This window comes from Musca vetustissima, unplaced genomic scaffold (genome assembly GCF_032173495.1).
Source record: "Musca vetustissima isolate MV318-11 ecotype Yass unplaced genomic scaffold, APGP_CSIRO_Mvet_v1 utg17520, whole genome shotgun sequence".
NCBI lineage: Eukaryota > Metazoa > Arthropoda > Insecta > Diptera > Muscidae > Musca > Musca vetustissima.
Window position 1 is genome coordinate 29,974 of NW_026873710.1, and position 72,089 is coordinate 102,062.

At 34.6% G+C, this 72,089-nt stretch overlaps 3 protein-coding genes across 3 annotated transcripts; 2 read left to right on the top strand and 1 right to left on the bottom strand.

The window, feature by feature from the left end:
- The first annotated feature begins 10,834 nt into the window (after positions 1–10,834).
- LOC133327576 (FERM, ARHGEF and pleckstrin domain-containing protein 2-like) lies at positions 10,835–15,808 on the top strand. The gene is made up of 6 exons (XM_061536094.1): positions 10,835–11,062; positions 11,134–11,605; positions 11,780–12,292; positions 12,381–12,491; positions 13,624–14,080; positions 15,736–15,808. The coding sequence occupies exons 1-6, from the start codon at positions 10,835–10,837 to the stop codon at positions 15,806–15,808; spliced, it is 1,854 nt and encodes a 617-aa protein (XP_061392078.1).
- Positions 15,809–22,138: 6,330 nt separating this feature from the next.
- LOC133327564 (ubiquitin-conjugating enzyme E2-17 kDa) lies at positions 22,139–37,013 on the bottom strand. Its single transcript, XM_061536084.1, has 3 exons — positions 36,947–37,013; positions 22,462–22,747; positions 22,139–22,390 (listed from the first exon to the last, which is right to left on the bottom strand). The coding sequence occupies exons 1-3, from the start codon at positions 36,988–36,990 to the stop codon at positions 22,265–22,267; spliced, it is 456 nt and encodes a 151-aa protein (XP_061392068.1). The 5' UTR covers positions 36,991–37,013; the 3' UTR covers positions 22,139–22,264.
- Positions 37,014–40,701: 3,688 nt separating this feature from the next.
- On the top strand, positions 40,702–42,491 carry LOC133327586 (uncharacterized). The gene is made up of 5 exons (XM_061536104.1): positions 40,702–40,828; positions 40,891–41,051; positions 42,107–42,206; positions 42,270–42,320; positions 42,397–42,491. Exons 1-5 carry the CDS (start codon positions 40,715–40,717, stop codon positions 42,478–42,480), a joined length of 510 nt encoding a protein of 169 aa, XP_061392088.1. The 5' UTR covers positions 40,702–40,714; the 3' UTR covers positions 42,481–42,491.
- Positions 42,492–72,089: the final 29,598 nt, after the last annotated feature.

The window sequence follows — 72,089 nt, forward strand, 5'->3', positions numbered from 1 at the left end:
GAAATTCACAATTTGGCAGGATAATCGATGTTGTGAGATGGAATCTGTAATTTCTATTATCTACTCTATCTACCATTTTTTGAACACATCCAATATTGAGACACTACTCTCAAAACCCCAATTGTTGGTGTTTATTTTTTCGATGTTAATTAGATGTGAATTTGAAACTCAAATTGTTTTTCAAAGTTTACAAACTACTTATATTAAATATAATGTTGTATTATGTCTCCAATTGACCAATTACGACCTAAGTTCATAAAATCAAAATTTAAGTTCCGAAATCAAAATAACTTTTTTTTTGTAATTATTAATTAATATAATATGAATTTAAATACGAACTATTTATAATCAAATCAATTAAATATTACACAGATGAATTAATATTTATTTAACATTTATAATCAAAATTATTCAAAAATCCTATAATCAAACTATGTATATTAATTTAGTATTACTATTTACTATTAATTTAATTTATTAGTAGTTTATTTTTTATTTTATGTGTAAAATTTGAATGTTTAGAAGTGAAAATGAAAGTGAAGAAGAGCAGAAAGAAAACAAAAAACGAAACTTGAAAACAAAACTTGCATTTAGATTTTAATTTTAACAAATTTACAAAAATCCAAAAACCAAGTCTTCTTTGTAGATTATTACATTTACAGAAAAAAAAACAAACAACTACAACAGAAAAAAAAAACAAGAACATGCTCTAAAAATGGTTTATGAGGGGAAGGGGTGATGGTAGATTTTCAAAAAATATTCACAAAAATTTCAGACTTTTCAAAACTAAGTTTAAGGCCTTATCGCTATAGGGAAAACTTATAGATGACCTGTTTATGATATCCAAAAAAAGTGTTCTGTAGAAGGATTTCAATTTAAATATTCATTTTCGAAGGCTATACATCTTCCATCTATGAACGCTTTAAGAATTTTTACTATAGAGAATTTTTTCAGCCATTGATATCTTTCAGAGGTATTCTATATAAAAATCATCAACGAACATATGTCTCCCTTTTATACCAGGCTCTAGGTTATCTATTTATAGGATACCATTGATCTTCTATGTAGGAAATACTTGGGCCTGCTATTAACCCGAGCTGTGCTAGCGTCACCATATGGTCACACACATAATATAATCAATAAATCATCTAGAATACCTGTACCGGAGCAGTGCTAGTGTGAGCATATAGTCACAGCCCAAAAATTGATCCTGTCGATTATCCTGATAAGAAAAAAGAATACAAACCAAATTCTGGAAATTATTTGAACCTACGGAAAAGTGTTTTGATCTCATTTCTGAGTGAGATTTAATACTCGTGTGTGCAAGTGTGGGTGATTGGGTGTCAGAGGAGGGCGATAGACGATAAGCATTGGCGTAGCCACTACGTGGAATATAGGCTATGTTTTGCATGGAACTTACACTGCTCGAACTTCGTTCATGGACCCGTGAACGTTGTGGATTAAAATCAAATTTACGACCACTACCACGTCGATTTGAAGTGCCATTAACGTTACGCTGACTGGCCGACGTAGGGCGGAGGCTTTGACGAATTATACTACGGCCAATCTAGAGATGCTGAAAGTTCCACAATTCAAAAAAAAAAAAAAAATTAAATAATTACAACACTATTCGGGTTAATTTAAATGACCATGATCATTTCTGAAAGCATGGCATTTTAGATGATCGATATATGAGATTTTCACAAGATATTCATATATAAAATCCATCTGGAAAGAAAATGTTTACATATAAAGTTACATGGAAGACTTTTTTGAAATCAATTTTTTCGGTCTTTTCTATATGGAAAATAATGTCCAGAAGGCCTTTACGATGATGAAGGACTTATATGAACGACCAGATATAATCTATTTATAGGATACATTGATATCCTATTTAGAAAATTCCGTTGGTTTCTTATTAATTGAAGACGACTAATCTTCAATACAATAGTCCGATTAATCTCTCCGATTAATGGAAGAACATTGCTATTCTATTTTATGGAAGATCATTGGTCTTCTCCTTATAGGTCATCATTAGTCTGCTACTTATAGATGATGATCTTTGGACTATTCTTTAGAGAAAACCACGATATTTATTTAAATTGGCCGTTGGCCCCTTATTTATATGGGATCATTGGTCTCCTATTTGTAAGACGATCGATCTTCAATATTCCAACTTACTATAATTTAATTTTTAGATTCTTAAGGGATAAAGAAAAAAACCTCTTCACAGAAATTTTCCACAATTGTTTGTCTTGACATAACCTAGCCCGATATGTTGGTACCGGGTAGGTCCAGCCTCATATGCAATATGGCTGTAAGTAGGCACTAGAGATCAGAGACAAAAGAAAGTTTTTTTCTTGTAAAAAAATTGTCATCGTTGATCCCCAAATACAAATTGATCTGCCACATTTTGAGTCCTTGTCTTTTTTTACCGGTAATTCGATTTTTTGATACGTAAAAAAGACCCTGAACATTAAAAAAATCCAAAAAATCCAAGCACCTGTGGGATTCCTGATTTTGTTTTCTCCTAAAACATCCACGCCGCTGTGGGTGTTTGATATTTTTTTTCTAAAAAAAAACGACGTCTCTGTGTTTGTTTGATTTTTTTCTTTAAAAAATCTACCCCTCTCTGTATGCTTCAATTTTTTCTAGCCTCTGTTGAATTTTTTCCTTCTTTTAAAAAATTCACGCCTCTGTGGAGGCTTGATTTTTTTCCTTCTTTTAAAAAATTCACGCCTCTGTGGAGGCTTGATTTTTTTCTTTTAAAAATCCACGCCTCTGTGGAGGCTTGATTTTTTTCTTTTAAAAATCCACGCCTCTGTGGAGGCTTGATTTTTTTCTTTTAAAAATCCACGCCTCTGTGGAGGCTTGATTTTTTTCTTTTAAAAATCCACGCCTCTGTGGAGGCTTGATTTTTTTCTTTTAAAAATCCACGCCTCTGTGGAGGCTTGATTTTTTTCTTTTAAAAATCCACGCCTCTGTGGAGGCTTGATTTTTTTCTTTTAAAAATCCACGCCTCTGTGGAGGCTTGATTTTTTTCTTTTAAAAATCCACGCCTCTGTGGAGGCTTGATTTTTTTCTTTTAAAAATCCACGCCTCTGTGGAGGCTTGATTTTTTTCTTTTGAAAATCCACGCCTCTGTGGAGGCTTGATTTTTTTCTTTTAAAAATCCACGCCTCTGTGGAGGCTTGATTTTTTTCTTTTAAAAATCCACGCCTCTGTGGAGGCTTGATTTTTTTCTTTTAAAAATCCACGCCTCTGTGGAGGCTTGATTTTTTTCTTTTAAAAATCCACGCCTCTGTGGAGGCTTGATTTTTTTTCTTTTAAAAATCTACGCCTCTGTGGAGGCTTGCATTTTTTCCTTCTTTTAAAAAATCCGCGCCTCTGTGGAGGCTTGCATTTTTTCCTTCTTTTAAAAAATCCGCGCCTCTGTGGAGGCTTGCATTTTTTCCTTCTTTTAAAAAATCCACGCCTCTGTGGAGGCTTGCATTTTTTCCTTCTTTTAAAAAATCCACGCCTCTGTGGATGCTTGCATTTTTTCCTTCTTTTAAAAATCCACGCCTCTTTGGAGATTTGAAAAATTCACTCCTCTGTGGAGGCTTGACAATTAGTTTTCTAAAAAACTCCATGCCGATGAAGAGGCCTTTTTCCCGAAAAATATTATTAAAACCAGTGAGCGGAGCAGTATAGTCGGACGGGGCCGACCAACTTCCACGAAAAACTAACTTTCTGTGGATCTATATTCTTGGGCAATATTTCGCGATATTTGAACCATCTGGACCAACTAGAGGCCGACAATTATTACTAATGTTCAGTACAGCCCTCCTAATTACTTGTCCAGATTCCCTTCCCAGTAACTCCCATATCTGAGTACATACGACCATATAATTGGTATCAATTTAAAGGTCAACCACTGCCCTTGGGTATACCAACAAATTTTCGGGTCTATGTCCTTCACGGGTAAATCTATACGCTATAGAAAACAAATTTTGTAATTTTTCACACAAAAGTCAGGTTCCATTGGACCCGCTAAATATTGACCGATCTTTATCAAAACAGGCAGGCTTATTCTTTTGCCCGATCCTCTTCTCTATGTAAAAATTCGCGTTGTTTGGGCCATAATTGCGGCCTCTGGAGCGAACAGAAAAACCGATAAAAATTAAGTATTTGGTCCATTTCATCCCCTAGATATTAACCGCTCTTTACCAAAAACAATAGGGGTCTTCATTAGCCAGAACCCATCCTACATGCAAAATTTCGTGATGACTGGTCACCAACTGTGGCCTATATCGTGTTTACAAAATATAATGGACGGACTTTTTCACACAAAAGTCAGGGACCATTTGACCCGCTAAATATTGACCGATCCTTATCAAAACAGCATGCTTATTCTTTGACCCGATCCCCTTCTCTATGTAAAAATTCGCGATGTTTGGGTCATAATTGAGCGACCAGAAAAACCGATAAAAATTTAATATTTGGTCCATTTCATCGCCTAGATATTAACCACTCTTTACCAAAAACAATAGGGGTCTTCATTGGCCAGAACCAGAATCCTACATGCAAAATTTCGTGACGACTGGTCCACAACTGTGACCTGTATCGTGTTTACAAAATATAAAGGACGGACGGACGGACACACATGTCTTGATCGACTCAGCTAGTCGATATATGACGATGGGTCTAGGACCTTAAGAAAAATATTCTTTAACAAATCAACGTCTCCGTGTAGGTCTTTGGAAAATTATTCTTTAAAAGCCCACGCATTTGATGGCCCTTAAAAAATATATTTTTTAAACGCTGTGGACGACTTTGTAATGTTCAATGGATGTCCTCCGAAAACTGTTCTTAAAAAAATCCAAGCCTCTGTGTAGGTCTTCGAAAAATATTGTTAAAAAAATCCTCACCAACGTCTCCGGGTAGGTCTTTGGAAAATTATTCTTTAAAAGTCCACGCATGGCCCTTAAAAATATATTTTTTTAAACGCTGTGGACGACTTTTTATGTTCAATGGATGTCCTCCGAAAATTGTTCTTAAAAAATCCAAGCCTCTGTGTATGTCGTCGAAAAATATTCTCAAAAAATCCTTCAAAAAACTTCGATAAGATTTGGATTGGTCTACATAAAGAGACCTTCGAAAAATATTTTCAAAAAATCCAAATCTTGTCGAAGTTTTTTGAAAAAAAATCGTAATGTAGATTTTTTGAAAAATTTTGAAAATTCTTCCTAATAACCATTTCCCCTTTCTAAACCAAGCATGTGGGTAATATAATTAGTTAGGATTTAGTGCCAAATTTTAGATTATATACAAATCAAGAAATTATATATAAAAAAACAACAAAAATAATTAAACGAAAGAAAACAAAACGACAGAAAAGAGAAATTTAATTATAAATGTTACAAAAAATGAAACCGAAAACAAGTGGCAAATTAAAAAAAAAATTTATTAAAATAAAATAAAAAATATATAAAACAAAAAAAATTCTTATTATAAGAACTTGTACCTTTTTCCTGTTATAACTTAAAATGAAGAGGATGAAAGAATAAATAGAAAGCATTCAAAATGTTCAATATGTGTCAAATGATAAAAAAACAAAGGCCAAGATATTAAAAAAAAAATAAACCAATTTAAAAATATATTTAAAATTAAGTTAGTATTGGATAAAATATAAAAAATTATATATTTATTTAAAAAAGAAAAATAACAAAAAAAAACGAAATGCTTTTTATATTGGTTATTTACAAAAACCATTTATTTTTCTTAACTTGGCTTAAATGTTTTAAGAAGAAAAAAAATAGAACACATTTACAATGCAAAACCTATAAAAAACAATTCACGAACCTCTGAAATAATTTAATTTAAAATTTATATTGCAAATCAGTATTAATTAATTAGCAAAAGAATTAAGTGTCAATAATTTAATTTAAATTATATAAGAAAAAAAAAACAAAATCAAATTAATTAAATTTTTAAGTATTTATTAAGTAAAGCAAAAAAATAATTAAAAAAAATTAAAAAAAATTTAAAAAATATATATTTTCAAAATATTTTTTTTCCATGTAGAAAAACAAACAGAACATTCTTTTACAAATTTGATTGAAATTCTTTGTGACATTTTTTTTTAAACCACTTTTCCAATAACCACATCAATAATAACAGCAACAAGAAAAATATTAAAAAAAACTAAAACAAAACTGCAAACAAAACTGCAAACAATTCATATAAAAGAAATAAAACTAAACTAAAATTCTAAAAAAAAAAAAAAAAAAAACAACTAAAAATAAAAAAACGGACAACAGTTAAGAATGCAAGTGAAACTAGTACAGAAACCAACAACAAAAACAATTTAATCAAATCCCCCAAAACCAAACAAACCGAAAACGTTTATTAATCTACAAACTGAAAAATGGAAAAATAAAACACAGAGAAAAAAGAAGAAGAAGAAAATAAATAAAAATTAATCATTAATGAAAAAAAATGTTTTGTCGTTTTTCGATATTAAATACTTATGAAATTTAATCATCTCATCATAAAGGTTGTAGCCTATGCCGATGATGTAGTCTTGCTGGTTGGGGGTAAGTTTATAACAACAATATCAGACATCCTGGAGGGTGCCCTTTCAACTCTGTCAAATTGGGCTTGCACCAAAGGTCTTGGTGTAAACCCCACTAAAACCGAACTGGTGATCTTCACTAGGAAACACAAATTTCCTAGTTTCCGCTTGCCATCACTTGGTGGAGTGACTTTAAGTGGAGTGACCCGGCATTATACACTGCTTGTATACGAGGATTGTCTTACCCATACTTACTTATGGTTGTCTTGTCTGGTGGCAGGGGGTGAACAACAAGAAGCTGCTGACAAAACTGAACTTAGTACAACTATCGGCTTCAATTCTGATCACCGGAGCATTAAGAAGCACACCACAGGCAGCCTTGAATGCAATCTTGAATCTCCAACCATTGGATATTCTGATCAAATTCCAGGCGGCCAGGTGTGCCCTGAGACGCCGGGAAACAGATCCCTTGAAATCGCTGAACTATCGTCATGCCAGCATCCTAAACATAACGCCAGGTTATGACCTTTTTAGGGGAGATAGTCATATCAGTGATTATATCCCCCCCCATAGGGACTTTAATGACATCAAAGTTGAATTCCCTATTAGGGAATCCTGGACTAGTGGCTCCCTGTCAATCTTCACAGACGGGTCCAAGATGGAGGAAGGCACTGGTGCAGGCGCCTACTGTAGGGAATTAGGTATACAGAACTCATATAAACTCAACAATGACTGTAGCGTTTTTCAAGCAGAGATTCTCGCAATCACGAAAGCGGCCGAGATAGTAAAAACACTTAATGCCGACATTGTTGGGACCGGTGACTATTTATGTAGATAGTCAGGCGGCCCTGAAAGCGGTGAAGGCGCATACTATAAACTCGAAAGCAGTTCATGATTGTAAGACCGCTCTGAATGATATACGACAAATAGTTGGACTATGCTGGGTTCCAGGACATAACGATATTGAAGGGAATGAGATAGCCGAAGAGCTTGCTCGAGGGGGGTCACAGTCGTCCAGTCTTATGATTGAGAGATCTGTGATACCTCCATCAGCTATTTCATTGGCAGAATCCGTGCGTTCCATTGCGAGGTGGTCGGTAACAGATGGTTAAGGGAACCTGCTTACAGAATCTCTAAATCTATCTGGCCAGAATTCTCTCGCAAAAGAACGTCTTCGCTGCTGGATCACAGCAAGAGGGAAATCAAAATCGTTGTGGGGATTATTATTTGTCACCGCAAAGTTAGATCTCTCACTTCTAAGTGGGACTCCAGTGAAGAGGATTACTGTCGTCTATGTGAGGACGAGGAAGAACTGGAAACAATTGAGCACATCCTCTGCAAATGTCCATCGCTGATTAGCAGAAGACATAAACAGTTTGGATATCATGAAATTGATAATCTAGTCTTCTTCTCTAAAATAGACCCTAACCAAATTCTAGACTTTGTAACCAAATTCTAGGCTTTGTCAACAACTTGACTTGGCTAAAATAATCTCTCTTCCGTCCTATTCTTCTCTCTACTCTTCCACAATCTTTTTTCTTTTCTTCATAGGTATACCTATACATAAAGGATGATCACAATGGACATAGTTTCCGAGTGGACGGTTGTTACAACAACCGTACATCCCCAACCTAACCTAACCTTTTCGATATTAAAGGTCTATAAAGGTATATCAGGAAGAGCTATAGATCCGGTCATGTGGACGAGCGTCTAGGTCTAGAGGAACTATGGAAGGTCTTCAAGGCAAAGAAAACCTTTAAGAATGTCTTCTAAGTATAGCGCTTCTTAAAGTATTCAACACTCAATAAAACACCACCTAGCAGGTGGTTTGGAAAAATATTCTTTAAAACCTCCGGAAAAGTATTCTGTAAAAAAAAGCACGATCCTTTCGTGTAATATTAGATCCAAGTTTCATGGAAAAAATCAACGCTCTTGGAGAGATTTAAAAAATATACTCAACCTTTAAAATATATATTTTTTTAAAAATCCACATCGTTGGCGTTCCTTATGAAATTATTCTTTAAAACATCCAAGCTCTGGTCAACCTAATTTTTTTAATCCATCCTTTGAGATCAATTAAAAAATCCTCACTCCTGTGGACCTTTGCAAAATCCACGCTCTGTTGGACCTTTACAAAAAGCCTCGTCCTTGACGGAAATTTATAAAAACAAATCTTTAAAAATATGCGCTCTTCGAGGACCTTTACATAATATTCTTTACAAGTCAAAGTCATGCCCATACTTAGTATTTTTTTAATAGTCTCTGCTGGTCCTTAGAAAAATATTATTTTTAACTCCATGCTTTTCGAATCCTTTCAAAAATATATTTTTTTAAAGTCTATACTTTACCACGATCCACGTCTCAGGCGGTCATTGGAAAAATGGTTTAGATAAAACTACGCTCTGGCAGAACTTCGAAAAAATATTCTTTAAAACCCTCACGTTCAATTCTTAAAAAAAAAATATTATTTGTAAAGAAAACCCGGATATTCAAAGGTTCAATTCTTTAAAAAAACCCGATCTGTCCATAGAAGACTTATTTGTAAAGATGACATCTAACGGATATTCAAAGGATTTTCTGAAAATAGCTTCCAGATAAGAAGAAGCTTCGAAGTGCTAAAAAGGCTTCTACATAAACAAAATTTCTTGAGAACTTCTACCTCCATAATTTTCCTATATCGTCTATTATTTATAAAAAAATCTCTGAGGGTACTTCTAAACGTAGAAGACAAATTCTTCTGTACATAGGATAACCTTTTTGCCTTTGTAGTGCCCATCACATACGCTCTCTTCCCATGGGGAACATCTCAAAGCCTCTTCCCACAGAAGCCCTGAAGTCGGACTTCTATTTTTTTAAATTGCAAGTCTCTGCCTTGAAGGAATTATATTTCCAGATGTCCTTATTTAGTTCTACTATCCTGGAACCTCTTAGATACCTATGTTCACAGAAGGCCTTTTTCGTGACCCAAGACCTTTCGCAGTTCTTCCAAAATCTTATGCAGATCTTCCATCAATAAAAGGTATATCAAAGATCATCCATATACCCAACGGAAATCAACATTGATGGAATGATGGTCAGATCTTCATATAGGTCTGATTACCTTACAAAAAAACGGCTGATTTTCATATAGAAGATCAACAGACCTTCATATAGGAGATCGACTGTTTTTTTTTTTTGTAAAAGATCGACATAACTTCTTATAGAGGATCGACTGATCTTCTTATAGAAGATCGGCTGATCTTCTTATAGAAAATATGTTGATATTCTCATAGACGATCGACTGATCTTCTTATAGAAGATCAACTGATCTTCTTATGGAAGATCGACTGATCATCTTATGGAAGATCGACTGATCTTCTTATGGAAGATCGACTGATTTTCTTATAGAAGACCAATGATCTTCTTATAGAAGATCGACTGATCTTCTTATAGAAGATCGACTGATCTTCTTATAGAAGATCGACTGATCTTCTTATAGAAGATCGACTGATCTTCTTATAGAAGATCGACTGATCTTCTTATAGAATATCGACTGATCTTCTTATAGAATATTGACTGATCTTCTTATAGAAGATCGACTGATCTTCTTATATAAGATATTCTAATCTTCCTATAGAAGATTGTCTGATCCTATTATAGAAGATCGAGTAATCTTCTTATGAAAGATCGACTGATATTCGAATATAAGATTCTCTGATCTTCTTGTAGAAGATCGTCTGATCTTCTTGTAGAAGATAGTCTGATCTTTTTATAGAACATCAACTGATCTTCTTATAGAAAATCGATTATCTTCGGGCAGAAGATCGACTGATTTTCTTTTATATAATCAACAGATCTTATAAAAAATCGATTGATCTCTTTATAGAAGATCGCCTCATTTTCTTATAGAATATTGTCTAGGCTTCTTATAGACGGTCGACTGATCTTCCTTTAAAAAAATCGATAAATCTTCTCATAGTCGATCATATTCTAAGATCGTCTGATCTTCTTATAAAAGATCGAGTGATCTTCTCATAGTCTATCATATTCTCTTCTTTTAAAAGATCGGTGAGACTCATTGTAGTGGATCAATGGGTATTCTTAAAATCATCTCACATAAAATGGATAAATCTTAGATTTTCAGCGGATCTTGTTATAAAAGACTTAGAATTTTTCTAAAAAAATATATGGAGTTTCTAATTTGTTGCTCCTAACCCAAAAACCTATTTTTATTCAATTTCTAATCGAAAATGCTCAATATTTTATTTTCCAGAAGTTTATCATGGCATCAATGGCAATATGTCATTGGATCGACGAGAGCATCCAACACTGGGTTCAGATAAATCCTCATCACTATCTCGGTCCGAAGCAGGAACCTATGATGTTATACAGGCGGAAATACAACATGCCAAGCGACATGAATTGGCAACGGGGCAGGCGGCCATAGTCAATACAAATGGAGCGGTGGGTGGTAGTACCAGTGGATCAATGAATACCGGTGATAGCGATGTAGAAGCTAAGAAGAGGGTAAGTCAAAATTGAGATTTAAAAAAAAAATAAAATATTTTATAAGAAATTTATTTTTTTTCTCCTTACAGAAATGGCCCACCGAAAAATCCTATTTCCTTGCCAAGGAATTGCTGATGAGTGAACGGACCTACAAAAAAGATTTGGAAATATTGAATACAAATTTCCGCAGAGAGCTATCCGAGGATGATGTAGAAAATCTACAGCCACTCTTTCAAATGTTGGAATCTATGGCTCAACATCATAATAACTTTTTGCGTGATCTGGAACATCGTTTGGTATTGTGGGAGGGTCGTGGCACTCACGACAGTCATCGTATTGGTGATGTTATGCTACGCAATATGGCTGTCCTGCCGATCTATGATGAATATGCTCAATCCCACGCTGAGATTTTACAGTGTCTCAACGATATGTATGAAACGGATAATCGCTTCCAGCAAATCTATAAAGAATTTGAACAGCAAAAGATCTGTTATCTGCCGATTGGGGAGCTGTTAATGAAGCCATTGCAGCGAATGTTGCACTATCAATTGATATTGGAAAGTGAGTAGCGATCGAATGAGGGGAGAGAGTGGAAGGGTCAAGATATAGATTTTTATATTTTAGAACGCCTAGTTACCGATAACGATGTCTAAAGTACCTAGGCTACCTGATCCATACCTCTCGCCTTTCACGTCCATAAAACCAAAATTCTAATTCTTTTTATCTCTTTTCCAGGACTTTGTGATTTCTATACCGAAGAACATCTGGACTCAACCGACTGTCAGGCTGTCTATCAGCTGTTATCCCGCACCACCAAACAGATACGCGATCTAATGCCCGAATCACTGAATTTCATACACCTGTGCGAGCTGCAACGTGACGTACAAGGCTTCGATAAATTAGTACAAAGTCAACGTCGCCTCATACGTCAAGGCTGTCTGCTGAAACACTCCCGCCGTGGTCTCCAACAACGAATGTTCTTCCTTTTCTCAGATATTCTCCTGTATGGTTGCAAATCACCCATTGACCAGTCATTCCGCATATTGGGTCATGTTCCGGTGCGATCTCTACTCACCGAAAATGGTGAACATAATTCTTTTTCAATCTTTGGTGGCCAGTGTGCCATCACGGTGAGTGCCTGTACGACGGCCGAGAAAACCCTATGGTTGGCGGAATTATCGAAAGCAGCAGCGGATATCAAAAATAAACCTCACACCCAATTGACTTTGACAAATTTGAAAAATTGCAGTGAGTATTTCGAAATTGTTTTCTTTAGGGTTGTCTGAAGTTATGATTTGTGTTTTTGTATTGCTTCTTCTTCTTTCTGGCTGCCAAGAAAAGGACAATGTAATGCCAAGTAAGAAATGCTTTGTAAATTACCTTACCTCCCTCTACATGAAATTGCAAGTGTTCCGTCAACGTTGCAATGCTCCGGCAAATGTTCAAGGTGGCTTGGAATTTTAGAATGCATTTATTGAGGATCAGTCATCTGTCATTTCGATCCGTGGACTATCAAAACCAAGTAGATTTTTTTCAAATATATTTTTTATAGTTCTGACGAAGGCATCGATTTTTAAAGGAAAAACAAAGGGGCGGATTTTTTTAAAATAGTTTTTACAGGAATATATTTTTTCAAGGCGTAGATTTTTTAAAAATATTTTTTGAGGGTTCATCCCAAGGCGTAGATTTTTTAAAAATATTTTTTGAGGGTTCATCCCAAGGCGTAGATTTTTTAAAAATATTTTTTGAGGGTTCATCCCAAGGCGTAGATTTTTTAAAAATATTTTTTGAGGGTTCATCCCAAGGCGTAGATTTTTTAAAAATATTTTTTGAGGGTTCATCCCAAGGCGTAGATTTTTTAAAAATATTTTTTGAGGGTTCATCCCAAGGCGTAGATTTTTTAAAAATATTTTTTGAGGGTTCATCCCAAGGCGTAGATTTTTTAAAAATATTTTTTGAGGGTTCATCCCAAGGCGTAGATTTTTTAAAAATATTTTTTGAGGGTTCATCCCAAGGCGTAGATTTTTTAAAAATATTTTTTGAGGGTTCATCCCAAGGCGTAGATTTTTTAAAAATATTTTTTGAGGGTTCATCCCAAGGCGTAGATTTTTTAAAAATATTTTTTGTGGGTTCATCCCAAGGCGTAGATTTTTTAAAAATATTTTTTGAGGGTTCATCCCAAGGCGTAGATTTTTTAAAGGTTCATCCCAAGGCGTAGATTTTTTAAAGGTTCATCCCAAGGCGTAGATTTTTTAAAGGTTCATCCCAAGGCGTAGATTTTTTAAAGGTTCATCCCAAGGCGTAGATTTTTTAAAGGTTCATCCCAAGGCGTAGATTTTTTAAAGATTCATCCCAAGGCATAGATTAAAAAAATGTTTTTTTTTTGGTTCGACATACTAACTTCTATATGAATTATCTATCGATTTTTTTATTTGGTCCGGTAGGGAAGGTGTGCAATTTTTCCTTTGGTCCTTGGTAGGATAACAAAAATACATATCTCGTCCATATGATTTTAAATAAATTTCCACCTATTTAATTATTGGTTTTTCTAATAATTCTTCATTTCTCTCTCCCTTTAGCCTCATCCGAAGAAGGTCTCGATCTGTTAGGTTTAACGAACGGCAATTCGACGCTGACCGCCCAACAACTACTGCAACAGCAACAACAGGCACAGCAGCAAAACAAAACACCACCATCAAGAAGCAATACGGCCACACACGTATGTTGGCATCGTGGCGCTACCGTCGGTTTGGGCGATCATCTCATCTCGGCCGAAAATCAACTTTCCGGTTATTTGTTGCGTAAATTTAAAAATTCCAGCGGTTGGCAAAAACTGTGGGTTGTCTTCACCTCATTCTGTTTGTATTTCTATAAGTCGTATCAAGATGAGGTGGCATTGGCCAGTTTGCCGCTATTGGGTTATACAGTCGGTCCACCGGGCGTTCAAGATGCTGTCCAAAAAGAATTCGTATTCAAGTTGTCATTTAAAAATCATGTGTATTTCTTTAGGGCCGAAAGTATACACACCTATAATAGGTAAGTAGGGAGGAGATTTTTTTAAAGGTCTAGATTTTTTAAATATTTTAAAAGCCTTTAACAAGGAGTAGATTTTTTAAAAATATTTTTTTTATTTAAGGCCTATAAGAAGGCGTAGATTTTTTAAAGGCCTATAAGAAGGCGTAGATTTTTTAAAGGCCTATAAGAAGGCGTAGATTTTTTAAAGGCCTATAAGAAGGCGTAGATTTTTTAATGGCCTATAAGAAGGCGTAGATTTTTTAAAGGCCTATAAGAAGGCGTAGATTTTTTAAAGGCCTATAAGAAGGCGTAGATTTTTTAAAGGCCTATAAGAAGGCGAAGATTTTTTAAAGGCCTATAAGAAGGCGTAGATTTTTTAAAGGCCTATAAGAAGGCGTAGATTTTTTAAAGGCCTATAAGAAGGCGTAGATTTTTTAAAGGCCTATAAGAAGGCGTAGATTTTTTAAAGGCCTATAAGAAGGCGTAGATTTTTTAATGGCCTATAAGAAGGCGTAGATTTTTTAAAGGCCTATAAGAAGGCGTAGATTTTTAAAGGCCTATAAGAAGGCGTAGATTTTTTAAAGGCCTATAAGAAGGCGTAGATTTTTTAAAGGCCTATAAGAAGGCGTAGATTTTTTAAAGGCCTATATGAAGCCGTAGATTTTTTAAAGGCCTATAAGAAGGCGTAGATTTTTTAAAGGCCTATAAGAAGGCGTAGATTTTTTAAAGGCCTATAAGAAGGCGTAGATTTTTTAAAGGCCTATAAGAAGGCGTAGATTTTTTAAAGGCCTATAAGAAGGCGTAGATTTTTTAAAGGCCTATAAGAAGGCGTAGATTTTTTAAAGGCCTATAAGAAGGCGTAGATTTTTTAAAGGCCTATAAGAAGGCGTAGATTTTTTAAAGGCCTATAAGAAGGCGTAGATTTTTTAAAGGCCTATAAGAAGGCGTAGATTTTTTAAAGGCCTATAAGAAGGCGTAGATTTTTTAAAGGCCTATAAGAAGGCGTAGATTTTTTAAAGGCCTATAAGAAGGCGTAGATTTTTTAAAGGCCTATAAGAAGGCGTAGATTTTTTAAAGGCCTATAAGAAGGCGTAGATTTTTTAAAGGCCTATAAGAAGGCGTAGATTTTTTAAAGGCCTATAAGAATAATATTTTTTAAAACCTCAGCCAAAGGCGTAGATTTTTTAAAAAATTTTTTAAAGCCTCAGCCAAAGGCGTAGATTTTTTAAAAATATTTTTTAAAGCCTCAGCCAAAGGCGTAGATTTTTTAAAAATATTTTTTAAAGCCTCAGCCAAAGGCGTAGATTTTTTAAAAATATTTTTTAAAGCCTCAGCCAAAGGCGTAGATTTTTTAAAAATATTTTTTAAAACCTCAGCCAAAGGCGTCGATTTTTTAAAAATATTTTTTAAAGCTCAGCCAAAGGCGTAGATTTTTTAAAAATATTTTTTAAAACCTCAGCCAAAGGCGTAGATTTTTTAAAAATATTTTCGAAGTCTTAACAAAAGGGCAAGATTTTTTTAAAAATATTTTTGAAGTCTTGACCAAAGGGGTAAATTTTTTTAAAAAATATTTTTAAAGCCTCAATCAAAGGTGCAAATTTTTTAAGAAATAATTCTCTAAGGATTCATATTTTAATTATACTAATTTTATATTTTTTTCTCTCTCCCCCTTGCAGATGGTTAGAAGTGCTGCGCAGTACCACCCAGACTCAAGATTTCAAAAACATTCACGCCTCCGGCCATCATTAAGAAACGGGGTATATATATATGGACTTTCCATCCCTAAACTTCAACGAATACACGAAAACCTGAAATGAAACTAAGTCTCCAATGTTTAAAAAACATCACGGAAGATCCAAACCCAAAACGATGTACATCCAATATGTACCTAAATCAAGAAAATACCTACATCTTAGAGAAAATAAAGTGCCTTGAAGTATTTTTCAAAAATAAAAATAAAAATAAAAACATATATATTTTTTAAACGAAAAAAAAAATGTTATACAAAAATATTTACACATATACATATAAATAAATAAATAAGAAAAAGAACGAGATTGTTAACACATGTCAAGTGAAAAAAAACAATGTGAATGTTTTGAGGTTATGTTTGAAAATGTCATATTCTAAATTCTAATTATTGTTTTTTTTTTCTTTCCTTTGTTTTTATTTTTTTATGTGTAAATATTTTATTCAAAATAATTATAATCATTTATATAAACTTGCTTAAAAATCAAACAAAAGTACTTTAAAAGTCCAACACCAGTCCAAATCTTTAATTATTAATCGTATCGCAATATCTAAACTCTACTAATTAACTACAAGTATACGTATGTACTTTATTCAAAATCTGCATATATATAAATATAAAAAATATATAATTAAATATAAAAATAAATATCAATCTATGGTAATCTGTTAAATGTCTTCTAAATATTAAGTTCAACTTGTCATACATACAAATATAGTGTATACTTATATATTTTATAAACATCTATATATCAATGAAAAAAAAATCCAAGCCTTAAAAACGATAATCAAAGAAAATGAAATTAGTATAAATCAATTAATTTTTTTTAAATATTTTTTTCTGTTTCTTCCAAACACTATTTTTTTCATTCATTCTAATAGAAAAGTTAAGTATTATTTTTTTATTGTATGTAATCTTATAGGGCTATTTTTTTAATGCTAAAATAAAACTAACAAAAATTTATTCGGATTAAGAGTGAAGAAAACAAAAACGAAATACCAATTTACAATTTAATAAATACAATAAAAACTATATTATATAAATAAAATAACGAAGTTGTTTTTATACCCTTCACCACACTGTGGTACAGGGTATTATGTCTTTGTGCATATGTTTGTAACAGGCAAAAATAATACAGATAGACCCATTGTTCCTTTTGAGAATATGCATAGAATCACTTTCTGAGTCGTTTTATGCATGTCCGTCCGTCCGTCCGTCTGTCCATGTTAAATTGTAAACAGGTCGCATTTATGATCCGATTTGGATGAAATTTGGCACGGTTCATTTGTTTGGCCCAAGGACGAACCCTATTGAAATTGGAAAAAATCGGCTTAGATCGGTTCAGATTTAGATGTAGCTCCATATATATTTTCGTCCGATTTAATGTAAATGGTGAACCAAAGTCCTTATATATTTTTCGATTTGAATGAAATTTGGTACAGCGTAATGAATTAGGCCTAGAATGATGTGTGCTAAATTTCCTGAAAATCGGTTCAGATTTAGCTATAGCTCCTATATATATTTTCGTCCGATTCAATGTAAATGGTGACCCAAAGTCCTTATATATCTTTCGATTTGAATGAAATTTGGTACAGCGTAATGAATTAGGCCTAGAATGATGTGTGTTAAGTTTCCTGAAAATCGGTTCAGATTTAGAAATAGCTCCCATATATATTTTCGTCCGATTCAATGTAAATGGTGACCCAAAGTCCTTATATATCTTTCGATTTGCACGAAATTTGGTACAGCGTAATGAATTAGGCCTAGAATGATGTGTGTTAAGTTTAGTGAATATCGGTTCAGATTTAGATATAGCTACCATATATATTGTCGTCCGATTTATTTATTTCTTTATTCATTTATTGAAATTCATTCCTTAACACTAAAGCCTCCAAGGCCAATAAATAGGTAAATGGTGTACTAAAGTCCCTATATATTTTTCGATTTGCACGAAATTTTGCACAGCGTATGGAATAAGGTCTAGAATGATGTGTGTAAAGTTTCGTGAAAATCGGTTCAGATTTAGATATATCTCCCATATATATCTTCGTCCGATTTAAGGTAAATGGTGTACCAAAGTCCCTATATATCTTTCGATTTGAATGAAATTTGGTACAACGTAATGAATTAGGACTAGAATGATGTGTGTTAAGTTTCCTGAAAATCGGCTCAGATATAGATATAGCTCCCATATATAATTTCGCCCGATTTTAGGTAAATATTCCACTAAAGACCCTGAAAATCTTTTGATTTGTACGAAATTTGGCACAGCGTATGGAATAAGGTCTAGAATGATGTGTGCAAAGTTTCGTGAAAATCGGGTCAGATTTAAATATAACTCCCATATATATTTTCATCCAAATTAAGGTAATTGGTGCACCAAAGACCCTCTATAACTTTCTATTTGCACAAAATTTGGCATAGCGTACTGAATTGCGTCTATAATAATGTGTGCTAAGTTTCATGAAAATCGGATCAGATTTAGATATAGCTCCCACATATAGTTTCTCCCGATTTTAGGTAAATGGTGGAAATCTTTTCATTTTGGCCCTACCGTTGAAAAATTCAGCCTTCATGAAGAAACATCTCCTGATCAAGCAACGAGAAATCAAATCGATCATGTTGTGATAGACGGAAGACATTCATCCAGTGTAGTAGACGTTCGGTCGATCCGATTCGTACCACTACCTTGTTGCATCCAAGGTTCGCACTCGTCTTAATGTTGCAACAAAGGTGCGATCTAATGTAACACGGAAATTTTGACGTCGAAAAGCTGCAAACACAACTGGTAGCCGAGGCCTACTCCGCTCAACTTACCCACCTACATGACGAAAGCACTTCTTGTCCCGATAATAGTATAGAAGCACAAAGGCAAAGAATTGCCCAGTCCCTACAAACTGCAGCAAAAGCAACACTTGGCTACCAAAGACCACTATCAAGAAATCCGTGGTACGATCAGGAGTGTCGTAATGCTACTGATCTGAAAAACGCAGCGTATAGGGCAACCCTTCAGACAATAGCAACACATAATGTGATGGAGAATTATCGGGAGAAAAGGAGAGAGGAGAAACGTGTTTTCAAAAAAAAAAAAGAACAAGAAAAACGTGAGCGTGAGCAAATCGAAATGTACAGGAGTCAGAATGAAGTCCGGAAATTTTACCAAGGAGTAAAACACCAAACCGAAGGTTTTGGTGCAGGCACATCCTCCTGTGGGGATGAAGAAGGAAACCTGGTGACCGACAGATACAGACAGTGTGTTGAGGATCTGGGAGGAGCATTTTGAAAAGCTTCTGGTATCAAATAGAGGCGTTGAAGAAGATACCCCAGAACCAATAAGAGAAGATGGTATAGAGTGTATACCACCTAGCCAAGATGAGGTCATAAAAGCAATAAATCGGCTCAAGAACAATAAAGCAGCAGGAGCCGACGGGTTACCAGCCGAACTATTCAAGACTGGTGGTCAGATTGATGGTCAGGAGCATGTATCAGCTGATTAGTGCATTTTGGCTAGAAGAATGCATGCCCAATGAGTGGAACCACAGCATCCTATGTTCCGTGCACAAAGACGATATATGCCAACTATAGGGGATTTAGCCTTCTTCCAATCGCATATAAAGTGCTATCCAGTGTGATGTGTGAACGATTGAAGTTAATGGCCAATGACATTATTGGACCATACCAATGCGGCTTCAGACCTGACAAATCCACCATTGACCAAACACATCGACACATACCACCTATTCGTCGACTATAAAGCCGCATTCGACAGCCTTATCCGTTCAGAGGTGTTTAAAGCCATATCTACGTTCGGCATTCCTGCAAAATACGGCTATGCAGGATAACTTTGAGTGGCACAAGATCAGCAGTTAATGTCGGAAAGGACCTCTCGGAGCCCGAACGAGGATTCAGACAAGGTGATAGTTTATCCTGTGATCTTTTTAACATCCTGCTGGAAAAGGTCATACGAGACGCAAAGGTGAACAGAAATGGCACTCTGTACACCCAAACAACACATGTTACTCGCCTACGCCGATGACATCGACATAATGGGTCAAACATTGAAAGCGGTAACTGCCACCTTGGAGAAGGAGTCTGCCAAAGTGGGTCTGGCAGTAAACGGCGAGAAGACCAAGCTAATGGTATCAACGCGCAAAACGTCAAGTAGACCAACTTTGGACCTCAGAACTACAGCTTCGAGGTAGTCAAAGGTTTTGGTACCGCCATAAACAAAACGAATAGAAACCTAAAGTGGTTAGGAAAGTACAACCTGGACACGTAACACATCTTCTGTCTGATTATTCCATTCTTACCTTTTTATATCTTTCTGTAAGCTTCTCATCTCCCTTTATTTCCCCAATCTTCTCTCCCCTACAGATCTTTCCTTATCTGTTTTCTTCTCGTGGATGATCACAATGGACCTAGCGGTCTCAGAGTGCTGCAGCCACATAAGTGACTGCACATCCCCAAACCTAACCCTAACCTAACCTATTTACCATAGGGCTTAATTTTTAAAATCATTTTTGAAAAATATAAGCCTTTGGTTAAACCTTCAAAAAATATTTTTAAAGATTAATCCAAAGTGTATATATTTTAATTTTTAAAAGATTAAAAAAAATATAGGGATCAACCTTAACCCAAAGGCGTAGATTTTTTAAAATATTTCTAAAAGTTGGTCCAACGGAGAAGATTTGTTTAAATGTGTTCCCTGTAAAATGTAGGATGTGGTCAAGTGGTAGCAAATAGATCCGATTGTACTTTAAATTGAAAACTACAATGGTTTTACAATTGGTATCACAGGCTGGTTCCGATAAAATTATTCTTTTAGCAAAGAGAAATTAATCACAGCATACCCGCAATTATCTTCTTGATAATTAGCTTCACCCATACCTCCCGCCCATACCAAATATAAATAATTTTTTATTCTCAATTTGTGTGTTTACCATATAATTTAATAATGCTTTGCTTCAGATTTTATTTTATTATTATTATTTTTTAATTACATTTATAATAGTAGTAATTATAAATTTACTTTTAACATAATTCTAAGATTAAGATTGAGAATAATTTAAAAAAATAGAAGTAGAGTGAAAAAAACTAAAACGCTTAGGAAAATAGTTCATTCATTGATGTGAAGGGAAGAAAAAAAAAGATAAGAGAGAGAAAGTGAAAACTAAAAACAAAATAAAAAAACAAGTTAAAATATAAAACAAAAAAAAACTAAATGCTGGAGATAAAATAAAAAAAAATAATTCAGAGTTGTTGCTGGTTTTTTGAGAGAACAATTTTAACGATATCTAAATCATCAGATCATTGAGAACTAAAGCTAAGAGAGAAAAAAATAAACAAAGTTATTTAAAAATTGTTGTTACTTTGCGGATTGTGTTGTTGTTTTCTATATATATTCTTTTTTTTACTTGAATTTCTTCTTGTGTTATGGGGAAAGGGGTACAAAAGGAACCAAAACAAAGAGGAGGTTCTTATTTCCTTTTTGGAGTTGTTGTTTAAACATTAATAATTTTATGTTTGTTTTTTTGTTTTTGTTTTTGTTTCGTATGTAATGTAATTTTATAAGAGATGTGAGTGTGTGAGTTTGGAGTTTTAAAAAGATTGTTTGTTGCTGATTTAAGTTTCTTTGTTTTTACAGTTGTCTCTGTAGGAGAGGGTTATATGGGAAGTTTAATATGATTTGTATTATTTATATGTATTACTTGTTGTTCTTCCTACTTTGTTTTTGTTTTTCTTTTGTTTATTTCCTGTTCTTGCATATTTTAAAACAATGTATTTTCTGCTCACATCACATCGCTTCCCACCACATTATAATTAATAATAATTAATTAATTATTGCTATATTTAGGAAAAGAAAAAAATGGCGGTTTGGGGGATTTGGTTTGGAAGAAAAAACCATGGTAGTTCTAAATAAAAATAAAGCCTAATTTCAATTGGATACTTTTGTTTTTTTTTTTCTTTAAAAATGTTTTTTTTATAATTTCTCTTATTTTTTACTTTTTAAGTTATTGTTTTTTTTATAGAATTTAAAATAATTTTTATTTTCTTTTTTTTTGTGTTTATTCAACAATTCTGGGTCTCTGGATGTGTGTCTCTGAATGTTTGTGTGTGTGTATTTTAAACCACTACAATAATTTGATTTTTTTTTAATTCTGCTGTTGGATATTCTTCCACTGCTTGGAGTATTGTAATTTGTTTTCTTTCTTTCTAATTTTTTGCTTTCAAATATGGGGGAGCGCAACAAGAATAGAGGTGGAGGAGGAGGGATTAGTTTTAATTGTTGTGGCAAATACAGATTTATTTCTTTTTAATTTCTTTGTATGTGTTTTTTTTTATAAAACGGAAATGATTGTGAGTATGAACTCCAGGTGAAATGGTTGTTGTTTTTGTTGTTTAAGATTAATTTTTATTAAATTAAAGGCTTTAACGGCGGCTGCGGCGGCGGATGGCTAGTCAATGAAACTTTGCTCTACACAAGCTTTCACTCGTTTCTCATATTCTCGGCGATTTTCCTTATAAAGTTGGGCAGCTGTTGAATTAGCTGGCGAATTAGGATTTGGATCACTCAATAATGACTAAAAAAGAAAGGAAAAAACAACTCAATTAACATTACAATCCAATTTATAAAAACATTTATCTGACTTACCTGTATTGAAGTTAGAATAGCTGATACATCATATGTGGGACTCCATCGATTTTGTAAAATATCCAAACAAATGCCACCATCGGCATACACATTTGGATGAAATACTTTTGATACAAATCTAACTGTTGGCGGTTTATTCGGATACTCTTCGGTAAATTCTATTGTTAATTTGAATGTACCATCTTCGAAGGGTGTGTCATGTGGACCGAAAATCACAGCATTCCATATCATAATATTGTTATCTGTGGGCGCTCCAGAAACACCAGTTGGTGGATCTTCTTGAAGTCTGCAAAAGGAAAGACGGAACGAAAACAACAAATTAATAAAATTTATGTTTTAGAAAAAGAGTATTTGAAGGTTTTATTTAAAAAAATATGAAGGATTATCGAAGTTATAATTGTGTTTTTTTAGGAATATTGTTGAAACCCCAAATCGATCTGTATGTTATTGACATTTTATGATTATTTTTAAGGCCTCTTCTAGCTATATTCTTACAGAGCAAAACCGGTGACTCAAAAACGCCATGTTCTAGATTTCATTACGATATTCTTGATCACAAGTTTGAACTAGAGGTATTTTTATGGAAAACCAAGAGGACTTTTTGTAGAAGACCAAGAAGGTCAGGAAGTCTTGTTAGAGAATACGAGTAGGTTTTCTTAGAGAAGACGAGGAGGCTTTCTTAGAGACGGCCAGGAGGTCTTCTTAGAGATGACCAGGAGATCTTTTTAAATAAACGAAGTGGTATTCTTATAGAATACCAAGAGCTATTCTTGAAGAAGACCATGAGGTCCAAAGGTACTAAAATAGGAGATAGGGAAAATAATTCATTATTTTATTCTTTAACAAAAATCCACGCTCCTTATGAAGCTTAAGAAATTATTCTTAAAAAATTCGGGTCTGTATGATTTGGCTTCTAAGAATGCTTGAAGTGTCATTGAAGGGAATGAGATAGCCGACGAGCTTGCTCGAGGGGGCTCACAGTCGTCCAATCTTCCGATTGAGAAATCGGTGAAACCTCCTATTGGCTATTTCATTGCCAGAATACGCTCGTTCTATTGCGAGGTAGTGGGCACAGATGGTTGAGAGAACCTAGTTGTAGAATCTCAAAATCTATCTGGCCTGAATTCTCTCGCAAAAGAACGTTTTCGCTGCTGGCACACAATAAGAGAGAGAGATCAAAATCATTGTGGGGATCATAACAGGTCACTGCAAGAGCGGAGAGGATTACTATCGTCTATCGTTTCTACGACAGAGGGGTCTACGATCCGAAACGACACCTCAGCCATTGTGTAAAAGCAATAGGGCTGCTACAACAACAACAGTCGTCTATATGAGGACAAAGAAGAACTAGAAACAATTGAACATATCCCCTGTAAATGTCCATCACTGATTGGCAGAAGACATTTGGAAGATATGAAATTGACAATCTAGCCTTCTTCTCTAAAATAGACCCAAACCAGGTCCTAGGCTTTGTCAAAAAATTGACATGACCAAAATAACCATTTCTCCGCTCTTCCTTCTCTCGCTATTTTTTATCCTTGCTCTTCCTCTCCCTCTTTTCTTCTCTTTGCAAGTAAAAAAAGGATGATCACAATGGACATTAGCCTTCAAGTGGACGGTTGTTACTAACAACCGTACATAGAAATATTCGTAAAAAAATCCACACTCCTGAGATAGCATGGGAAAATATATTCGGCAGATTCGAACGTTTAGTTCTCTGCACAATGAGATGTACATTAAAATTTGTATAATTCCTCAGAACCTCTATGTGGGGCTATTGTGTCTAACTTTTTGTTCTTTGCGCACCATGAGATGCTCAATAAAATTTTAAGAATCGACCGGAACCCTTATGTGGGGCTTTTGCGTTGAACTTTTCGTTCTTTGCACCATAGGGGTAATTTGAAAACATAGTCCATTTCTAGAAATGTCTAAAAATTTGTTATTCACCCACCAAGAACCCAGATTGGGGGAAAGAGAGAGGGAGATGAGAAGCTTACAAGGAAGTGTGAGAAGTGAAATATGATATACTATCGATGGCTATAGAGATCGGACAGAAGATATATTATGTGTCAATGTTGCACTTAACCTAACCACTTTATGTTTCTAATGATGCTGTAGATTAGAGAAGGTTCCTTTGTTGAGAAGAAACTAAGGGTAGGTGGAAAGTGAGCACCTACTAGTCTGGTGCCGTCTATATGCCAGGACTGAGCAGCGACACAGGAGATGCTCAATTGTCCCCGTCTCATCCTCGTCAACGCAGAGTCTAGCATCATGGTCCCAAAAAGATCTTGACACATTGCACCTAGGTTCGTTGTGCCAAAGTCCATAGGCTCTTTCGTGGAAGACCGCCTCAAAGTTCCGACAAAGATAACATATGGTATTGCAATGACCAGTAATGATTCCTGTCATTACTCTTATTTCAGCTTTGCTCAGGTTCAACAGTGAGTGTGTCCTTTTGGTAGACAGAGTCGGCCAAATAGATCTTGACACATTGCACCTAGGTTCGTTGTGCCAAAGTTCATAGGCTCTTTCGTGAAAGACCGCCTCAAAGTTTCGATAAAGATGACATATGGGTGGTTTGATTGAGCCGTCAATTGCTAGATCTGTAGATTGAAATCCTCGTCTAGCTAATTCATCTGCTTTTTCATTACCCATGATGTCACGATGTCCTGGTACCCAACACAACACAGATAGCTGTAAGTAAGTTCTTCCAAAACTGTTCTACACTTGAGGATGGCCTCATATTTAATGTAACAGGATTTGATGGCTTTTAGAGCCGCTTGACTTTCCACAAAGATAGTCACCGGTTTAACGATCTCTGCATCCATACTTTTTATTAATTCCACTGACTTCCGAATCGCAAAGATTACAGCTTGGAAAACACTACAGTTCCTATCTAGCTTGTAGGTAAACTCAAGGCCTAGCCTTTCACAGTAGACGCCAGCACCTGTATCTTATTCCATCTAGAAAGCCAGACCGTCCGGAGGAGGGTTACTCCGGTTCCAGTCGTCTCTACTAGGAATAACGACATATACATCGTCAAATCTCAGTACTGGTGATATATAGTCGATTAGTTTAACGCGTTGGTCCAATGTCATACCATAACCAAACCATACATGAGCAAATATTTTACTTCTTCCATGAATTTCACGTCATTTGCGCCTAACAACTTCCTTCATTTGAAAGTAAGGCCCCGCATGTTTCTATTGATTTGCTATTGACATGGTTTTTTTATTTTCTCCATTAATTGGAACTATTAAAAATATATATTGATATGGCATTTAACCTGAAAATTATTTATTTCCATTCATACAGATTGACGAAGAAGAATAAAAAGAAAATAAAATATCTCATTCTAGATCTGCTTGCATGTTTACGCGCTGCTGTGTTCGGCAGTTCCCATCATTGTAAATTTACAAGAAAAATCACACAAAAATGAAGAAAAAAAAAACCCGATGTTATTATTTCCGCATATTGCACATTTTGATTACATTTTTGTTTTATTGTTTTGTTATTTTTCTATTCTTTTTTGCTTCTTCTTCTAAGTATTGCTAGAAATACGACAACGTAACATATTTAGATTGATTCTGTTAATAAATAGTATAACAAGTTCAACGTTTTTGATGAAGAAAAAAACAAAAAACGAAAAAAAAAATTAAAAAGAAAACAGAAAAAAGAACAAAAACAGCAACAACTAATAAAAACAATGTCTGGCTTTTAGCCAACCAACCAGTCAGCCAGTCGATGAAATATCTAATAGCACACCCCTCATATGTACCCTCTTTTCCCCAGCCTGAATTCCAATAGCAGAAGAAACTAACAATGACAAGAACAAAAAACAAAAAAAAAAAACAACAATTCGGAACAATTGTACGTACATCGTACTGAGGCATCAGGCGGTAGGCACCTGATGCAATCATTTTCAAATTTCTCATAAATAGATTGGTTAAACGACTTTGGGACTTGGTGTAATGGTGGTCGGTGCTGGTGACCGGCCGCCTGCCTAGCTGCCTGTTGCTGCAAATATTGTTAATTGTAATTTTTGATAGCTTCCGCCTCCAGTTACTTACACACTTATTTATATACACACTTATTTCAATTTACCATTATATTTATGATTACTTTGTTTGGCTAGAAATAATAATGGCTGGTTTTGTGAAAATTTTCCAAAGAAGAAAAAAGTAAAAGTGACGCATCATTATATATATATATATATATATTAGACATGAACAACACAAATAGGTAGTACCTCATAAATTGATTCATAATGTGTTATTGTTGTTGTGAATTCTTTCATTGTCATTGCTAATTATCTTTTGTTTTTCAAATAGTATACCTTGACTGACATAGTCTCTATATTTTTAAAACATTTTTAATTGGAGCCGGCTTTTTTAGAGTCTGAGTATTTTTTTTTTGTTTTACCAGAAATTTAATTCAAGCTTAAATTTTGTATTGTAATGAAAAAGAATTTCATGGGCATTAGTTTCATTACTAAAGATTCAGTTTTTTAAAAAATCTACTAGGGGGAGGTACCAGAAAGAGTGGATCGATGGGTCCCATTTGTGTATCCCGTTCGCTCTATATGAGATTTACAATGTTTCAAAATGTTCACCCTTTTGGGGGAGTTGCTGGATATGTCCCATTTTTAACATTACACAGTCATGGTTATAATATTAGATTGTGTAAAAATTAGTTCAAATCGTATAGTCCATTCGCATGATATTTTAAAAAATGTAATATTCAGCAAAATGTTGAAAAGGAAATGAAATCGATTACTGCCTTCGAGAATTACCGTGCGCACCGGGCATTTGTAAATAACTCCAAATTGTTCGAAACGGATTTGGTCCAAAGAAACATAGGGTCTAAAACAACACATTTTTGTAATACCAAATTATATATACCCTAATTGGATACAAAAGCTCAGGGTATATGAATGATATGAAGAAGATGATGTAGGCTACCGACCGACACTGGTGGCCAAGACTAAAGCAACTAAAATTACAAACTGAATAGGTTTCCACGACAGAGGGGTCTACAATCCGAAACGAAACGGCCAACGTCTGTCACCTCACCCCGTTGTGTAAAAGCAATAGGGCTGCTACAACAACAACAAACTGAATAAATGTACTGTAACTTATTTAAAAATAAACTTATGGTACGTTTACATATAACCGGATTTCGTTAACCCAGTGGGTTTCATTTGTCAATTCCTTTGCATATATGTCAAATAAATCCTCATAAAGTAGGTTAACCCGGTAAAAAGTTCTAATGTATATACCGTTATATAAAGTTGTTTCAGAAATAAATAGGTAATTTATTCGCTTAAAAATTAATAATTTAATTTTTATACCCTTCACCACACTGTGGTACAGGGTATTATGTCTTTGTGCATATGTTTGTAACAGGCAAAAGGATAGACACATGAAAATATGCATAGAATCACTTTTTAAGTCGATTTAGGCATGTCCGTCCGTCTGTCTGTCCATGATAAATTGTAAACAAAGTAAAGGTCGCATTTTTTATTCAATTTGAATGAAATTTGGCAATTTTGGCAAATTTGACCCAAGGACGAGCCCTATTGAAATTGGGAAAAATCGGTTCCGATTTAGATATAGCTCACATATATATTTTCATCCGATTTAAGGTAAATGGTGCCCCAAAGCACCTATATATCTTTCGATTTGCACGAAATTTGGCATGGCGTACTAAATTAAATCTAGAGTGATGTGTTCTAAGTTTCGCGAAAATCGGTTCAGATTTAGGTATAGCTCCCATATATTTTTTCGTCCGATTATAGGTAAATAGTGTCCCTTTATATCCTTCGATTTGCACGAAATTTGGCATAAAGTAATGAAATGAGTCCAGAATGGTAAGATTCGGGAAAATCGGTTCTGATTTCGATATAGCTCCCATATATATTTTCGTCCGATTTTATGTAAATGGTGCACCAAAGTCCCTATGTAACTTTCGATTTGCACGAAATTTGACATAGCGTACTGAATTAAGACTAGAAAGATGAGTGTTAAGATTCGTGGAAATCTGTTCCGATATAGATATAGCTTCCAAATATATATTTGCGTCTGATTTTATGTAAATGGTGCACCACTTCTTCTTTCTATTTGCACGAAATTTGGCATAGCGTACTGAATTAAGTCTAGAATGATGAGTGTTAAGATTTGTTAAAATCGGTTCAGATTTAGATATCTCTCCCATATATATTCTAAATATGCCCGAATGAAATTAAATTTAGCATAGGGTGCAGAAAGACATGAGTATGTTCCTTCGAGGGAACATTGACATGCAATTGTATGGATGCATATGTACAATATACCTAAAGTGGTGAAGAGTATCATATAGTCGGCCCAGTCTATCGAATTTACTACTTTCCTTACTGCTTTCTTTTAAATAAGTAAATTTAGCTAGTAATCGACATCGTAACCATTATTTTTGATTGCGGCAGCACACCTACGAGGAATTGAATCTATAAAACACTTAATTTGATCCTTTGATATACTAGTCCTCGCATTCTGAAGAAATTATGTCTGTTTATGAAGTTGTTTTGATTTTGCTATCTATGATGTTCCAAAGACTTTTCCATTGATTTTTGACTTCCGCAACCAATCTTTGATACGTTTCGGTGTATGTCTGAGGTTATTGTTAAGGTGAAACAACCTAAAACAGCCTTACATACAAGCACACAAATCTCGTAAATTTTACGAGACTATTTTTTTAACTTTTCACTGTAATTTTTTTCATAATTCGAGGACATAATATTTATCCACTTAGTCAGATTTCAATGAATATGAGCTTTTGTGAAAGCATATCAGGTTTTGCCATTTTTTTAGAAATAAAAGGGCTTTGTTGATGGTATCCGCGCATGTGGACCTGCTACCACCATAGCTAGACTTTTCACTTGTAGGCTTCAAATGTAATATCCCTTTCCAACACTTGGTATCGAAATTTCGTGTCGTTTAATATAATTTCTATTTCGTCCTGGCTTGCGTCGGCCTTAAAACGGATATTAACCCTTTTTTTTAGAAAAATGTCAAAGGTTATATCATAACATTTTAGTCACATAATTCATTTAAATGTAGGCAGGCGGCAGCTTGTTTGTGTCTTGTCGCATCTAATATAGAAATTGCGTGCCTGTCTCTTATAACAACAAGAAAATAAATAAATAAAACAGATGAATAAAAACTTAGACACAAATATTTATATATTTAAAGAAGAATAAGAAGAAGAAAAACAAAGATATAATAACAAAGAAATAAGAAGAATAAGGATAAATAAACAAAATACTCAATGAATGGATGTGTGCTTTTGTGTGGAGGAAAAAAAGGGTATGCCATATTTCATAATCATTGGGCCAAGACAAATATTGTAATAAGAAAAAAAGAGGGGGAGGAGCATGGCATAACTATACAAGGTAGTCAGAAAGAAATCAGAAATTGATAATAGCACCCCTTCTGAAAAATAAAAAATGAATTCCATAAAATGTTACGCATGGCCATTGCCAAATTTTCAACAAATTTAAAAATAATATTTTTTCTAAAGATCCAGATTGTTCTCAAGATTTAAATCTTAGTTAGTTGCAATTATATGTATAGGTTTTATTATATTTATAGGGTTCAAGCGGCTCTTAAAGCCATCAAATCTTGTCACATCAAATCCGAAGCCGTCCTCAAGTGTAGAGCAGCTCTGGAAGAACTTAACCATAGCTATCGGATGTGTTGGGTACCAGGACAGTGCGACATCTTGGGTAATGAAAGAGCGGGCGAACTAGCTAGACGAGGATCTCAATCCACCGATCTAGAAACTGATGACTCAATCAAACCACCCATATGTCTTTTCTATAGGAATTTTGAGGCATTCTTTGACGAACGGCCTGCGAACTTTGGCACAACGAACCTAGGTGCAACGTGTCAAGATCAATTTGGCCGACTCTGTCTACCAAAAGAACGCACTCACTATTGAACCTGAGCAAAGCTGAAATTTGAGTGATGACGGGAATCATCACTGGTCACTGCAATATCAGGACATTTACTAGTAAATGGGATCTTGATGCAACTGATTACTGTAGACTCTGCCTTGACGAGGAGGAGACGGAGACAATTGAGCATCTCCTGTGTCATTGCCCAGCCCTGGCTTACAAGCGGCACAGACTAATGGGTTCACATTTTCTACCGAATCTCAGATTCTTCTAAACAACCGAACCTGCTCTAATCTACAGCATAATTAGAAACATAAAGTGGTTAGGAGCATACAACCTTGGCACGTAACGCTTTTTCTGTCTGACTTATAGGGCCATCGACCTTCATTCATTCTTCACTCCTTTAATTTACTAATCTTCTCTCCCCTACAGATCTGTCTTTGGTCTCTTCTCTTTGCTGTATCTTTTCTTGTGGATGATCACAACGGACCTAACCGGTCTCAGAGTGTTGTAGTCACACATGTGACTGCACATACCCAAACCTAACCTAACCTATATTTAAAGGGCTTCCTTCGTACATTTCGATGGAAGATATTTTCGTTTAAAAGCAAAAGCAAATTTATGAAGAAATTGGAAACGTACGACTGCATAGGCTACATTGTATAGTTATGCCATGTGGAGAAGATAGAATAAAAACAGAATTGTTATGAACAAATAAACAGAAAGTGAAAGTGTAAATTGAAGGAAAAAGGGTTCATCTTACATAGGTATTTATACACAACAATTGGTCTTTATACACCCTTTGGTCTCTATACACTAATTGGTATTCAAAAAAGACCAATTGGTCTTTATGAAGACCTTTGGCCTCTTTACAGACCAATATGTCTTTATAAGGACCTGTAGCCTCTATACAGACCAATAAGTCTTTATAAAAACCTGTGTTATCTATATTAACCAATTGGTCTTTTTTAAAGTCCTTTGGTCTTTATACAGACCTTTGACCTCTATGCCGACCAATAGCCACTCGTGTCGAATTCTAATTAAAACAATTGCATTCCATAGAAAAACCCAACAACTTTACATAAAGTAATTAATTTCCGAAAAAAATCTGATATGTATGAAACCCTAAAAGGGACTTAATTAAAAAAAATCAAAAAAAACTTGTAATTTAATACAAATCAAAAGAGAAATACCTTAAATTAAATATTTAACCCCTCAGTATACATTAAAATCCTTTAAGAAATGCGTTGACTACTGATAATACAAATAGGGCAACGAAATAATTGTATGTGTAATACAAGTTGCTCCTACTCATCGTCATCATCCACCTTCTTCTGCAAAACCATTTGGAAGGAAAGCACAATTTGCACAAGGATTGTATTTCTTTGTTTGCGTTCATTTCCGTTTTTTGTTTATGGCTCACACATACTGGCGCAAAAATACAAAACACTTTAACAGATGACTGCTGCTTTTATTTTGCAAAAAACAGAAAAGAAATGGAATTGGAAATGGGGTTAGTATGACATGCATGCATCACATTCCCATTTTAACCATTTTAACATCTATGATGCATAACTAAATGTTTGTTGTGTTTTACCATTTCTCGTCATGAATAGACAACGACAAATATTTGGAATAATTATAGATATGAAGTCATTTGTTTTTTATTGCATATTGATTTTCATCGTATATTTTTAAAAAACACAGAGGAGTTTCTTACATTGGATTATTAATCATATACAATTTTACAATGAAACACATTATTATTAAATTCCAAGTAAGGTATATATTTATATGGATTATCAAAATTCTTGGAAATACTTCTGATGATGGATTTAGTTATAAATAAAAAATGTAATATATTGAAGAGTTGTTTTTAAATATATGAATTAAAAAAGTATAGGCAGGAGTAGAATGTTGTACCAAAACAAAAAAAAAATGAATACCAGTGGGTTTTCTTGGGGTATTTGGTTTTCCAACGGGTACAGACACTGGTGGATAGTTTTCAGATGTTAAAAAATAGCAGAATACACTCAATATGTGAATAAATCAATTTTAGGGTTCCGATTAAAAAAGTCCCTGGTTTTAAGATGGCAAAGAATGACTTAAAAAAATGTCTCTTGAAACATTTAACCGCCGGCATCACCAAGGTCATATGGGTGACCTCGGTAAAATATTATACCAACTAACCAGGACCTGTAAGCTCTGTACGCTCAGGAGGGATGGCAGTCATTATCTGTTTCTGAGAGTCTCTGTTTTTTGTACAGAATACACGGCTCGTATTTAATAATGTAGGCTGTAATGAAGTTCTTCACTTTAAGAATCCAATACTGGGATCGTATTACCCAAAGAATAAGTTGTGGATAGTGTTTTTATACCCTCCACCATAGTATGGAGGGTATATTAATTTTGTCATTCCGTTTGTAACTCATCGAATTATTCATTTCCGACCCTATAAAGTATATATATTTTAGATCAGGGTAAAATTCTAAGACGATCTATCCATGTACGTCCGTCTGTCCGTCTGTTGTAATCACGCCAAATTTTGAAGGAATTGAGATAGGGTGCTAAAATTTCGCATAGGTTTGTATTTTGTTTGCAGGCAGGTCAAGTTCGATGATGGGATATATTAGTCCACGTTTAGGTATAGCTCCCATATAACAGTACCCCCCAATTTTCGGTATTTTGGCGTTCTTGAGCGCGTTTTTCAACCGAATACGCTGAAATTTGGTACATTGGGTTATTATTGAGTAGTAAATGTATCCACAAAAAATTATAAATATATGTCCAGTTTTTCTTGTAACCCCCATATAACGGTACCACCCAATTTTCAGTATTTTGGGGGTTTTTTTTATCGTATTTTAGCACCGAATTGGCTGTAATTTAGTATTTTGAGTTCTTAGTAGGTACCAAATCTCTCCACAAAAAATTATAAATATAGGTCAATTTTTTCGTATATCCCCCATATAAGGGTACCCCCCAAGTTTCGGTATTTTTGGGTTCTTGAGCACGCTTTTCAACCGAATTCGCTGAAATTTGTTACATTGGGTTCTTATTGAGTACCAAATATCTCTATTAAAAATTATAAATATCGGTCCACTTTTTCATTTCAAATACCTATCAGTATACCTGTGTTGGAGGGTATCCAAAGTTCGGCCATGACGAACTTAATGTTTTTTCACTTGTTGATTTTACATCATTTAGCCGACAAAAAATTTGCAATTGTATGAAATAATAATTCGGCGCTTTTTGTCGCACGAAATACTATGCGTCTACAGGAACGGATTAAAACATCAGAATTTAGAAACGGTTGTAGACTCAAGATGAATTTTGGCGTGATGTGGATGGTATCTTGATGGCTTTGCCCTCTACTCTAGAAACATATTCCAGTCATTATTCGGAAGATTCAAAAAACTGCAAATCGTTCTGAATCGTTAACGGACCAAATCAGCAAGATATTATTCAAATGTAAGTTAATGGAATGTGGAAGGATCGACTTGTATGATAACGGAAATTCCGTTGACCACTAACGTCAGCTAGTTTTGGAAAGCAGGGAAATGTCAAACTGCAACTGATTCCTGGGCGAGAAATACCATCTATACTATGTGACAGATAGAAGAAATTCCCAAGTTCCACTATTTAAAAAAAATCTTCAATTCATCACCGAAGTTTCGTTCAGTTGACTAGAAAACTTACAATCGATCGGTATGTCATGCCAAATATTGATTTGAGGATTAAGAAAACCCAATGCGAACCAAATTAGAAAATATTTAATTTAAAAACGTGCACAAATTACAAAATAATTGGTATTCTAAAAGAGCTAAGGGGACTATCCTTAAAAAGTAGACCGCTATCAATCATTTTTGGTAGGAAGATTTGCTAACCAATGAAAATTTAAATTACTAAATTATAGCCAAATATGGGGATGGCTATACTCTAAAGAGGACGAACTCGAAAATTTTTGGTTGTTGATGTAGCATCCCTATTCATTTTACACAATAGGCTGGGTTGACAGACCTAGGACTAAAACTAATTTGATTGAAAAACGAATTCGAACTCACCACTCAGGAAAACTTACACCTCAACAGTTTTTCTTCCCACTTCAGGGACAGATTTATAAATCAGAAGCCCTTATGTCCTAGTGTCCCATTTCAAAAAAGGAGCCTTCAAAGAAAGAGTGGAAGAAGTTGGGTTTAGAGTCTCATCTTATATTGGGGTAGTCCATTCTTCCCGAGATATGAGCATTGAAAGTTTCGAAAATTCATATTCTTATAACTTCTCCAATTAAAGCAAAGATGGGTATGGTTGTAAAGCTTACACAATGTGCTTTCACATTAAGCTCATTTTAGTTTAAAAATAAAGTTCAAAAAAATTTTATTTAGACTTTCGGCTACACGATCAAAATTTCCTTTTAAAATAACATAATTTTAAATGTGGCGGCCTTCGGTCGGGGATTTAAGGCTTTCTCTTATGGACAGGTGCAAATTTCAGCTACGCGATCCCAATTATCTTTCAGATTATATTTTTTTCCTAGTAGCCGGCTTTCGGCTGGGGATTTACGACTTTCTTCTATGGACACAGGTGCAAATTTCGGCTACGCGATCCCAATTCCATTTCACTTTCTATTTTACACAAGTAGCCGGGCCTTTCGCCAGGGAAATAAAGACTTACTCCTACGGACAGGTACAAAATTTCCTTTTACATTGTATCGCCTCATAACATTTTCGGAACTTTCAAGGGCCCCATAAATGTTATTTTTTTCGTGAACAGGGGAAAGACCTATCTGTGGTAAAAAATTCAAACAAATCGGAGTTGAGAACCTAAAATTAAATTAAGCAGAAAGGGTTTTTATATTTGTCGGATTTTTATTTGAAATATAACTTGAGAATAGCTCTATTGTCAATTAGTTGTCCCACTATTCACAATTTCAGAAGACAACCCTGAAAAATAGAGTTTATATTTTTTTGGTCTTAAAAATTAAAAAAAAAAAAATTATATTCCTACTTTAGGGACTGATATATAAATCAGGAGCCTTTACGCCCAATTTCAAAAGAGAAGCCTCCTCCAAAGCAATTTTTTATTATTCGTCGATTCGTATTTGAATGATAACCTGAGGGTGACCGTTATAGGGTCGTTATTGCCTTGTACTCCATATTTGTGCTCCAGGGAATTCTATTCAAAAGATTTTCTACTTGTTTGACAAATTTATTAATTAATAGCTAATCATATATCCAAATCTTCACAATTTTGATATGAGAACCTCTCAAAAAATCATGCCAATCAAATGGCACAATCTTCACAATTTCGGAAGGCAAAACACCAAAAAAATGGACTTAATTTTGGTTTTGTTTTTAGCTTTTCCATATAAACATTTTGCTTGAATGATTTTTTTTTTCATATAGCTTTATATTTATTTTGTTTTATTATTATTATGGTTTGCTATCACGAAATGAATATCAAGGTAGACAGATAGGTAGGTATGTGCAACGATGGCGTAGTGTAAACATAATACCATTAACAAAACTTAAACCAATTTCAATGACCTTCGATGGCGGTTGGCAATATTTGTTTATAGCATAATAACAACAACAACAAAAAAGCTTGAGGTGGAGTAAACACACTCACACACACCACCAAAAAAACCCTCACACACATTATATCCTTGACATTTCGATGACTTCAAAATGATGATCCTTGCACCAGTAAAACAAAAGCAAAACACAACACAAACGACCAAAAACAATTTGTGGATAATCCACGAAATAATGAAAATAAGTAACAAAAAAGAAAAAATAAATAAAATAATAAAGAAAAGAAAAATAACTAATAAAAATAGATACAAGAAAAACAGGAATGAGTCAACGCGTAAAATTGCACAGACTACTGGGAGTCTGAGAGAGATGTTTGTTTGGCAGCATGTAAGCAAAATTTATTTTATACTTTGCAATTTGCAGAATCAAAAACAACAACAAAGGCTAGCACAAAAATAAATAAATAATAACAAAAAAAAAAACAAATAGAAAATTCGGGAAGTATTTTTATAAACAAATACAACAACAATAGAAAGAATAAAAGAATGTGTAAAAATAAAGACGCCGATGGTTGTTTTTTATCTTTTCGTTAATATGAGTATTCATCAACACAACAAGGAGAAGAGAAAAAAACAGGCAGGGAGAACGAGTGTGGATGGTTGGTTTTGTCTCATATGAATGCCAAACAACAACAAAACACCACAAAAAACTCTGGCAAACAAACCATCCACAAAAAAAGAAACCCCAAAACTCTCTGCCATCATCTACCGTTGGTTCGTTCATTGGCGCTCACTCTCCCTCAAAAGCACACACACATACACACTTGAACGAGTAAAGAAATTACAACACAAGACGAAAAACGAAAACTAAAGCCAAAATTACACGTAATTTATTTGAACAGTTTGTTTTTTGCTTCCACAAATTAATGATTTCATAAAAGAAAACGAATATTTTCACAATTATATCCTTTGGCCTGCATATTTCGTTGCTTAATTTCCATTAGAAATGATGAAATTCTACATACCTTTTAAAATCTCTCATTAAACGTCTGCGTGCGGGAGTCGACATTTTCCTTCACCAAAAAGTTCACAAAATTAAAATTGTGTTGTTGTTGCTGCGGTTGTGCTTTGCTGCCCGAGACTGCGAACAATTGAGACCTTTTCGACTTTCTTCTTTCAACTTTTCTTCGTAAAATGGCAGATTTCCGAGATTTTCTTTATTTTTTTTCGGGGCGAGTAACAATATCAAATAAAATATAACAACCACACGCACACACCAAAATGCAATGCAAAATATTTCCTTTCAAATCGTTGCTTTTGCTTGGCAAATTAACGAAATTCGAAACTTCTATTTTTTCCAAAACGTATTTTGCAATTGTTTTTTGCTTCTTTCTTTTTCTAATCCAAAAAAAAATTTAAATTCAGTCTTTGCCTTTTTTCTCGGGGGGTTATTTCAGTTTTCCCTTCGATTGACACTTCACAAATTACGACGTCTTTCTATTAACACGAACATTCGAACAATCAAATGATAGGGTTAAGGCAGTCGACTGGTGAACTAATCGATAAATCGATTTTTTGTGTGGAAAAAACGAACACGCGTACACTTCGATTATTATGGAATAGAGAAAAATCGCAGTTAATTACTCCGAAAAATTAAATTAGGTTCACACCCGTATAAATTGGATTTAGACAAAATGTTGGGGGTTGTCTAAATTTTAAAAGCAAGACATTCCAATAAGACTTTTTATTTTTTATTAAGGAGAAAAATGTAATTTATTTGAGAGAAATTATGGGATGTTTACCTTAAAAAGATTGTTATCATACTAAAAACTTGTACATTCTTGAAGGTTCTGGAGCAGACATATAATAAAGAGGAGATTTGCCTTGAAAACGTTTATCAGTTGGACCAAACTTGTAATGAGGTGGGCATTAAAAATATATAACATCGGATTGGACCTTTAAAACGGAGATATGCCAAAACATGGATTCAGGAGGATTTCTACAATCTTTATAGGAGAAGTATCGGACAGAAAAATATCCAAAATATGTGGGATCTTAACATGGAATGTACCAAAACATGATTCAATATTGAAATTTTCTGCGAAAAAGATGTTATCTTCACTTCAGTTGGATAATGCGCCCGAACCATAAAACTAACTTTAATGAGGCGGTACCTATGCTTGCCAACAAGAGTTTTTCCTTCATCAGTAACGCAGAATACGAAAACTAAAGTCACTTCTTTTAGAAAATACGCCTAGGGCGATCTAAATAATGATAATATGTGGGATCTTGATATAGGTGGCATACCTAAAGATGAATCCATAATGATATTTTTTGCTAGGAAGATTTGTCACTTAACAAGAACCCAAAATATCGAATTTGCTATTGTCAAAAGTTCCTAAAATCCTGAAAATACATAAAAATGGATAGATATTGACAATTTGTAATGGAAAGATTATCGAGTTACCAAAATATCAAAAAAGAGTTGAATATCATTGGTCTGTTCCCGTACTGCAAGAATCTACTCGATTTTACTATTTTCTTCGATATTATAAAGGAAAAAAGTGTTATCGGAGTAAAAAATAGTAGATTCTTGCATTACGGGAACATACCACATGTCTGAAACTTTAAAATACCGATAATATAATGCGGTGGGACCTTTATATTGGAGGACATACCTAAAGATGGACCATAAAGGTATTTTTGGTAGGAAGATATACCGCTTAAAGTCAACCCAAAATGTCAAATTCGCCTGAAATCTTCAAAACTCCGAAAATTGATGGAAACATTATTACTTGGACAATTATATGGGGTAATAGCCATAGCTAAGTGGGTTTGAGGTCGTGTCTTCAAATTACGGGAAATTTAACACTCAAAACTCCATCTTAATTATGTTATCATGATCGTAATCGAATATTTCGAGGCACACAATGAGCAAATGAACAAAAGCATTGACAGAGAATATCATAACTGGCATTGTCAACCAAACGTAAGAACTATAAATTAAAACGGCATTTACATTAGAACTTTTTACCGGGTTAACCTACTCTATGAGGATTTATATGACATATATACAATGGAATTGACAATTGAAACCCACTGGGTTAACGAAAACCGTTATAATGTAAATGTACTATAAAATTAAAGATAAAATATAGTAATAGAAAAAGATCAAGGCCACAAGTCCTTGGAAGACGCAAATTCTAGTGCCAAACAATGGATAATTATTTACACCTGTCGGTGACCTCCTAGTGACACCTGTGGAGCATCTTCATAAATAGACGAATATCCTTTCCTTACAACAGCATTGCTTTCGTTGCAATACCTCTTGGGTGCTTCAGGGAGAATTATTCTAATCATCATATGGTGGATAAAATACCACCCAGGCGTGTCAGGAAGGATCTGAATCATGTCTAAAGTGAGAGGTCTAACGTTATAAAAGGTAGCCTCTAGATCAAGTAGATATGAAGAGAATTCCTCGGGGCTCCTTACCCACCCATCGCAGCAGAACGACGTCAGCTGACGTTGTGGATTGGTGCAACAGCCTTAATTCGTAATGTCTAGTCTACTCAACTTACTCCGGAAAATTTGTGGCTGCTCCCAGTGGAAGTAGCTGCGTTTCCAATTTGGTTTCCACGGTTTCAGCTCGTCTATAAAAGTCTCCCGGCTCCTGCTCGCCTGAGAAAAAATCCCTGGTCTCAGAGCATCTATAAAATAATCCTTTTAATCTGCTCTTCTACGAAAGACTCACTGGCTTTACATTGTCTATGAAAGGGTCCCAGGTCTTCAGCTTGCCTATGAAACTCTTTCGTCTTCATTTTGTCTATAACAAGAATACGTTCCAGATACTCTTGAAAAATAAAAATTGGTCTGTTCCCGTACTGCAAGAATCTACTACTTTTTACTACGATAACGAATTTTTCCTCATGTTATCGAAGAAAATAGTAACATCTAGTAGATTCTTGCAGAACGAAAACAAGCCAAATATAAAATTCTCTCTGCACTGAAAGACTCTCGGCTTCAGCTTGTCTGTGAAAAACTCCCTGGCCTTCAGCATTTTTATGAGGATACATTATTGGGTATCATTGGGGTAACACTAGATACATGCCATAAAAACATTTTTTAATCTATTTTCTTTTAAACGACAATTTAAATAACCTCTTTAAATAAAATACATGCCATGTAAACCTTATCCCATAATATGCAAATACGAAATTTCAATTATGTTTATCGATTGTTATAACGGCTGTAAAATAATCGATATATTAATGTTACCCACCATACATGTGGCAACATTACAATTAAATGAGAAGAAGAACAAGCACACGAGAACCCAATAAGAGAGTAGATGAGTCGTCATGAAGAGAGGCTTTGTACAGTTTCAATTAATTTGTTTACATTCCGTGCAATATAACATTAAAAACCACAATTAAAACGCCGTATTAATTTAAGAAAATTAAATGAAAATAAAAATTGAAGACATTTATCAATAAATATCAAAAGAATCGAACGAAATAAAAGGTAATTATAAAAATTTGAATGGAGACTCAAGTAAGCAGAAGCAGAAAACTTGGCTTTTGACGATAATTGGTGATCAGGGCGTGCCTGTGTCAGCGAGTGAGAAATAACAAAAACAACATAGCAAGCAAGACGATATCAAATTGGAATTTGTTGTGTTGGGTGGCTGACTTACTGCTGCTAAGGCATGAAAGCATTGTGGACAATTTTCTTTTAACATGATTTGTGAGTTTTAAATGTCATTCATTTCTTTTATTTTCTTTTAGTTAACAATCATGCCCGTCTTAGAATCTTGCTGGTCCCCAATTATTTGGTCGAACAATGTTAAGACTGGAAGTTATGCGGTGGCAGCTTATACGGCTGCCATATCGGTGGTATTTATTACTATGGTAAGCTCGTTGGCAATAGAGTTTAATTTCTTTTATTAATTAAATGTTGTATTTTTTCTCAGATTGCCTACATGCTTTCGGGTGGAGATTCGGCACAATTGTATTCACCACTGTTTGAAACAGACATCAGATCTTCCATGCCCATTGTGGGTGGATTTTTTATATTTTATTTTATTATGGTTATTATCTCGTCGTATTTGGTGTACTATGGGATTAAGATCAGGTGAGAATATATAAATTAAAATAATAATTTTTCATAAATTACAAATGATGGACCGAAAAACGAGATAAGGGAGTATTTCCTGAAGAGTGGGTACTTCATAGGCATGATAATGCTATGCAGACTTTCATAGGAAGACTTTTATGAAAGAAGTCTCTGAAATCGAGCTGAAGGGAGTCTTTCATAGACGAGCTGAAGGGAGTCTTTCATAGACGAGCTGAAGGGAGGCTTTCATAGACGAGCTGAAGGGAGTCTTTCATAGACGAGCTGAAGGGAGTCTTTGATAAACGAGCTGAAGGAAGTCTTTCATAGACGAGCTGAAGGGAGTCTTTGATAAACGAGCTGAAGGGAGTCTGTCATAGACGAGCTGAAGGGAGTCTTTCATAGACGAGCTGAAGGGACTCTTTCATAGACGAGCTGAAGGGAGTCTTTCATAGTCGAAATTGAGTGTTCATGCTGAAGGGAGTCTTCATGAACGAGTTGAAGGAAGACAAACTGAATCAATTCTTTCATAGACGAGCTGACAGGATTCTTTATAGATGAGCTAAAGCCAGGCAGCCTTTATAGACGAGCTGAAGTCACCGAGTCTTTACAGACCAACTGAAGTCTTTATATACGTGCTGAGGGGAGTCTTTTGTAGACGATTAGAAAACAGGAAGCCTTTCATAGACAAGCTGATGTTTGTTTTAAAAACGGGTTGAAACAAAGGAGTCGTTCCTAGAAGAACTGAATTGAGCTGAAGCAAGAGAGTTTATAGACGAGCTGTAGGTCAGGAAGCTATAGAAATGAGCTGACGTCAGGAAGTGTTTATAGATGAGTTGATGTGAGCGTTTATTTGAGACCTGGGATTCTTTCATAAACGATTTGTATTGATGGAATCGTCAAAATTTATTAAACGACGGTTGATAATGTACACGTGGGTAATCTTAACCACATATTGTTTTTAATTTCCCCAAAATAAAGTTCCAGACATAGGGTTTGATGAGAATTTTATGGGGTACATGTGAATCTCTTTTGATTATTTCTAATTCTTTTTTCGTTTTTTTTTTACTTTGCAGCACAAGAGGTTGGCTTTTACCCTGGTTGATACTTGTTGGTGTTGGCATTTTGTTCCAGCTGGTCTTTGGTTTGTGGCTCATTGGTGGTTATTATATTTATGTAAGGAAATAAAATAATCCCCTACTATTTATACAAATAATAATCCCTTTTCTCATCTTGCAGTTGGAACAAACATTTTCCGCTCTTCTATTATTCGTTTGGATGTCCTACAATGTAAGCATAATTTGCCATTAATTTACTTACATCAACTAGATCTAAATTATATATCTCTTCCATTCCTTCTTTCCAGTTCTATTGTTGGCTATGTGTCTTCTCTCAATATCAAATATTTTTGGAAATACAAAATCCAAATATTGAGCTCCTAATGCCATAGAAAAATCGAATAATTGCAGCTAGCCTGGTTTATTAGTTAATTTATATTAACAAAATATTGCATTTTACGTCCAAAAAAAAATGAAGAGCAACTAAGACGCATAGTATTTAAGATAAAAACAATCCAATATTTCTCTATTATCAAAGAATGAGACTAATGTTACATTCCGTCCATTTGGGTAATTATCCAAAATGAAAAAAAAGAAAAACAAATACACACGATTTTGCCTTATTTACAAATCTCTTATACATATTTATAGTATGTACAAAATGTATCAAATATTTTTTACAATTTGTATTTTTTTACAAACCACAAGAAATTGTATATTTAATAAAATGTAATTTTAAAATATGATGCTAGAGGTCATTGCCTATATATATTTGTCAAAATAATTGTCGTAGTTGGACAATTGTATATTTGATCTTTGATAATCAATTTTTAATTAAACAAACGAATATTTATGTTTTCATAGAAACATATTAATAAAGAAAATCGATAAACATTGAAAACTGTATCCTATAAAAATCTAAAAAGCATATGGGGAAACACAAAATGAATCAAAGTAAAATTTAAAATTTCAAGAAAAATAGAAACTTTAAAAAAAATTTTCTATAAAAAATCAGAAAAAGAATAATAAAATATTAATGGAAAGAGCTGGGATATTTCAATATAAATATATATGAAAAACACAAACAGCTGATGAAGTCCTATTACAGTAGAGGCATATTTCCTACTAGGGTATATTTCCTATAAATATTTGATTCGCCTAAAAATATGCTACATTTTTCCAAATTTAAATTAAAAACAATTAAAGAAACGCTTTTATAATAGCTTTAACCTTAATTTGTTATATTACCGCCTAATAGAAGGCTCTGCCGTTTTTATACTTACCTCATTGAAGGGTTGTGTTGGTGTTATCATCAGGATTTTCTATAAACATTCCCTGATTGAATTTTAATGCAAATGTAGATTTTTAGTTTTCTTTATAGCGTCAAAAAAAAGGGAGAAAATAAATTAAAAAAATCAAAGGGTTAATGTTACAAAAAGCGTGCATTTTTAACTATTTTATAAGCGACATGGAAATGTCCTTATTTTTTTTTATCGCGGATTGAAAAAAATTCTAGTCGGATTTATTGGCATGGTTTTACAACCGAGTTGGCTGTAATTTCATAATTTGGGTTCTCAAAGGATACCAAATCATCCTACCAAAAATTATCATTGTTGGTCTTCTTTTTGGGATAGCCCCCATATAACGCTACCTCCCAAATTGCAATATATTTTTGGAGTCTGGGCACAGTTATCGACCAAATTAGCTGTAATTTTATATTTAGATTTTTCATTGCTTCCCTACCAACTAATTTCAATATTGGTTAAAGTCTCGGAATATTGCTTTAACACAATGAGCTGAGGTGATCATTTCGGATCAATCGTGTCGTGGAAGCGATCTCCATTATTAGGTATTTTGGTCGGCCGACGTTTTGATATAGCACCCATATAAACTTAATCTCAATGTCTCACTGATGGCTACGAATTTTTCCATAAAGATCTGGTGGTTATGGCTCAGGACGAGATTTTACTGGGGATCGTATTATTATTTTGGGGTCTAAAATAAACCAAAATGTTAATTTTGTTTGTTTTTCTAGTATCTTTAGAGGCCACTATTATGACCTGAATGTCACGAAATTTTACGATTTTTGATGAAAATCAGGGCCAAATTGATCAAAACTTTTGTGTGAAAAGAGACTAAAATTGCATATTATACGGGAAAATATGATGCAGAAAACTTTTCAGTTTATGATTGTGGGATGGTTGACATTAATTCTAGAAGAGGCCGGATATGGGAAGTATGTATATTGACATAGTAATTTAAAGTTCATAGGGTATAATATGATCGGCCCTGTCCACCCTGCAGCGCTCACTGGTTTATAAATAGGATGTTGAAATCCACATAAAAACTTTACCAAATCTATCGATACTTCTCGATCTGTTTATATTAAATTATCCTCTTAAAATATTCTGAAATAGTATGAATTATTACAAGTCTAATTGAATTATTGAATAAAATACTCACAAAATATGGTTCAGAATTCCATAATTGTTTAAAAATTATTACATGCGTTTAATTTATAGTTAAGTGGTTATATCCACACTCAAACAATCGAATTTTTTATGAACTCAATTCGTTTGCAAAAAATGTTGACAAAAACTATATAAGAGTATCCAGTGTAGAGCGCGTTGTGTGGTTTGTTAGTATTTATATAAAAAACAAAACAATTCAAACGATATTTTTCAAAATTGTATTTTTTAAATCGGTGCGCACTGTAGTCACCAATACTGTTGACCGACTATACTTTTGCTCAAAAAATTTTTCACCAATTAATTAATTAATTTAATTATTACCATTAATAACTTTAAACCGATCTTCATGTGTATTTATGGGTATATAATACACCTACAAATGTTGTACTTAAAAGAGAAAATTTAAAAAAGAAATATACGGATATAGTTCACCATTTCTTAAATTAATATTTATGAATTCCGTTTTGCTTACATATTTTGGGTTATGAGTCTTTTCACTGTCCTATGGAACACAAAACCTCCCAATGAGTTTATGATATTTTGTGCCACATTGTTTTCAATTATTAATGGCCACTGACACTGCTTTTGTGCTAATTTTTAGGATGTCTTATTTGATACGAAAATACCTAAATATGAAGATTTCAATATTAATAATTTTTGTTATTTTTTTTTTTTTTGAATCGAATAACAATTACCTTTAACGCTTGGGTATCCAATTTTTTGCCAAAAAATGTCAATTTCTTCTTCTTGGGTCATCGAATTGTTATATTATTTGATCTAATTGATTATACTGCAGTTACATTCAATAATTCAAGAGTTTATTTAATAATTTCACATTTAATTTAACCATTTCTATCATTTTACCAATAAAAACCATCACTTTTCCATTTCTAATTGATTATTTTCTATAGAAATACTAATTTGCTGTTTGCCTCTTTATATTTTCCCTCCAAAATATTCATTCCTTTTTGTTTTGGGTGGCAAACAAATGTAAACAAACCTGCTCTCTTTGGGGTTATCCCTTCTCCGAGTGCGAGAGAGAGAGAATAAACAAACATATGTTTATGTATGGTGGGGTTATATCTCTCTGTTATTGAGAAGAGTGTGTGTGTGTGTGTGCGAGTGGCGCTAGTTAGAGCGAGCACCCAATGTGCATTTTTGACAAGCTCCATCCATACAAACAAACATGATCATGATCATCTGTTGGTGCTGCCAGCAGCCGCCAGCCTCGCACACACATCTCAATGATAATTAAATAAACACAGATAGACTACAGAGTACTCAGGTAGTTGATCATTCATTAAACAACAACGTATTGAAGCGTGCGGATGTCTTGAACGGGTTGTGGATGGTTATGCGACAACGATAAATAAAAATAAGTAACGAATTTGTGTTTTTGATTTAAAACGGGCGTGAAAAGTGTTTTTCGGAAAATATTAGTAAATGAAAAATTTATACGAAATACGGAAATAAAACATAATAGAAAAGACATTTGTGTTTTGTTGAAGAGAAGGGCTTCCTTTAATGAGTGAGAGAGCAAGTGAGTGTGTGTAAACAAGAGAATAATGTTATTCAATTAAAAAACAAAAACAAATAGTGAAGTTAAAGTGTGCAAAATAGAATCTAATTAGAAATGAAATTTAAATAATTCTAAAAGAAAGAAAACAAAATAAATAGAAAAACAACAACAGCAACAACAACGAAAACCACAATTGTTAATACCTTAACTTTTGCGAACGCCAGTTGAAAATAAAACAAATAAAATATTTGTATGCCATTTGTTTTTCAGTTAACAATTATTTTTTTGATATTAAAACAAAAAATAAAAAAAAATTGGAACGTTTGGTATTCTGAGCGCGTGTGCATGTATGCGTGTAACCGTACATTTTTGTTGTTTTATAAAATAAAAAATACAATTAAAAAAAATATTCGTATATTTTTGCGGCAAACAAGTGCGATGTGAGAGTGTGGGGAGTGTATGTTTGTGTGTGAATGTTTTTCATCCATTTCAACAGATGAAAACCAGAAGAGTTATTGAGAATGAGAAGAAAATAATATAACAATGATAACAACAACAAATGTTTTAAGATAACAAATTTATTGTTAATTAACCGAAAAAAAAACAAAAATTAAGTTGATAAAAAATCATCATCACAAAATAAAGGTAATTTTTTTTTCGCACTTGGCATACATCCTCAAAATGAAATTGTAAAAATGTAAAGAATTTCATGTGTGAGCTGGCAACAAAAAAATCTCAAGTGGTTGCATAAATATTTTTTTATGAAATTGAAAAAAAAAAAATTATAATAAAAATATTTTTCTTTTTAAAGTGGCAAATTCTTAATAATTAATTAAATAGTGAAATAAACAATCTATATTGTGAAGAATAATTTTGTTCAAAGCTCATTTAGCTACTTATATGGAGTGTTGACTGGATAATATTTTTTTTTGAAAACAACGAACGAATGATAGAAAATGAAAACAAAGGATTACTGCTGCAATAATTTCTATTGGTAAGGAAAAGAAATTTTAATTTTGTAATTTTTAAAAATTTAACGAAAAAATATTTGACAGACAAAAAAAGAAATATATATTTTTTCTGAAGGGTTTCAAAATTTAGAAAATTAAAACAATTAATAATTTACTTATACAAATTTCAAACATATTTTTTCGAAGTATGGATTCAAAAAAAAATATATATTTTTTTAAACAGCAGCAAAAGTGTTGATTAAAAAATTTTTTAGGAACAACCGACACTCTAATTTTAAAAATATTTGAGGCTATAAAAGAAATTTGGATTAAATTTTTTTTAAGTAGACAACAAGTCGTGGATTTTTATATCCTTCACCACACTGTGGTACAGGGTATTATGTCTTTGTGCATATGTTTGTAACAGGCAAAAAATAATCGACATAGACCCATGGTTCCTTTTGAGAATATGCACAGAATCACTTTCTGAGTCGATTTATGCATGTCCGTCCGTCCGTCTATCCATGTTAAATTTTAAACAAAATACAGGTCGCATTTATTATTCGAATTGGATGAAATTTGGCACAACTCATTCATTTGACCCAACGACGAACCCTATTGAAATTGAGAAAAATCGGTTCAGATTTAGATATAGCTCCCATATATATTTTCGTCCGATTTAAGGTAAATGGTGTACCAAAGTCCCTATATATCTTTCGATTTGCACGAAAATTGGCATAGCGTACTGAATTAAGTGTAGAACAATGTGTGCAAAGTTTCGTGACAATCGGTTCAGATTTAGATATAGCTCCCATATATATCTTCATCCGATTTAAGGTAAATGGTGCACCAAAGTCCCTGGAAATCTTTCCATTTGTACGAATTTTGGCATAGCGTACTGAATTGCGTCTATAATATTTTGTGCTAAGTTTCTTGAAAATCGGTTCATATCTAGATATAGCTCCCATATGGTTTCGCCCGATTTTAGGTAATTGATGCAACAAAGTCCCTGGAAATATTTCCATTTGCATGAATTTTGGCATAGCGTACTGAATTAAGGCTAGAATGACGTGTGCTAAGTTTCCTGACAATCGGTTAAGATTTAGATATAGCTCCCATGTACATTTTCGTCCGATTTTATGTAATTGTTGCACCAAAGTCCCATATATCTTTCGATTTGCACGAATTTTGGTATAGGGTACTGAATTAAGTCTGGAATAATGTTATTAAGCTTCGTGAAAAGATCCATAGCTAGTCCGATTGACACAACGTACTGAAGTAATAAAAATTAGACTGTGGCAAGTTTCCCTGAAATCAAGGCGTGGATTTTTTAATGAAGATTTTTTTCAAGTGGTCAATAAGGCGGGGATTTTTTAAAGAATATTTTTTTCAAATAGCCAGCCACAAGGCGTGGATTTTTTAAAGAATATTTTTTTTTAAATTAACAACAAGGCGTGGATTTTTTAAAGAATATTTTTTTCAAGTAGCCAATAAGGCGTGGATTTTTTAAATAATATTTTTTTTCCAGTTATCAAAAAGGCGTGGATTTTTTAAAGAATATTTTTTTTCAAGTTATCAAAAAGGCGTGGATTTTTTAAAGAATATTTTTTTTCAAGTTATCAAAAAGGCGTGGATTTTTTAAAGAATATTTTTTTTCAAGTTATCAAAAAGGCGTGGATTTTTTAAAGAATATTTTTTTCAAGTAGCCAATAAGGCGTGGATTTTTTAAAGAATATTTTTTTCAAGTAGCCACCAACAAGGCGTGGATTTTTTAAAGAATATTTTTTTCAAGTAGCCAATAAGGCGTGGATTTTTTAAAGAATATTTTTTTCAAGTACCCAATAAGGCGTGGATTTTTTAAAGAATATTTTTTTCAAGTAGCCAATAAGGCGTGGATTTTTTAAAGAATATTTTTTTCAAGTAGCCAATAAGGCGTGGATTTTTTAAAGAATATTTTTTTCAAGTACCCAATAAGGCGTGGATTTTTTAAAGAATATTTTTTTCAAGTAGCCAATAAGGCGTGGATTTTTTAAAGAATATTTTTTTCAAGTAGCCACCAACAAGGCGTGGATTTTTTAAAGAATATTTTTTTCAAGTAGCCAACAAGGCGTGGATTTTTTAAAGAATATTTTTTTCAAGTAGCCACCAACAAGGCGTGGATTTTTTAAAGAATATTTTTTTCAAGTAGCCAATAAGGCGTGGATTTTTTAAAGAATATTTTTTTCAAGTACCCAATAAGGCGTGGATTTTTTAAAGAATATTTTTTTCAAGTAGCCAATAAGGCGTGGATTTTTTAAAGAATATTTTTTTCAAGTAGCCAATAAGGCGTGGATTTTTTAAAGAATATTTTTTTCAAGTAGCCAATAAGGCGTGGATTTTTTAAAGAATATTTTTTTCAAGTAGCCAATAAGGCGTGGATTTTTTAAAGAATATTTTTTCAAGTAGCCAATAAGGCGTGTATTTTTTAAAGAATATTTTTTTTCAAGTTATCAAAAAGGCGTGGATTTTTTAAAGAATATTTTTTTCAAGTTATCAAAAAGGCGTGGATTTTTTAAAGAATTTTTTTTTCAAGTTATCAAAAAGGCGTGGATTTTTTAAAGAATATTTTTTTCAAGTAGCCAATAAGGCGTGGATTTTTTAAAGAATATTTTTTTTTTCAAGTAGTCAGCCATCCATGTCGTGGATTTCTTAAAGAATATTTTTTTCAAGTAGCCAATAAGGCGTGGATTTTTTAAAGAATATTTTTTTCAAGTAGCCAATAAGGCGTGGATTTTTTAAAGAATATTTTTTTTCAAGTTATCAAAAAGGCGTGGATTTTTTAAAGAATATTTTTTTTCAAGTTATCAAAAAGGCGTGGATTTTTTAAAGAATATTTTTTTCAAGTAGCCAATAAGGCGTGGATTTTTTAAAGAATATTTTTTTCAAGTACCCAATAAGGCGTGGATTTTTTAAAGAATATTTTTTTCAAGTAGCCAATAAGGCGTGGATTTTTTAAAGAATATTTTTTTCAAGTAGCCAATAAGGCGTGGATTTTTTAAAGAATATTTTTTTCAAGTAGCCAATAAGGCGTGGATTTTTTAAAGAATATTTTTTTCAAGTAGCCAATAAGGCGTGGATTTTTTAAAGAATATTTTTTCAAGTAGCCAATAAGGCGTGTATTTTTTAAAGAATATTTTTTTTCAAGTTATCAAAAAGGCGTGGATTTTTTAAAGAATATTTTTTCAAGTTATCAAAAAGGCGTGGATTTTTTAAAGAATTTTTTTTTCAAGTTATCAAAAAGGCGTGGATTTTTTAAAGAATATTTTTTTCAAGTAGCCAATAAGGCGTGGATTTTTTAAAGAATATTTTTTTCAAGTACCCAATAAGGCGTGGATTTTTTAAAGAATATTTTTTTCAAGTAGCCAATAAGGCGTGGATTTTTTAAAGAATATTTTTTTCAAGTAGCCAATAAGGCGTGGATTTTTTAAAGAATATTTTTTTTCAAGTTATCAAAAAGGCGTGGATTTTTTAAAGAATATTTTTTTTCAAGTTATCAAAAAGGCGTGGATTTTTTAAAGAATATTTTTTTCAAGTAGCCAATAAGGCGTGGATTTTTTAAAGAATATTTTTTTCAAGTACCCAATAAGGCGTGGATTTTTTAAAGAATATTTTTTTCAAGTAGCCAATAAGGCGTGGATTTTTTAAAGAATATTTTTTTCAAGTAGCCAATAAGGCGTGGATTTTTTAAAGAATATTTTTTTCAAGTAGCCAATAAGGCGTGGATTTTTTAAAGAATATTTTTTTCAAGTAGCCAATAAGGCGTGGATTTTTTAAAGAATATTTTTTCAAGTAGCCAATAAGGCGTGTATTTTTTAAAGAATTTTTTTTTCAATGCCATACCAAGGCGTGTATTTTTTAATGAATTTTTTTTAGAGGCCATACCAAGGCGTGTATTTTTTAAAGAATTTTTTTTTCAAGTTATCAAAAAGGCGTGGATTTTTTAAAGAATATTTTTTTCAAGTAGCCAATAAGGCGTGGATTTTTTAAAGAATATTTTTTTTTCAAGTAGTCAGCCATCCATGTCGTGGATTTCTTAAAGAATATTTTTTTCAAGTAGCCAATAAGGCGTGGATTTTTTAAAGAATATTTTTTTCAAGTAGCCAATAAGGCGTGGATTTTTTAAAGAATATTTTTTTCAAGTAGCCAATAAGGCGTGAATTTTTTAAAGAATATTTTTTTCAAGTAGCCAATAAGGCGTGGATTTTTTAAAGAATATTTTTTTCAAGTAGCCAAAAAGGCGTGGATTTTTTAAAGAATATTTTTTTCAAGCAGACACCAACAAGGCTTGGATTTTTTAAAGAATATTTTTTCAAGTAGCCACCAACAAGGAGTGGATTTTTTAAAGAATATTTTTTCAAGTAGCCACCAACAAGGAGTGGATTTTTAAAAGAATATTTTTTTACAAATATCATCTTCTAAAGGAACCCAGATTTTTCCATTCTTTTAATTTTTGAAGTTTATTTATTATTAGTCCATTTATGTGATTATTTATATACAGAAATACACATATACACATATGTGTATTTCTGTATATTAATTATCAGTCAGTGATCTTTGCAAATGGATAACCAATACCACCTATTAATTGATTTCCGAAATTTATTTGTATCTCAATTTTGAATGATACGTGACGGAATTAAGCAATGACTTCTTCTTCTTCTTAACAAAAAGGTATATCACAACCTACCACATCGTTGCAGATTGTCAGCAGTGCAGACTTACATATGTATTTTTTTAATTTCCTGCATAATAAATTTTTCTTTTAATTTCTGCCGAAATCACTAATTGCTTGTTCTAGGTGGAGCTTATCAATTAGGCGGTGGCGGCATATAGCCAATATGGGATCTGATTTACAATTTACTTGTGAGTAGTATTCTTGTTTATTGATTGCAAAGAAGGATTTCCTTATTTTTATGGTTTATGCAAAACAACAACATAAAAAAATGTAGAGACAGAATTTTTGGGGCGCCATAGAGAAGGAAATGATTCCATCCCCCCCTAATATACAATTTACAATCGAATTCATAATCCAACCCAATTAATTACACAATTTTACATTGCATTGTTTTTTCTTTTTTTTTTTGTTTTGAGAAAATAAAAATACATTTCATCCCAATTTAATAGCAACACCACACACAAACCTTCTCCTTCGGCATTAAAATAAAATTTATCGAAATAACCTCAAAACAAAAGCAACAACTTTTTTGTTTTTTTTTTTCAAAAATAGTCTCAACCAAAAAATTGAAATGACTTTTACTTTGTTGTATTTGGCGCACTCACTCAAGAGTCGACGACGAGTGCGTAGGCTTCTTTGCAAAATTTATGTTTATGTTTTAACCAACAACAGCAACAACAAAGAAAGGAAAACTAAAACTCGAACATCATCACCCCAAGTAAAATAAACGTGCGTCTGTCTGTCCAACGACTATCTGTTTAGCATCAAAAATCAATTGCCGCCATTTGATGATGCTGTTACAATTGCCAGCAACAGCCAAACATTCACTGCCAGCAATCACAACAACAGTAACAACGACAACAAATACAACCGGCAAACATAGTTTTTGGTGCAATGTAACAGCAACAACAACAACGAACTCATCATGATTGCCATCAACGACAACAAATATTAGCCGAACAGTAGCAACATTATTAACGACGATGAGCATCTCAACACCGAATCTTGAAAACAAGAGAACGGCGGCAACATCATCATTATCAACGCTGTTGTCGACCCGTCACTGTCCGATCAGCAGCAGAGAGGATGATATGATCATCCTCTGAAAAGGAGGAAGAAGAAGATATAAAGTTGTAATAAAATGAACTAACCTAATGGATCTGAAAATAATATATTTTTTCAAGCATTAATCGATGCGGATTTTTTAGAGAATATTTTTTTTTTCAAGTAGCCCACAAGGCGTGGATTTTTTAAAGAATATTTTTTCAAGTATGTGTGTGGATTTTTAAAAAATATTTTTTTCAAATAGCCCACAAGGCGTGGATTTTTTGAAGAGTATTTTTTCAAGTAGCCACCAACAAGGCGTGGATTTTTTAAAGAATATTTTTTTTCAAGCACCCACCAACAAGGCGTGGATTTTTTTAAAGAATATTTTTTCAAATAGGCCACAAGGCGTGGATTTTTTTAAGAATATTTTTTTCAAGCAGCCGCCAACAAGGCGTGGATTTTTTAAAGAATATTTTTTTCAAGTAGCCCACAAGGCGGTGATTTTTTAAAGAATATTTTTTTCAAGTAGCTAACAAGGCGTAGATTTTTTAAAGAATATTTTTTTTCAAGTAGCCCACAAGGCGTGGATTTTTAAAGAATATTTTTTTCAAATAGCTCACAAGGCGTGGATTTTTTAAAGAATAATTTTTTCAAATAGCCCACAAGGCGTGGATTTTTTAAAGAATATTTTTTTCAAGTAGCCCACAATGCGTGGATTTTTTAAAGAATATTTTTTTTCATGTATGGTCTTCTATTAGGTCACAATTTTTTTATCTTCTGTAAGAATACCTTGCGGTCTTCAATGAGAAGAACTTTTAGTAGCTTGCGAACTTTGAGTCTTCTTTGATAGGACTTTCGAAGTCCAGTACGTCTTCTCATTGAAAGAAATACCTTCTTGTCTTCATTGAGAATAACTTGTGGTTTTCTATGAAACAGACTTTCTGAGCCATCATCTCTTCTCTGAAGAAGACATTCAGCTCTTCTATGGATAAGAAGACTTTGAACTCTTCTATAGGGAAGACCTTCTGACCTTCAATGGAGAAGCAGATCTTCAGCTGTTCAATGGAGTAGAAGACCTTCTGATCTTCTATGAGGACGTATATTTCAGCTCTTCTATGGGGATGTAGGACTTCAGCTCTTCTGCGGGGAAAAAGACATTCATCTATTCTATGGAAAAGAAAACCTCCTACTCTTTTATAATGAAGACCTCCAGCTCTTCTACGAAGAAAACTTCCAGTCCTTCTACGAAGAATACCGCCAGCTCTTCTACGAAGAACACCTCCGGCTCTTCTACGAAGAAGTCCTCCAGCGCTTCTACGAAGAATAATTCCTGCTCCTCTATTAAGAAAACCTCCTGCTCTTATATGGAGAATGTGGTCTTCTCTTCCATGGAAAAGACCTACTTATCTTCTATGAAGAATACCATCTTCTATTGGAGAGGACCTCCTGCTCGTCTATGAAGAATACCTCCTGCTCTTCTATGGAGAAGGTCTCCGGCTCTTCTATGGAGAAGTCCTCATGCTCTTCTATTGAGGCGACCTCCAGCTCTTCTACGAAGAAGACCTCCTGCTCTCCTATTGAGAATACCTCCTGCTCTTCTATTGAGAAGACCTCCGGCTCTTCTACGAAGAAGACCTCCTGCTCTTCTATTGAGAAGACCTCCTGTTCTTCCATTGAGAAGACCTCCTGCTCTTCCATTGAGAAGACCTCCTGCTCTTCCATTGAGAAGACCTCCTGCTCTTCTATTGAGAAGACCTCCTGCTCTTCTATTGAGAAGTCCTCCTTCTCTTCTATTGAGAAGACCTCCTGCTCTTCTATTGAGAAGACCTCCTGCTCTTCTATAGAGAAGACTTCCTGCTCTTCTATTGAGAAGACCTCCTGCTCTGCTATGGAGAAGACTTCATGCTCTTCTATTGAGAAGACCTGCTGCTCTTTTACGAAGAAGACCTCCTGCTCATCTACGGCGAAAACCTCCTGCTCTTTCTTATATGAAGAAGTCCTCTTGTTCTTCTATGAAGAATACCTCCTTAAAAATCGAAAAAGATGTCTACCCTGCTACTCGTTCATTATTCTTTTCACTTCTGCGTAGTGAAAATCAAAATCACAACAAAACAATAATCATTAAGGAAATTATTAACCAACAACCAAAAAAAAAAAAATGAATTGAATTGATTTAAAATATACAGTTGCGATGGCGATAAAGAACCATCAACCAATAATAATAATAATAAAGCATCCAAAACAAAAAAACGGAACGGTGAATCGAATTTGGCCAAAAACAACACGCACACACACACTCACACTCTCACAAAAACTTTAAAGATGATGATCACTTTGTTTTCATTTCTTTGACCCACAATACTTTCTTACTTACAGGCGGTGTGTGGTGATGATGCCGGTGCGTTGCCTTCGTCTTCGCCGACCCAAGCCAAGCAAATCATTCATTTGCTGGCCATATCTTCTTCAATTGCTTTTGAATTGCGTTGAGTTTTTTCGTTTCGTTTGGGGATGAGTTCCTATAATTAGATGATGCTGTTTTCTTCTTCTTTTGTTGTTGTTGTTGTTTTTGGTTTCATGGTCTTGTGCTTCTTTTTGATTTTTGGCCAGTTTAATTTCTGGCGAAACAAATTAAGTTAAGATTGCCTACATGTGTGTGCAAATAAATGTGTAGTCTCTTTGATTCAATTATCATCGTCATCGGCAACATCCCAAACGGCCGCACCATCATTGTGGCCAAAAACAACAACAGTATCTACAAAAAAAAAAAAGAAAGACATTCACCAGATATACTTCTCTCCGAACAACACCGCCAACAACAACATCGCCAAGTTAAGAAATCTTTGTGATTTATTTGTTCGTCCCATACGCTGCTGTGTAAGGCATCGTAGCGCTCTGTAGTAATTTGTATACGAACAAGTGAAGTAAAGCTGAAGTGAAGCTATTGCCGTTTACCGCCGCTGAGTGGTGCCTGGCTTATCTCATTTGTTTTATCTCATTTCATGAATACCCTACGCGATTGAGATAGAAGATTGCGGTCGAAATTTTTTTTTTATTTTGGGGAAAATTATTTTAACATTTTAATTATGGAATAGCATCTGGTGGAGATTTTTGCCAAAATTCAAATGAAGATATTTTGGTGGTGAAGAGATACACTTTTTTGGTCTTCAGCTCTTCCATGGCAGAGAAGAAGGTATGCAGATCTTTTATCGAGAAGAAGATGTTCAAATCTTCTTTGGAGAAGAAGGCCTTCAGATTTTCTATAGAGAAGTATACCTTCAGAACTTCTGTGGCGACGAAGACCTTCAGAACTTCTATGGCGACGAAGACCTTCTATGGAGTTCGCAAGACCTTCAGCTCTTCTATGGAGGAAACCAAGACCTTCAATTCTTCTATGGAGAAGACCTTCAGCTCTTCTATGGAGCAGACCAAGACCTTACAAAATTTCTATATCGAACAAGACCTTCAGCTCTTCTATGGCGAAAAAGAAGACCCTCAGCTCTTCTATGGCGAAGAAGACCCTCAGCTCTTCTATGGCGAAGAAGAAGACCCTCAGCTCTTCTATGGCGAAGAAGAAGACCCTCAGCTCTTCTATGGCGAAGAAGACCTTCAGCTCTTCTATGGCGAAGAAGACCATCAGCTCTTCTATGGCGAAGAAGACCTTCAGCTCTGCTATGGCGAAGAAGACCTTCTGCTCTTCTATGGGGAAGAAGATCTTCAGCTCTTCTATGGCGAAGAAGACCTTCAGCTCTTCTATGGCGAAGAAGACCTTCAGCTCTTCTATGGCGAAGAAGACCTTCAGCTCTTCTATGGCGAAGAAGACCTTCAGCTCTTCTATGGGGAAGAAGACCCTCAGTTCTTCTATAGCGAAGAAGACCTTCAGCTCTTCTATGGCGAAGAAGACCTTCAGCTCTTCTATGGCGAAGAAGACCTTCAGCTCTTCTATGGCGAAGAAGACCTTCAGCTCTTCTATGGCCTTCAGCTCTTCTATGGCGAAGAAGACCTTCAGCTCTTCTATGGCGAAGAAGACCTTCAGCTCTTCTATGGCGAAGAAGACCTTCAGCTCTTCTATGGCGGAGAAGACCTTCAGCTCTTCTATGGCGGAGAAGACCTTCAGCTCTTCTATGGCGGAGAAGACCTTCAGCTCTTCTATGGCGGAGAAGACCTTCAGCTCTTCTATGGCGGAGAAGACGTTCAGCTCTTCTATGGCGGAGAAGACGTTCAGCTCTTCTATGGCGGAGAAGACCTTCAGCTCTTCTATGGCGAGGAAGACCCTCAGCTCTTCTATGGCAAAGAAGAATACCCTCAGCTCTTCTATGGCGAAGAAGAAGACCCTCAACTCTTCTATGGCGAAGAAGAAGGCCCTCAGCTCTTCTATGGGGAAGAAGATCTTCTGCTTTTCTATGGTCAAGACCTTCAGCTCTGCTCTTTTATGGAGAAGACATTCAGGTCAGCTCTTCTTTGGAGAAAAACTTCAGCTCTTCTATGGAGAAGACTTTCAGCTCTGCTTCTCTATGGACAAGACCTTCAGCTCTGCTCTTCTATGGAGAGGACATTCAGGTCAGCTCTTCAGGTGTGCTATGAAGAAGACCTTCAGCCATTTATGGAGAAAACGTTCAGCCCTGTTATTGAGAAGAAGACCTTCAGATATTCTTTAAAGAAGTCCTGCTACATGCGATCACACATACTGTAGTCCCTTCTATAGACTATTAGACCTGTTTTCTGTAAGAAGCTCTTATTTCCGTTTCGACTTGATTTATTTTTGTTGTCGTGGATCCTCTGTAGTTCACCTGCCCGTTAAAGTAACTCCCTAATATTTTTTGTTAAAGTTTTTTTGTTTTGCGGTTTTTTGTTGTTGTTGTACCTTGCGGCTTATATTTGGCTTTTAATTTCATTATTTTTTCTGTTTTGTTTTTTTTTCTTGTTGTTGTTATTTTTATTTGTTCCTACACTATCCGTAATAATAACAAATAACAAAAAGAGAGAATTCGCCTCAACTCTGTGGGTTGGATCTTAAGCGCGCAAGTGAAGAAACAGATCGTGAGTTGTATGTTTTGGTTTGTTGTTTTTTTCGGGGGTTATTTTTTGGTGTGGGGTTCCTCATTTCGATTTTTTGTGATTCCCACTTCATGTGTGTGTTTCTGGTGGAACTGATACATTTTCAATGTGTGGTGTGTTGTTGGGATTATTTTTGTTTTGTTTTTTTTTTATTTTCTTTAAAACTTCATTATTATATGTTGTGGAGAGATAACGCTTTTGCAAATACCAGGGAATTGTGGACAAGCAGAAAAAACAATAACCATATCAAGCTCAAAAAACACACACACTCCATTGGATTAGTGTATCCATCCACCTCAAGATGAAATTAACCAAAATGTTGCCTGCTCCTCTGAACCGTTATATTTTTGCTTATATTTTAATTCTTATATCATTTCGACCTATATTTAATTTTTTCGCCTCCTCCTCTTGACTTGACCGTACTCCTGCTGGTGTGGTTTGGTGTGGTGGTCTGCATTCCTGGTTGCCGCTGCTAATGACGACACTGATGACGATGGAGTCGCTGAAGATCATCTCGAGCCTATACCAAACGAACAAAAAAAATTGTTAACATAGTGTGTAATAAGCCAATGAATATGGCTAAATGGCCGAACAGTCCAACCAGAAAAAAAACGCACGAACAAAAATACAAATGTATGCCATACATTTGCACATACCCAAAAAAAATGCGAAAAAACGATAGTCAATTTAAGTGCGATCTTCTCTTTGATTTCATACACATACATGGATATTGGGTAGTACTGCCCCTCTCACCCAGGAAGACGGGTTCCCATGTAATGGGAACTAAGTTCTAGGGGCCCTTTTATGAGGCCTACGACATTTGGAGGAGTCTGAAGAATAAGATCTCTAGAGGACTATTAATAGAGAAAGCGGGAATTGAAGGAATGCCTTTTTATCCTAGGGAGGCGGACGTTTTGGTCTTCTACGGAAATATAAGTGCAGGCTTTCTGATGGGAGGCACTTTGTTCTTTTATGAAAGAATACAACCAGGTCTCCTAAATACTGGTCTTTTATTAAGAAAGCTTTATGGTCCTACATGATTTGTATGAGAAGCCTTTTGGTATATTAACCTTTTGTTTTTATACCCTTCACCACACTGTGGTACAGGGTATTATGTCTTGGTGCATATGTTTGTAACAGGCAAAAATAATCGAGATAGACCCATGGTTCCTTTTGAGAATATGCATAGAATCACTTTTTAAGTCGATTTATGCATGTCCGTCCGTCTGTCCATGTTAAATTTTAAACAAAGTACAAGTCGCATTTATGATCCGAATTGGATGAAATTTGGCACAGCTCATATGTTTGGCCCAAGGACCATCCCTATTGAAATTGGGAAAAATCGGTTCAGATTTAGATATAGCTCCCATATATATTTTCGTCCGATTTAAGGTAAATGGTGCACCAAAGTCCCTATATATCTTTCGATATGCGTGAAATTTGGCACAGCGTAATGAATAAGGTCACGAATGATGTGTGCAAAGTTTCGTGAAAATCGGTTCAGATTTAGATATAGCTCCCATATATAACTTCGCCCGATTTTAGGTAAATAGTCCACTAAAGTCCTTGGAAATATTTTGACTTACACGAAATGTGGAACAGCGTAATGAATAAGGTCTAGAATGATGTTTGCCAAGTTTCGTGAAAATCGTTGCAGATTTAGACATAGCTCCCATATATATCATCGTCCGATTTCATGTAAATGGTGTACCAAAGTCCCTATATATCTTTCGATTTGCACGAAATTTGGCACAGCGTACTAAATTAAGTATAGAATGGTGTGTGCAAAAATTCGTGAAAATCGGTTCAGATTTAGATATAGCTCCCATATGTATTTTCATCCGATTTAAGGTAATTGGTGCACCAAATACCCTATATATCTTTCGATTTGCACGAATTTTGGTATAGGGTACTGAATTAAGTCTAGAATGATGTTGCTAAGCTGCGTGAAAAAATCCATAGCTAGGCCGATTGACACAACGTACTCATGTTATATAAATTAGTCTGTGACAAGTTTCCCTGGAATCGGTTCACATATAGATTTATAACATAGGATACATATGTAAAATATACCCAAAGTGGTGAAGGGTATCATATAGTCGGCCCAGCCCGACTTTACTTCTTTTCGTACTGTTTTTTTAAGAATACGTCTAAGTAGTCCTTCTGATATTCTGCTATGAGACCTTTTGGTTGTCGATGAGAACGCATTGTTAACTTCTATGAGGAGACCTTCTGAAAATCTCTCTGGTCCTCTATGCCAAGGACGTCTGGTCTTGTATCGAGAAGACCTTCTGATATTTTCTATCCAACACACCATCGGGCCTTCTATTGAGAAATCCTCTAGGTTTTCCATTGGAAGACATGATGTCATTTTGGTCTATTAAGAGATACTTTCGAACCATTTATAAAAAGGCCATCTGGCCTTAAGCCAAAACTTTTTGAGTGGAATATGTCTCTAAATGATCTACTAATTACACCTCTGGAAAGGTCAGGTACAATTAGAAGACCTCTGGAAGGGTCTTATGTATAGAAGGCATCTTGAGAGGTTTAGAAGACCTTCTGGAAACTCATACACCTCTGGAGTAGTCTAGAAGTCGTCTTGAAACCCAGAAGAAGAGTTTTTCTATGGGTAAAGGACAACTTTAGAATACTTCAACAAAGGATTTTTTCATATAATTCCTCTAGATGGTATTCTGGAGGATTGTAAGAGTAAATGTCTTCTACCTAAAAGATACCTATAGAACAACCCCAAACGGGCCTTCTATTTATGAAATAGCTACAGAAGGGTCTTATTTATTCAATATATCTCAAGTACAGACTTCTCACTTTATAAGACCTCTAGGAGATTATATTTTCCATAGAAGATCTGTAGAAGCGTCTATGGAACAACTTCGAATATACATGAAAATATAAATGACCTATTGAAGAGCCTACTAAATTCTTCTAACCTTAGAATACCTCTAGAAGGTTATTTTTCTATAAAAGATCTCTAGGAGCAACTTCTATTTATAAAAGACCCTAGAAGACCTCTTTTTGAGATTTGTTCTACCTGCAACAGGCCTCTTGTGTGAAGACCTACGTATGGACGACCTTTAGGTGGATCCACGATCTCTGTAAGGATTTACTATCGTTGGAAGGACATTTTATCAACAAAAGGTCTCTAGAAGGTATAAACCTATATACATAATATTTATAGATAAACCTTATAAGGAACTTCCGAAGGACCTTCCGTCTCTATATGTTATGTATAGAAGGATGTCTTCCTTATCTAGAGGAGTCATTTATTTGTAGTCTTCTTATTATAGAAGTTCTCCTCTAGGAATTTGCCTATAGAAAAATCCAGTATTCAAAAAATATCTCTAATGGGTATTGTATCATATCATATAACCAAAAGGTCTTCTTAAAGTGTCTTCTATCCATAAAACACCTCTGCTAGGGTCAACTACCCCCAGAAGGGTATTTTACAAAAACAGAAGACCTCTATAGTGAATATATAGAATGCATCTATAATAAGATTATATCTATCGAAGATATATAGAAGAACTAAGTAGAAAAGTCTTTGACATAGTTCAACCTCTAGATGTTCTATAGAACATCTATTAATACAAAAATCTTTTCTTTATCAATGGAAGACGACTAAGAGTATCTAGATATGACGTTATTAGGTATAATCATATTTCAGAAAGAAAAAATCTCTCTTGGTAAATCGTATATCAGTGGTATCCTCTTTACAGAATAACTCAGCAGATATTTTGTCTTTATAAAACCTCTCTTTGTCTATAGATAACCTCCATCTCTATAATGGACTATAACCTATTGAACACCTCTAAAGGGAATTATATATAGTGCTCCAGATGGTCTTCTATAAGACTCACATGGAAGTGTGTATATCTGTAGAATACCTCAAGATGAAAATTTTGCCCTCGGAATGCCTTCTATGGGTTGAAAACCTAAACTATAGGAAGGTATTCTATTTAGAGGAGATATAAAGGCGCACTTATACATATACACGAACTCTTCTGTCAATAGGAAACATTGAGAAGGGTAAAAGGTAGTTTTTCTAACCGATACCTCTAGAAGTGTCTTTTATGGATGATCTCCATATTCTTCTCCAGAAGATTTTTATTTATAGGAAACGTTTCGAGACGTTTTCAATAAACAGAGTACGTTCAACAGGTCCTCTATATTGAAAGGGCCTTCCAATGTTCTACTGTATACCCTGCTAGAGGTCTCGATGTGTTGCAAAAGTGGTCCTTCAACTGAAGAAGAGCACTTATACATATACAAGAACTCTTCTGTCAATAGAAAACATTGAGAAGGGTAAAAGGTCGTTTTTCTATCCGATACCTCTAGAAGTGACTTTTATGGATGATCTCCATATTCTTCTCCAGAAGACTTTTATTTATAAGAAACGTTTCGATACGTTTTCAATAAACATAGTACGTTCAACAGGTCCTCTATATTGAAAGAGCCTTCCAATGTTCTACTGTATACCCTTCCGGAGGTCTCGATGTGTTGCAAAAGTGGTCCTTCAACTGAAGAAGAGCATACACCTATATATTTTGCCTATATGCAGATTATCTTTACTACAAACATATCATTAACGATTTCTAGATCTAAAAGACGGCTTGTCTGTAATTAGAAGGTCTTTAAATGAACTTTTGTAAATAACAAACCCTTGGAAGGTCTCAGACTGTATCAGAAGTAGTCTCACATATTTAGGAGGTCTTACACATATATATTTTGCCTCGGATTCTTTTTTTATTAAAATCGTCAATCAGAAGTCTCATCTGAATTTGAAAAGCTTTCTAATGTTCTTATGTAGATAAAAAAACCCTTCAAGAGGTCTCGAAGTATATCAGAACTAGTCATCCATATGAGGGAGGTATTAAACCCATATATTGTACCTCTACCTCAGGTTCAGGTGATCTCCAGATGACTCGTCAGGAATTAGAAGGTCTTCCAAATAACTTTTGTAAACAACAGACCACGAACTGAATCAGATCTAGTCGTCTATATTTTAGAGGTTTTTTTATAAAGCCTTCAATCAGACGGCCTTCTAATGATCTTATGTAGATTATCGACCTTTCTAGAAGTCTCGATATGTTGCTGAAATAATCTCATTTACTTATCCGGTATTATCAGAATGCTTTTCTGAAATGGAATGATTTCAAAAGGGGGTAAAAAATATAATAAATGAAAATCTTCTGAACTTCTGTATTTCCATAAAAATCAATTTCGACGGCTCTTCTGTCTATAGAATAATTCTCTAACTGTTGCTTCCATAAAGGCCCCGGATTCCCAACAAAAACTTCTCCTATCCACCTGCAGCTCGGGCACACTATTGGCCATTAAAAACCATTACCAAAAATAAACAAATAACAGCAAAAAAAGATGCCTAAAAATGTTGCAGAAAACATTACAACAACAACAACATAAAGACGACCAACTAAATTGACCAAAAATATACAGAGAACAACACTTCGGAAGAGTCTCTAACATAGATCATGCATTTAGAATTCATCCCATGAATTTTTGGTGGCTAACACTTCGTGTTGGGTGCTGCGGCACTTTGCTGTTGTTGTTGTTGTTATTGGGTGTGCACATTGTTGCTAGTTTTGAGTTTTAGTGTCCGCTTGTTGTTGCTGTTTTTGTCACGGGAATAAAAGAGGAAGCATCATCATGTGTTTGTAGGTTTGTGCGTGTTTTTATTTATAATAGAGAATATCCAAAACGATTAGAGGAGTACCCGAGGAAGAAATTCTAAAATAAATATTGGGATGTTGTTGTGTGCTTCGTTTTTTCTGCATTCGTATGCAAATAAGTCCAAATTTGAATCTACGATAACAACAACAACAACTTTTTGAAACGCCAATTTTTTTTTTTTGGGCGGACAAAAAAATCTTCTTCTTCATCATCAAGTTGCCACTAAACTTCTTTTGCATGCACCAGTCAGTCAGTCGGACAACCTGCCTGCCTGCCTGCCACCTCCTCTTCCATGGTGGCTCGAACATACAAATATACGAGAGAGAGAAAAGTGTTTTTTAAGTGCAGTTTTACATGTAAATGAAATTGAATGTACGGACACACTAACACAGAGATGTATATATGTGTGTATAAATTCTAATACATTGACATAAACACGTGTATGTGATTTTTGTTTCTTACTTTGCAAGCAATTGAACATTGGATGTGGGATACTCCATATATAATCGAATGTCATGCAGAGGGCATTCTATATACTGAAGGATTCTATACAGGTTCTGTTGAGAGAAGACCCTTCCAGAAGCCGTCCAATGATGGGTACTCCATATATTCGAAACCAATTCAGAGGATCTAAAAGTCTATCTTTAAGAGGAATCTGAAGTTAGATGACTCTTCTAAAGATGGAATATAATTTTATAGCCTTCTAGAGATCCTCTATAGATAGACCCTTCATTTAGATTTTATTAAGATATAATAGCTTCTATAAGATAGTCTGTAATATATCCAGTATTTCATATATGAAGTTTCACAGGCGATCTCTTATTGACGGAAAGCCTTTTGTCATCTTCTATAGGTCTTAGATAGATAGAAAAAAACATTCTAGAGGTATTTTATATTACATATCATTAAAATATCATTTTAGAAGGCTTATGTCTAATCGAGTTCCCTCTAAAGGACTTATAGAGGTAAGAGGACATATCCTTATAGATGTTTTCTACAATTGGAAACCCCTTTGATATTGCTTCAAAATAATTAAGATTCTACTTGAGGTATTCTGTAAACTTCTAGAGGTACTTTTTAGGTAGAAGAACCTTTTAGGCCCTCTAAAAATGGGAGATTGCGTTATAGGTTATTTAAATAAAATTTATTCGTTCAGGACATTTATTCATAGAATCCCGTAAAGATACCCATATATATTTTTTCTATTTTTTGAAGAAAGTTCTGAAGGGTTTCTATTCAACAGAAGTATATCTTTCTAGAGATTTTCTGTAGATGGGGATCCGGTAGGTTTTCAGCGAAGACGGTTTTCAGCTATTATGTTCGAGAAGAAGATCTGCAGTTATTCTATGGCGAAGAAGATCACTCTTCTTCTATGGGGAAGAGCCTCATCTCTTCTACGGGGAAACGAAGATCATATATACAGAAGAAGGCCTTCAGCGCTTCCATGAGGTAGAAGAAAATCTTCAGCTCTTCTAAGGGGAAGAAGAAGTGATTCAGCTCTTCTATGGTGAGAAGCTGAATCTCCCCATCTGTAGATGGAGAACCGGTTCATATATGGCGAAGAAGGTTTTCAGCTATTATGTTCGAGAAGAAGATCTTCAGTTATTCTATGGCGAAGAAGATCAGACGCTCTTCTATGTAGAATAAGATTTTCAGCTCTTCTATAAAGAGGGGAAGAAAATAGCCAGTTCTTCTATGGGGAAGAGCCTTATCTCTTCTACGGAGAAACGAAGATCGTATATACAGAAGAAGGCCTTCAGCGCTTCTATGGGGTAGAAGAAAATCTTCAGCTCTTCTAAGGCGAAGAAGAAGAGATTCAGCTCTTCTATGGTGAGGAGCTGAATCTCCCCATCTGTAGATGGGGATCCGGTTCATATATGGCGAAGAAGGTTTTCAGCTATTTTGTTCGAGAAGAAGATCTTCAGTTATTCTATGGCCAAGAAGATCATCCGCTCTTCTATGGAGAATAAGATTTTCAGCTCTTCTATAAAGAAGGGAAGAAAAAAGCCATTTCTTCTATGGGGAAGAGCCTTATCTCTTCTGCAGGGAAACGAAGAAAAAATATCTTCACCTCTCCTATGGAGAAGAAAATCTTCAGATATTCGACAGGAAAGCATATATTTAGAGAAGACATTGAGCTCTTCTACGATATAGGTTTTGATGGCCCTTTAATAGATATTTTGACTATTTGGAGACCTTGCTAAAGGTCTTCTGCAGAAATAAAGATCCTTCTAGAGATCATCTACAAATAAATTATCCTTTGAGAAATTCTACTATAAATAGAAGACCCCGTCAGATGCCTTTTGTACGTAATCTCCTTCGATAGGTCTTTTGAAACCTTCTACAGATCGTCTATTAATAAAAGATATATATTGGAGCTATATCTAAATCTGAACCGATTTTCACGAAATTTGACAAACATCATTCTAGACCTTATTCATTACGCTGTGCCAAATTTCGTGCAAATCAAAAGATTTCCAGTGTCTTTAGTGGACTATTTACCTAAAATCGGGCGAAGCTATATATGGCAGCTATATCTAAATCTGAACCGATTTTCACAAAACTTTGCACATATCATTCTGGACTTAATTTAGTACGTTGTGTCAAATTGCGTGCAAATCGAAAGATATATAGGGGCTTTGGTACACCATTTACCTTAAATCGGACGAAGATATATATGGGAGCTATATCTCAATCTGAACCGATTTTAGCGAAACTTTGCACACATCATTCATGACCTTATTCATTACGCTGTGCCAAATTTCATGCAAATCGAAAGATATATAGGGACTTTGGTGCACCATTTACCTTAAATCGGACGAAAATATATATGGGAGCTATATCTAAATCTGAACCGATTTTTCCCAACTTCAATAGGGTTCGTCCTTGGGCCAAACAAATGAGCTGTGCCAAATTTCATCCAATTCGGATCATAAATGCGACCTGTACTTTTTATGGCAAATAGCTCTTTTAAAGATATTTCAAGATTAAAATACCCTACTTAAAGAGGTCATCAATAATAGACCGAATGCATAACCAGACCGTTCTGGTAATCTTCAATAGAGGTATTCTATAGATAGAAGCACATTCGGAATATGACTTATGGAATGAAATATCCTCCAAGATATATTCTATAGAGGGTCCAATAGACCTTTTTAAAACCTTTAAGAGGTTTTTCGTAAATTTAAATTTCTTCTACAGGCCTTCTGCAATTAGATATCGTTTCTACTGTGTCGAATATCCTCCTACAGGTCTTCCATTGTTTAAAGGTCCTTACGGAGAACGTCCTTGAAACCCCTTCTTACAAAAGTCGCTAAAAGTCTTCCATGGACAAATGAGCCTGCCTATGTTATTGTATGAATAAGAGACCCGCCTTGAGTCCTTGTACAAATAGAAAATCCTACTGTGTCGAATATCCTCCTACAGGTATTCTATTGTTTAAAGGTCCTAACGGAGAACCTCCTTTAAACCCCTTCTTACAAAAGTCGCTAAAAGTCTTCTATGGATAAATGAGCCTGCTTATGCTTATCTATAGAGGGTCAAAAGACCCTTTAAGATGTTTTTCGTAAATTTAAATTTCTTCTACAGGCCTTCTGCAAATATATATCGTTTCTACTGTGTCGAATATCCTCCTACAGGTCTTCCATTGCTTAAAGGTCCTTACGGAGAACCTCCTTTAAACCCCTTCTTACAAAAGTCGCTAAAAGTCTTCTATGGACAAATGAGCCTGCATATGCTTATCTAAGAGGTTTTTTCGTAAGAGGTTTTTTCGTAAATTTAAATTTCTTCTACAGGCCTTCTGCAAATAGGTATCGTTTCTACAGTGTCGAATATCCTCCTACAGGTCTTCCATTGCTTAAAGGTCCTTATGGAGAACCTCCTTTAAACCCCTTTTTACAAAAGTCGCTAAAAGTCTTCTATGGACAAATGAGCCTGCTTATGTTATTGTATGAATAAGAGACCCGCCTTGAGTCCTTGTACAAAAAGAAAATCCTTGCAGGGGTCTTCAATTAACTGAACATCTTACTAGATTTCCTCAATTGACGAAAAGATTTTCGTTATGCCCATTTTGAGAATCCTTTGAAGGACAATCAATCTATATTGGTCACACAATTACTCAGTGACCCATATATATTACTGGTCCACCAATAAAAAAATATTGTCCGCTAAAAATAATTCCTCGTTTTGGCATAAATACTTCTTGTACGTTCTGACACTCCAAACGCACACACACACACAAAATATACAGCAGATTTTGTTTTTGGGTAAACATTTTTTGTTCCTCATTGCAAGCATTTAATGGCCGTTAGTCGATCTCCTCGGGTCCTCCTTATTTGCTTTTGATTTTGTCATTCATTGGTTGTTCGTTCTTCAAGATATTCTGCATTTTTTTCAAAATGTTTGTTTTCAACTTAAAGTTCTGAGGCATTTTATGTCAAGTGCGGGACGACTGGTTGGTTTTTTTCAGAATTTTTCCACTCAGGATCAGCTTAATCCGCAAATAAGCTGACTGGCACCATCATCACCACCTTTTTGGTACATTAACATTCATAATAATGCCCGTGATGATGATGCTGCTGATGTTATAATTATGATGCAGTTCCAGCGATGCTGGCCTCCGATCGGTTACTCACTTCATCTGTATTATGGAATTGAGGATTATTTTGCTGTGGTGCAAATTAAACATGAAATTGTGGTAACAACATGAATTTTTAACATCGGTCAGTGTGTGTGTGATATTTCGTTGGATGTGTGTGTGCGTGTGTAAAAATAAGGGATTTGCAAATAAATTGCAAATCGGTTCAGAGATCAGCCTTTCGTAATACTGACACAGTTGCTGTGTTGGCTTAATGTCGGTTTTTTTGGGATTTCTGTGTGTGCCTTTTCGATTTTTTTTAAATAAGGTGGTTACAGTTATTTGGAAATTTGTGTTTGGGGTGTGGGGGGATTTTTTTTAATAACGGCTAATTTTTTGGGAGGAATGTATAAAGGAATTATGTAATTTATTGGCGAAATAAATTCTGGAGGTTGCCATGCTCAATAAATCGTGCCAAAGGTGGGAATATTTGTACTGTATTTTTTTTACTGTACCCCGAAGGCAGATCGTTGAGAAGGTGATATAGGAAAGAGAATATTTTTAACTGTAGAGAAAATGCTTCCCAAAGGCTAGAAAGAAGTGAATTTAGCAGATCTTCTATAGACAGGAGAACTTTCAAAGATAGAACATCTCTCAAAAGGTGAAAATAATTTCAGAAGACCTTCTATAAAAATAATATAATTAAGGGAATATGAATAGCTGATCCTCCATTAGGTCGAATAGATGCTGCAGACTTATTACTAAGTATTTCTACCAAGGTTTTATGTAGATTAAGGCGCAGTAGGTATAACACCTATATAGAGGTATCATATTTATGTCTAGAAAAAATATGTGGCTTTCATAGAGTTTTAGAAGTGTTCTACATACACCTAGACCCACCTGCTTAGTTGATAAGGTTCGTTTTTGCTCAAAAGGAAGAGGGTTGGTTCAGATATGCCATCTACAAAGAGTGCCATGGGCGTTAATTAATCAGGATGGGTTGAATGCCAGAAAGGTAAATATGAAACAGTTTACTCCTTGTGGAACCTCCAATATTGTCTTGCAGGATACTTCAGATAATCGCCTTTAACAATCTACCTATTATTGCCTAGCAGGATATTCAGAAAATCTTCTTAAAAAAAAATCCACGCCCATTGCCTTGCCGGATTCTCTAGAAAATATTCTTTAAAAAAATCCAAAAATCCACGCCGGATTCTCTAGAAAATATTCTTTAAAAAATCACAAAAAATAAGTTCTTATTGCCTTGCCGGATTCTGTAGAAAATCTGCTTTAAAAGTCCACGCCTATTGCCTTGTAGGATTCTCTAGAAAATCTTCTTTAAATATCCACGCCTATTGTCTTGCGGGATACTCAGAAAATCTTCTTTAAATATCCACGCCTATTGCCTTGCAGGATTCTGTAGAAAATCGGCTTTAAATATCCACGCCTATTGTCTTGCGGCTTTAAAAATCCACGCCTATTGCCTTGCAGGATTCTCTAGAAAATCTGCTTTAAAAATTCAAGCCTATTGCCTTGCAGGATTCTCTAGAAAATCTGCTTTAAATATCCACGCCTATTGTCTTGCGGTATACTCAGAAAATCTTCTTTAAATATCCACGACAGGTCTTGCGGGATTCTCTAGAAAATCTTCTTTAAAAATCCACGCCTATTGCCTTGCAGGATTCTCTAGAAAATCTGCTTTAAAAATTCAAGCCTATTGCCTTGCAGGATTCTCTAGAAAATCTGCTTTAAAAATCCACGCCTATTGCCTTGCAGGATTCTCTAGAAAATCTGCTTTAAAAATCCATGCCTATTGCCTTGCAGGATTCTCTAGAAAATTTGCTTAAAAAATCCACGCCTATTGCCTTACAGGATTCTCTAGAAAATCTGCTTTAAAAATCCACGCCTATTGATTTGCAGGATCCCCTAGAAAATATTCTTTAAAAATCCACTGAGATATTCTGTCATTTGATAAATCATTTTAAAGATATTTTGTCCATGGCAAGGGATCTTATATTTCTCGAATAGGTCCTACAATACCTCCTTAGGACGTATAAGAAAATTAGAAGAAATTTTGACAGTGTAGAACCTTTCAAAATTCAAATTAGACCCCTTGAACTGTCGTTAAATTTAATTTCAAAATTTCGAACAACAATTTGTTTGTGCCAATAAATCTTCAATTTTATTTCAATTTCATTGCAATAACTTTCAGTTTTCAATGTTCAAACCTAATAAAATTTTGCTATGCCACAATAATTACATCACACACACACATTTAGTAACCACCTCCACAGCGATTTGCTACTGCACTACAAATTCACTTACGTGAAACCATGAACCGCAGCAAACATGGACGTGTGTACTCCTCCATAAAACGAAATTATTAAATGATGCTGAACAGCAGTAAGAAAAGGCCCATTAAATGCAGTTCCATTTCATCCATTTGCCCTTCCTTAGGTTATCCACAATGAAACTGGAAAATGTTCTTCGACATTGGCTGTTGTGGTGCGGTACATTTCGTTCCACTTGAAAATTCAATGTTGCAAGCAAATGTTGATGATAATGGCGATACGCATTGTCTGCCCGGCTGCTTGCCATTGAAGCTTATTTGGAGAGACCCTTGTCTATATGTTCTGCTCGGAAATGTTTTACCTTCGTTGAGTGCTGCTGCACTGTGCTGTAGTGCAAGTGTAGCAAATATCACGGCGTGATGTGTGTGATAACACACATGAATGTGTGTTGTAATGTGTTTGCTGTTGCTGTTGTCGTTGTTGTTGTTTTTGTTCTACTCTTGTTAGAAATAAGAAACATTTTACAAGTGCTCAATATATAAAAAAAAATAGAAGAAGAAGAAAATGTCTTGGAGTTTGTCTATCCGAATCTTGTACAACAAATCTATGAGGATGGTTTTTTTTTGGTGGTTGGTAGTTAGGAGAATATGTATGGGGTGAGCGGTATTTAAATTTGGGAAATATTATTAAAAACAACCATTCCTATTGCCTTGCAGGGTACTCTAGAAAATATGCATAAAAAATCCACGCATATTGCCCTGATGATTACCACACCAAGCTACTGCCTTGCAGGTTACTTTAGAAAATATTCCTTAAAAATCTACGTCTACTGTTTGCAGGGTACTCTAGAAAAAGTCCTTCAAAAATCCTCGCCTCTTGCCTTGCAGGGTACTCTAGAAAATATTCCTTAAAAATCTACGCATACTGCTTGCAGGGTACTCTAGAAAAAATCCTTCAAAAAATCCTCGCATATTTGCCTTGCAGGGTCTCTGGAAATGTTTCTTTAGAAATTCACGCCTATTGCCTTCACAATTCTCTGAAAATATTCTCTAAAAATCCACGCCTATTCCTACTGCTTGTCCTCCTCACTCCTCAAAACCCCACTTCTCTTGCCACTGTTGCCTATATCTCTGTTGGTTCCCTAGAAAATCTTCTTTAAAAATCAATGTCAATTGTTCGGTTGGTCCCCTAGACAATCTTTTTTAACAATCTACGTCAATTGTTCGGAAGGTCCCCTAGAAAATCTCCTTTAAAAATTCACGTCAATTGTTCGGATGGTCCCCCAAAAAAAACTTCTTTAAAAATTCACGTCAATTGTTCAGATGGTCCCCTAGAAAATCTTCTTTAAAAATCCACCCCTCTTGCCTCTGTTGGTCCTCTGGAAAATCTTCTTAAAAAATCCACGCATCTTGCTTCTGATGGTCCTCTGGAAATTTTTCTTTAAAAATCCACGTCTCTTGCCCCTGTTGCTTCGGGGTACTCTAGAAAAAAAATCCTCGCCTATTGCCTTGCAGGGTCTCTAGAAATTTTTCTTTAGAAATTCACGCCTATTGCCTGTCAGTCCCCTAGAAAATATTCTTTAAAATCCACGCCTATTCCTCTGATTGTCCCCTCACTCCTCAAAAAATCTTCTTTAAAAATCCACGCCTTTGCCTCTGTTGGTCCCCTAGAA

Coding starts and splice junctions, on each gene's coding strand:
- LOC133327576 (XM_061536094.1), top strand. CDS start 10,835: ATGTCATTGGATCGACGAGAGCATCCAACACTGGGTTCAGATAAATCC. Junction 11,063..11,133: donor ATGTAGAAGCTAAGAAGAGG/GTAAGTCAAAAT, acceptor TTCTCCTTACAG/AAATGGCCCACCGAAAAATC. Junction 12,293..12,380: donor GACAAATTTGAAAAATTGCA/GTGAGTATTTCG, acceptor CTGGCTGCCAAG/AAAAGGACAATGTAATGCCA.
- LOC133327564 (XM_061536084.1), bottom strand. CDS start 36,990: ATGTCGACTCCCGCACGCAGACGTTTAATGAGAGATTTTAAAAG. Junction 22,748..36,946: donor TTAATGAGAGATTTTAAAAG/GTATGTAGAATT, acceptor TTCCTTTTGCAG/ACTTCAAGAAGATCCACCAA. Junction 22,391..22,461: donor CTATTCTAACTTCAATACAG/GTAAGTCAGATA, acceptor TTTCTTTTTTAG/TCATTATTGAGTGATCCAAA.
- LOC133327586 (XM_061536104.1), top strand. CDS start 40,715: ATGCCCGTCTTAGAATCTTGCTGGTCCCCAATTATTTGGTCGAACAAT. Junction 41,052..42,106: donor TACTATGGGATTAAGATCAG/GTGAGAATATAT, acceptor TTTACTTTGCAG/CACAAGAGGTTGGCTTTTAC. Junction 42,321..42,396: donor TCGTTTGGATGTCCTACAAT/GTAAGCATAATT, acceptor CCTTCTTTCCAG/TTCTATTGTTGGCTATGTGT.